Below are 72,089 nucleotides of genomic sequence, written 5' to 3'. Positions count from 1 at the left end.
TATTAGCAGAGAGACTAAATGGGGTAGCAGGCCAACTATTGCATCTAGACCAAAAGGGTTTTGTCAGAGGCCGCTCTATACAAGATCTTACACAAGCTTTGGTGGGTGCAATAGATGTTGCCTCTCAATTTAAAATTCCACTAGCGGTTATTACATTAGACGCCGCAAAGGCTTTCGACCGCGTTAATTGGGCATTTCTAGTCAAAGTATTAGAAAAAGTTAATCTAGGGAGAAATTTTTGTAGAGCAATAGCAGCATTTTACCAGGCTCCGACAGCTAGATTACTAATAAATGGAAGCTTATCTTCTCCTATAAAAATTCAGAGAGGAACAAGACAGGGGTGTCCGCTTTCCCCCCTACTCTTTGACCTATATATGGAATCGTTCGCAGAAAAGATCAGACAAGATCAAGATATTATACCCTTTGAATATAACAACTGGGTGAAAAAAGTCGCCTTATATGCGGACGAACCTATGCTAACTCCATTCCAATTTTGAAACATCAAATCAGATATTTGGGAATTCAAATCACGCAGGACATAAATCAACTTGCAGAATAAAATCTATCTAAAATTCAGAAAGATATTGAGGAATCCTTAAAAAGCTGGTCACTCTTGCCTCTGACTCTAATTGGAAGAATCAATGTAGTAAAAATGATGCTGCTACCTAAAATAATATACATATTCCAGAACATTCCACTTGCCTTCAATGAAGCCAAACTAAGTAAGATTCAAGCTAAATGGAACTCCTTTATTTGGGCCTCCAAAGGCATAAGGATTTCTTGGAAAAAGCTTCGCAGGAAGAAAAGCAAGGGTGGATTATGCGCACCGGATTTGAGAGTATATGCCTGGACCCTATTATTGAAAGCGGGAATAAGGTTATTTGACACTCTAGGGGAGACAGAAACAGACTTTATGTTTCAAAACATGTTATCAGAGATCCAGGGAGGATCCAATGCATTTTTGTTTAAGTTTGGAGACATGCGGTACTTTAAAAAAGTGAGACTAAAGGTTTTTAGAGACATGGCATATGTGTGGGCCAGAGCTAGAAGAGCGCTGAATATTCCATATTATTCCGCTCTCGCCCCAATATGGGACTCTCCTGGCTCTCCTGAATGGACTAAAGATTTACTATCTATCGCTTTGCAGAATGCAAATATCAGAACATGGGGTCAGTTATTGCCTGGAGGGAATCTTTTGAGCTGGGAAGACATTTCTGCTCTCACAGATAAGAATCTATCTAAATTCAAGTATTTCCAAATTAAAAGCTGGACCCAGGCTGTTACAGGGGATAAAGGTGTCAAGACTGTTTTCGATGAGCTCCTAATGAAAACACCTAGAACTCTTAAAACGTCAGTCCTTTATTGGGCAATACTTGAGGAAGAAGATGGAGAGTTCGCCCTCCCAGATCAGCTATGGAGGAATCAAGTACTGGATACCGACTTGCAGAATATATGGCAAGTATCCTTTGATTTACTACATCTCACGGTCTCACCTGCCAATTTAAAGCGGAACCACTTTTTTTCTCTTCATAGAGTATATTGGTCTCCAGCCAGGCTCGCTAAATTTTCGAAGGGGCCTACTCCCTGCTGTCCAAAGTGCAAATTGGAAAAAGCAGATGACCTGCACATGTTCATGACCTGTCCCGCACTTAGAGAATTTTGGTTTGATATACAAGAAGGTATGAAAGCCCTTTTTGGGTATGAAATACAGGTTAGTACGCAACAAGTTTTTTTTGGAATTCCTTCTAATTATGAAAATGTATCACGAGATAATAATAAGTTATTTCTTTATTTAATTGTCTTAGCCCGCAGGGAAATATGTAAACTATGGGGGAGCACCATTGTTCCGACATATGTAAATTGGATTAGGGCAATTAGGCACACTCTCAGTTTGGATAGTATGGTATGGAAGACAAGGAAGCTTTTTTGGACTCCCTGCATTATTTGGCTCAATGGTTTATAACAACTTTGTCCAATGATTAGCCCTTTCTGCAGAATGATGCACCCGAAGATCAGTCTAAGGGTCCGGAAAAGAGAGAGACTGAACTGACTGTCCACATGGTGGCACTGTGAGATTTTTTTCTGGGTGTCTGCACAAAGAGCTCCCATAAAGATTCTTGGTACAATCAAATACTGAAAATATCTTTATTGGCGTATGAGGACAAAAAAAAACAAAAAAAAAAAAAACAACTTGGCGGACTCAGAATCACGGTAAGACAAAGCCGCGCGCGCGATATTGTATTTTTCAAACGCGACCAAGCAAAATAATTCGCAGCTTGTGAATTTGCGGATTATCGGGTAAATTTGCGCGATCCCTGGAACACAAAATCGTCAAAAATCCGCAAATTCGCCCGCGAAACAGATTTTACGCCCACGCTTACACTTCTCCCTTCCATAGGGAAGGGAAATGGCTGGGATCCTTGTGTCTTGCAGAAAGGAGAGAAAAGGGTGTATCTGCTCTTCAGGAAGGATATACAATGCAGAAAGGGCCATAATAGCCACTCTGACATTTCCTTTGTGGGCTGAAAGCTAATGATGCTTAATTTAAGTTGGTGTCTGCAGGTGAGGCGTAACTGTATTCTTTGTTAGAGACCGGTACATTAATTAAACCAGTCTTTGATGACGGTTAATAGCTCACTGTTCAATATTAGGATTTTAACTTATAAACTGCAAATAGCAAAAGAATCTCTCAGACAAAAGCAGTAATTCGCTGACCTATTTACCTTATATGCATTTTATGATCTGTGTGGTACACGTTCTTTGCAGTAGGCATATTACCCCACTGTGCCTACCTTACTATGAGTCAAAACTTCCACTAGACAAACCTCCGATCTCTCTCAATGAAGAACATTAAACACCAGAGTTATCTTTGCATTTTTATTGTTACCTGGAAATTGCTGGAGACCAGGAATGCAGCAGCAGGTACTTTTCAAACCATAATGCACTTGCAAAGACGACGCCCCACCCTGAGTCAGCGACATTTTTTGCTTGGTGCATGAAGATGCAAGATTCATATACCTGTTTTTTTTTAACATTTAGTCTGATTACTATATGAATGTAAATAACAATAAAGCATAATGCAAACTGTGACTACATGCCTGCTCTTCTCAATATTTCACTTCAAAACTATGTGACTGTATTTGTTTAATGGGCGGTGATTTGTATAGGGTCAATGGAAACTCCACAAGGTTGTCCCTGTCCCCCCCAGAATTTTAATGTCTCCTACGCCCCTGGGCCAAACAACTTCAGTACGTGTGCCTTACCATTGCCACGGTATTAGGACCCGGAGCAATTGAAGAAAGCATGGGGACCTGTACCCCAAGCCTTTGAGCAGATATCGTTTCTGCGGTTGCACCGCAGGGAAAGCCGAAGTGCATCACAATCTAACACTGCCTCCGAACGACTGCATGTTCGCACCCGGATACGAACCGGTGGACTTTAATCTTCCTTCCAAAGATGCCTTAATACCCTGCACTACCCGCTGTTGAATGAGAATGACCTAACACAGCCTATACCTTGAACAGCTCATTTTAAATTAGGGTCATTAGCGTTTTGTAGAGTGGGCGCACCGCTTGTAATTGATGGTGCTCTCCCTACCAAACCCACAGTTCCTCGGCTCTGCCATCGGAAAGCTCTGACCAGAGCCTAGTCTGCCACACCGCCTCCCCCCCCGGAGCTCCACGTTCTGACCAAACAATTACCCTCGCTTTATCTAACTGCACCATTCATTTTTGTCTATTAAAGGGAAGATTTGATTGTACACTCTGTTCGAGCTTATCCAACAAGAGAGGGTCAAGCAGAGGGTGGTCTTTCTATCTTACTATGGAATGGGTGCATCCGGAATGTAAAACTTCCCCCAGTAATTTACCTCATACATATCTAATCCCACAAGTGAATTCTGCTCATGAAATAGTTATTTCCAATATAGCTATATCATCTGCCAACTGGAATTGTGTCTTCTGGGTGATTTTAATGCCTAAACCCTGTTGCTGGGCTCCACTCACTGCGCCAAACATCCCGGCCCAAGCCCTAGAAGCATTTTCCCAATTTTGGCACACAACAAACCTGCTGATACCAAAGTGACCTCAGTGTCTTAAACCATGTCTCCTGGCAGCCATTATGCTCTTCAGTTCACTCTGTCTTGCCTCGCGCTTCTCGCTGGCCGATCTCCTCCGGATACACCGACCAACTTCCTGGAATCGTGCTACCGCCATCTCGCGAGGTGGTCCTGACATGAAACAAAGACAAAGTAGGAATTATATTCGGTCGTGAGACAGTTGCATATTTCTCTGCAACCTGTTTTCTACTGAAACAACAATAATAATATAACTATAGCTATACTAAGCACATCGCCTCCGTGGCTACGCTACTGGTCGTTGCCCCCACTGTGTCCACCATCTACCGTGCTCACCTTTTGTACCCCATGCACACAAATCTGGACCTTGTGTAAATCGGGTATGATGGATGCCGGTGCTCAGTGAAGGGAAAAAGAATACTGGGTGTCCGAGGATCAAAAATGAGGTCTACCTTTGGCTTCCTCCCTCCCGCTCTGATATACTCATTACATCCCTGTTGTTGCCCCCAACTGCAGTGGCATTCTCCCACCATCTGACTTGGGGCTACATATGTGCTAATCGATCAATGGCACTGAGTAAAAAGGTCAGTCTAAGATGTTGCACAATACTCTGTGAGCAGGTGGTGTTATCATTAGACCAAGATGCATATATATAAGGTAATATCGGAGTGCGGGCTATGCCAAATATGGCAGCATTGTTTTCTGATATTTCCGAAATGCAGGGCTGCACTGTATTTACAAAAATATAGCGCACCCCTTTGTTTACCCTAGTGCTGGCACTAAACTTTGCTGCCTAGCACCCAGCAGGCATCCTTGCACCATATAAATATAAATAGGTTTTCCTTGTTCTGCCATTGCAATGCCTGCTGTTGCATTACGTTAGTTTTTGGCACTGCCTCAGATTTACAGATCTTTGTGAATGTTGGGCTGCGTCTAAGAGCAATGGGTGTTTAAATGCCCACAGCAACCCTCACTGCAGGCCCCTTTCATGCAGATACTGTGTGAAAGGGTACCATATTTACAAAGCAACGCTAAGCCACAAAAAGTGATTAACACCTCTTTGTAAATATGGAGCAGGGTATTGTGCCACAGGAACGTTGTTAAAAAGTGACGTTCTGTGGCACAATGCCCTGGTATATATGCCCCCATATGTCAAAAAACATTGGGGGACTACACCCAGTTTCTGGAGAGGTACCTGGTGAGGAACTAAAGGAAAGTTGGGGGAGCAGGGATAGGCGAGTCTGTGGAGAAAGCAACTATTGATGAAGACTCGTGAGAAGAGTCACCTTTGTATGTACCTGTTGCAAATGGTTACCTTAAAATGATCCAAACAACTGGGTTCATTTCGATTTGTTAATACAGCTATAGTCTCCTAAGTCTCATATTAATGGATCCGCATGAGTTGAGAGAATGACAGTTATGTCTGTTAACATGTATATGTACAACATTGGTCATTGATTATATTGGTGGTTGTGGGTGAAGAACTCAAAATGACAATAAAGAATGTTTGCATAGAATGAAAATAAAAAGGTCTAAGAGGTGAAGGAGTTCAGAGTCTGGCTCCCTTGAACTATACACTAGGCATTTCCCTAACTTTAGGATACTACTACGGATCCCTACAGTAATGAAAAGTTGTGCTGGGTTAGGTGTAGATCACCTTACTGAACTGGATATTAAAAAACATAAACCAATCAGAGGATACAAGAACAAGTATAATTTAGACCAATTGGGGAGGCAAGGCATGCCAATGCACTAGACAAGTAAGGAAAAGGTAGGGAAAACTCATGGTGGCCTATGGATTATCAGGGAAAACGTTTGCAAGGAAAAGGGATCCCCTCAACTGTATCATTGATAATGGATAATAATTATTGGGCCACCAGCAAAAACAGGGGATGGTGGTGTTATATCCATATGACTACCGGGAAAATGGTGTGAAATGTAAAATGAATATTAACCATTGGACCATGAAAAAAGCAAGACAGATAGGACATTGGAAATATGGGAAAATGTGAGAAAAAGTGAAGGTAAGGATGAGAGTTAGTGGAAGGAGAGATGCCCTCTGAGTGTTGCTGGGTGTGAGAAATTGAATGAATTGTAAGCTAAAAAGGATGTACATAATATCATCTGAGCCGTCAATGTTTAGGCATTTGCCTCTTTGACTGTGCATTTGGTCAATGGTCCATGAAGTATTTTTTGACAATCACTGTCAGTGTTGTGGGTTTTATGGGAAACTGAACCACTAGCAGTGCAAATATTGCCCCTAGGGATAGCTTAGTTTGTAAAGGTACACCTCCAGACACAACCCCTCATTCAAAGTAGAAGTCATACGTAGAAGAGATATGATTCATTGCAAGTACTACTATAATGGAGACTTTAAGTTACAAATGCGTCACTTTAGTACCTGCATAGTGTTCTCGTTTGCACTACATGAATTGTTTTAATGACTGCTGGCTTTCCTTTTTAGCCGTTAGTTAGTGGTGCACTTTATACATTTATAGAAATAGGCTGATGTAGCAACATCGTGCTGACGAATAGCGAAAGCATAGAGAAACAGCAAAACTCTGGAGGTATGCACCGCCTACAGGGCCGCCACTATGACACACCACCAAGTCATCAGATCCACGTAGAGAAACTTCATCAAGGACAGAATCCTATCCAAATCCCACAGCTCTGAAGAAACTCTTCACCATCATACAAGAATTCACCAGACCCCACAGTGAAACCACCGACATTCCTCCTCCCAGGACCTCTGCTACAAACTCAGCTCTTTCTTCCACCACAAGATCAGGACATTCTGCAATAACTTCAATGACAAAGACCAAGGCACCGACTCAACTCCTTCCACCAGCAATGCCACCCAGCAAAACCTCCTCACCTGGACCCCTGCCACCACAGAAGACACCTGAAAGACTATGAAGAGCATCCACTCGGTAAACACCCACTGAACATTGCCCACTGCACATCTTCCACAGAGCCGCCTCTGCATTGCACCCAAACTACGACGGACAATCAACTGCATCCCCAAAACAGGAGCATTCCCAGATGAATGGAAGCATGCTGAAGTCATACCCCTTCTCAAGAAGCCCTCAGCAGACCCAACAAACCTCAAGACTACAGGCCCATCACTCTCCTTCCCTTCACCACCAAAGTCCTCAAGAACATCGTCAAGACCCAGCTAACTCACTTCATAGAAGCCAACAACATCCTCGACTCATCTCAATCCGTATTCAGCAGCTACCACAGCACTGAGACCGTCCTCCTAGAAGCCATGAACGACATATGGACCCTCCTCAATCAAGGCCACACTGCAGCCCTCATTCTACTAAACCTCTCAGCAGCTTTTGACACCATCTCCCACTTCACACTAGCCACCAGAGTCCACAACGCTGGTATACAGGCAACTGCCTTGGACTGGATCTGCTCTTCCCTCTCCAGCAGAACACAAAGAAGAAGACTTCCACACTTCCTCTCCAAACCCACAGTGATCAAATGTGGTGTACCCCTGGCATCCTCCCTCAGTCCCACGCTCTTCAACATCTACATGTCCCCCCTTGCAACCATTGTCATTAAACATGGACTCAGCATAGTATCCTATGCCAACAACACCCAGTTCATTCTCTCCCTCACCAAGGAACCCAACATCATCAGGCAAAGTTTCCAGGAAGGAATGAAAGACGTTGCATCCTGGATGAGCCCGCAGCTCTACTCAGAGAAAATGGAAGTCCTCTTCCTTGGATCATACCCCCACTGTGTGGGACAACACCTTGTAGCCCCCCACCCTCGGAAAACCTCCCACCCCCATGGACCATGCCTGGAACCTCATCATCTTACTCGACTCCTCACTCACCAGGAACTGACAGATCAACGTGAGGGCCTCAATGACCTTCAAATGGATCTCCCCAACTTCAGGAAGACCATCACCCACACACTCATCACCAGCAGGCTGGACTACAGAAACGCTCTCTATGCGGGATTCAAAAAATCACTCCTTCACAAACTTCAGACCGTCCAGAACGCCGCAGCCAGACTCGTACTCAGCATCCCACGACATGACCACATCACCCAGCACCTCCGCGACCTCCACTGGATCCCACTCAGAAAGAGAATTACCTTCAAGCTGCTCACATGCGTCTACAAATCCCTCCACAAAAACAGACCCCAATACTTTAACAAAAGAATCTCCTTCCATGCCCTCAAGAGAAACCTCTGTTCTGCTGATCTAGCCCTTGACGAAATGCCCCGAGTCCACAGAGCTAGAGCGTGGGCAGATCCTTCTCCTACATTGCGGCCAAGACCTGAAACAAACTCCCCCTCAGCATCAGGCGAAGCCCTACACTGCAAGCCTTCAGAAAGGACCTCAAGACCTGGCTTTTCGGATGACCTCGGAGCTGCCCGAACCTCCCTCAGCGCCTTCAGACCCTTACGAGTGAGTGGTGCGCTCTACAAATTCCTGATTTCTTGATTGAGTTTTAACCAGCAAAGCTTTAAAATCGAGCATGTTTCTGCATGACAATCAGCCTAAGGGGACATCATTCTTGTTAAGGCTTTACAGCTTCCTGGTAAAGACAAGAACGTTTTAGGCTGTGACACGGAAACCTCTGTGTGTGTGGAAATGAAGGTGTGTGCATTAAAATAGAGGCTGTTATGGGGGACTTTAAGGAAGAATATAAGCCCCTAAATAGAAGTATTGGTGAGGGTGCCAAAGATAAACTAGTAATGGCAAAGGACTTTAGGAGGGGCCAAGACTTAAATCAAGAGGTGAAAATAATAAGGGACTCAGAACAAGTGGAGGATGATAAACGAGAAGGGGAAGCAAGCCAAAGCAGAGAAGGAGGTATTGAAGAAGGGAGGTTTGTAGAGAAAGATATGGGAGTAAGACTAGATAGAGACCTAGCTGCTCAATCAACATCCATGTTTCACAAGAGTGCTTATAAAAACAAAATGATGATCATACCTAGATTTTTTTGTCTGTGCTGAACACAGAAGGTCCATTCTCCTACATAATACACTGTGCCGATAATAAAAACATTTCAGAGACAAACATTAAATGGTAGTAAATCAACATTTTATGTTGAGAAACTAAAGTACTCAAGCATTAGTAGCATAACACTGAATACATTAGCTGTATTGGGGAAGTAACAGAGAGTGAATTTGGAATCAACTATCTCTATGACATTAATCACAGTCTTCTCTTCTGAAGAGGCTGCTAAAACATGGGCAGCAAGACACTGTGAGCCTCATTTAAAACGTTGCAGGTTGGTCATCCGACCTTCCCTGTTTTCCGATTCCCAGCTGCCTGGCTGAGGTCCCTTAGCCTGTTGCCCTTAAAACTCTGATAAATGCTGAATGGGCCACCAGATTTGTTTTTAGGTCTGCTCAGCATTAAGTTTCCCAGAGTGGAGGTTTGTGAAAAACTAAATAATAATGACCATGATATGCAGGGAGTTTTCCTACCCAGGTTTGTGATTCTTTGCCTTTGCAAAAAAAAATTAAGTGTAAAGACCTCCTTTTGATGAAAAGTTCGAGAACCTGGTACTCCTCATTATCATCAACTATCGACAACAATAAACGCTCAAAATTCCCCCAGCAAATACTTTTTACAGTGGGAAATAATATTAAACAGTGTTTAGCAAACCAAAGGTCGGTGAGTGTGGGAGTGTAGTCAAAGGTGTAGCTAAAAATAAAGGGCCTCATTTATGAGGAATTGGCATAGGGCAGCAACGCAAGTCTTCTTGCTGTGCTGCGCTATGCCAATGTGAAAGAGCAGGAATGCATCATATTTAGGAAATACAGTGCATTTCTATCTGTTCCCTTGCATTGCCGAACAAGTTGCTGACTAGCATCAACATAGGGAGGATTGTTTTTGTACATGAAGGGGCACCTTCCTTCACAAAAACAATCCTGAGAGGCGTTTTCCTCTTTCTATGTGAGCTGCAGAATACTGCACACATGGAAAAGGGAAAAGACGAGGAGAAATTAAAACATTTCTCCTTGTTATGGCTCCACTTGAGAGGCGTCCGTTTTTGGAGCTGCCCCAGGATTACGTGATTTTGTAAATATGGGGCAGCATCAAAATTCAAAGGTATTGCATGGGAGCCCCACTCAAAGCTCATGAAACACCTCCTTGACACAGAGTAAGGCAAAACAGTGACTTGCGCTGCTGTCTTACTCCATAACCCCATGCAAAGCCATACAGGGTGACTCTGCAACGCCTCATAGGTATGGTAGAGGCGCTTGTGCTACCGGAGCATTAAAAAAAGTTATTTTTTTGGCAATGCAAACCTCTTATAAATACGCCCCAAAATATTCTGTATGTTTTTATGTCTTTCACCATCAGGTATCTACGAAGAAAATAATGGACAGCGTAAATGAAAAATGCATTTAAAAAGTTGTTACTCAGTGGAAAATTCACTGTAGTACACTATGAAACCTCTATTAGTTAATGCACTGCAGAGGTCTGTGTGTAACCAGAGAGCCACATAATTACATCTTAATTGGTGCAGTGGAGAATAGTTATGTGTAATTTTAGTGCTACGAGGTCACAGCCTGTGACAGAAACCACTGTAATAATCTCATAATCCAGTATTCGTAAAGCACAAGCTAATCACCCCTATGGGTCTCAAGGCACTGGGGCCGTTAGTAAGATTAAGCGAGCTATTGGCCAGAGTCACCTGGTGCTAGGCTGAGCTGCCGCCGGCGATTGAACTGTGAGCCCCATGCTCCGAAATCCACCACCCTGGCCGCTGCACCACATCTTGCTGTAATTTATTATTTTATACTTGCCTTACATACAGTGTAAGATAAAATGATGCAAGATGTGCAAATAGTTTTATGATAAAATGGTGCTTCCAAAAGGTAGATTTTTGTAAAATCGAAGCATATGTAACGCAATGTGTTTTTTTACATAACTGTCTCTTCAACCGCCCTTTAGGGGTACTAAGGGCTCTGTTAAAGCAAGCACTTCCCAGGCCAGTTGTTAAATCTTTGCACTACCACTCAAAAAACCAAATCTTTGTCATTAGAAAGCTTGGAGTGATTTGATAATATAAAGCCAGAATTGCTCCCAAGCATCCTTTGCACTTGCAGATTAACTGGTAGGCACATTTGCATTTCATTCAGGCAAGCAGCTGATAATGATCTAAATTAGCCGTCTCAGGAAGGCTGTCTTTTTCCAAAAGGAAAGCACACGTTTTGGACTGCAGGGACAAGTGAAGCTGGGGAATGCAAGACCCCCTTTCCATGACTCCACGACCTCTCTGGTGGTAGTGCCCGACAGATTAAAGACCTCTGCAGTAGGGTGTTAGTTATGTCAATACATGGCATTGTTCCTATTGCGCCAAATTTTAGACCACAGTCTGAGTCTACCAAAAGTATTCTAAAGCAAAAACAACATGGCAAATCACAGAGTGGTATATGTTCTGAGTAATCATGGCACACATAATGGAATAATCATGTGAACACAATGTTGTAAGAATCTGTGGAGTGCTGCTGAATCATAGGTGATTAACAATAAAGGGGATATATTCAGTTTAGGGAGTACAGAGGCTGGAATCAGTAAGGCTATCAAGAAAAAGAAAATACCTCTGACAACATAAAAGGGATTTTCCTTATACTACAGCCGTCTTCTTAAATAACCCTGGGTTATATTTATTTATATTTTCATATTTCATACTTTGTTTTGTCAAAAAAGGAAGTTCCTACCATTTAGCACATTAAAACATACTCCTCTTATTTTTTATATATACAGCAACAACTCTTGACACAACAAATGTCAAAAACATGTGACATAGAGACTATTTACATAACAAACATATATGTGATTAGTGACCAAAAACAAAACATTAAAAAAAATATTGAAGAAAATAAGCTTTTCAATTTGAAGCAGTCCTACTTATTTATAAACATTAAAGGGACTATGGGCTAGATGTAGGTAAATAGGATTTACCTATTCTAAAATACCGAATGTTACCGATTCGGTATTTTAGAATCGGTAAATCCTATTTAGGTAATAATTCGGTAAAAATGACCAAATCGTTAAGATCCGGTAATTACAGAATCGGTAAATACCGATTCGGTAAAATAGAGAAATAGTCAAGGGTGGCAGGGTGTCACTTTGACACCCTGTTGCACCCCTGAATAGTGCTGGTGTGCACATGTGGCATACATACATGCCCTAAGGGCATGTATGTCTGTCACATGGCACAGGTGTAAATGCACAGATTTGCATTGACAGAGGAATTCCTTATTTACCACCAACCAATAGTTTGTGGTAAATGACGAATCCTTAAAGCACAAAAGCACTCTTTAAAGTGCTTCCTAAATATCATTTACCGATTCAGTAAATCCAGAATTGGTAAATGATGATTCGGTATATATCGAATCGATAAATGATGATTTGGTAAATACCGAATTGTAAATACCGATTCGTTATTTACTGAATTGGTAAATATATCACCTACATAGGAAAAGCCTATTACCGGTCGGTAACGGCTGATTTCGGCCGTTACCGACCGGTAATAGCCTACCTACATATGGCTCTCTGTTTTCTTTTGTCCTCTATATGCTGTATTGCCATGGGTCCTAGAGAGGTCAGAGAGTTATTTCCAACACTCAAGTTGTGAGTTCAAAAGTTCTGCTTGGGTACACCTCATGTGGTGCAAGCAATATACTGTTGGTTGCTCTAACCTCTCTCAGGTGGGAGCCAACGAGTTTCGACCTTCAGTATGTGGGAACGAAAGGGATAATTCTTTCGAAGGTCTTCATCAGGGCGGGGATGGGGGCTGAATCATAGGTGAACACCAATTACCAATTAAGAATGACTAGTTATTCACTCTTCAATTATTTTGGAGCATTTAAAAAGGTGACTACTGTCATGATAAACTCAGATAATGTGTTCTGTCTACATTCTTTTTCCCCAAGTTTCCCCATTGTAAAGTAGGTTATAGGGAGTTTCTATAATGTGCTTCAGTCATCTAAAGGGCCCTTTGGCTGGTTTTAATGTTCCAGTATGGGTCGCTCACATGTCTTAGTTTTGTTTGAGCAAACTTTGATGTTCCTTAGAGGGAGATTCCTTTTTTCTCTTATCATGCAAGAGCAGAGTCATTGTAAGCCTGACTTTCCAGGAAAGAAAAATCTGGCTCAAAGCCTAAGTCTCGGCCATCTCTCGAAGTATTAATGAAAATATTTCAACAAAAACATTTGTAAATAGGAATCCAAAAAGTGAATCTTGATCTGGGAAAAATTCTGAAAGACATGATTGCTGGAAATAGCGAGGAGCTGGATGGTCTTGCAAAAAAGGATTTAGGAAATTGGAGTTTAGCTTGAGATTGTCTTTCCTCTGCCTTTATTATTTCTTCTTTCTTGCTTGCTGCATCTAAAACTGTGAAATCAATTTGTCTGCAAGTCATAATTATTTACATGGTGGAACATTTGACTGTCCTGTTGGATCACTGCCATAATATTGATGCATACAACATCAAAACACAAATATATCAGGAATTAAATATCAAAAACAAAAATATTGATTTCCTATACTTTATTACTAAAACCACCAAACAAATATCGAGAGCGCATATACCGTTGTTAAAAATAACGATTTTTACTTATTTCAAAAACAAAAATATCAGAAACAAAAGTATTGTTACTTTTAAATGAACATATGTTATGTCAAGAAATGATTCACACAATAAAGACTAAAATATTATCTCCAAAATAAATAAATATTCATGAATAAATATATATATATATATTTTACATAAAACAATTACTTCAATTAAACCCAAAACATTTGATACACATATTTAAATAAAAGAAAAATATCTTACATCCACAAAATATTTATCATACGCCCCAATAAATTATTTGATTGAAATATTAACAACACAAATACCCAAACATTTGCACTAACTGCAAACATTTAAACCCCAATCCTTGGGCCCGATTCACAGAACTAACTTAAGACAAAATCCTAAACTTACTACCATCTTGGTATTCACAGAAGGCACTTACTCATTTTGGTATTCACAGAAGGCACTTACTCATTTCAGTGTTCACAGAAGTCATTTAGGAGTCCTAAAGTTAGGAGTCCTAACTTTACTACTGCTAAACGGAGAAAAATCCTAACTTTAAGACTTTTGTTATTCACAGAAGACATTTAGGAGTCCTAAAGTTAGGACTCCTAATTATACTACTGCAAAACTGAAAAAAATCCTAACTTTAAGACTTTTGGTATTCACAGAAGGCATTTAGGAGTCCTAAAGTTAGGAGTCCTAACTTTAGGACTCCTAAGTGCCTTCTGTGAATACCGAAAGTCTTAAAGTTAGATTTTTCTCAGTTTAGGATTAGTAAAGTTAGGACTCCTAACTTTAGGACTCCTAATCAGTTTAGGAGTAGTAAAGTTAGCAGTCCTAACTTTAGGACTCCTAAATGCCTTCTCTGACAACCGCAAGTCTTAAAGTTAGGTTTTTCCTCAGTTTAGGAGTAGTAAAGTTAGGAGTCCTAAATGCCTTTAGTGAATTCTGAAAGTTTTTACAGATAGGATTTTTCTCAGTTTAGGAGTAGTAAAGTTGGGAGTCCTAAATTTAGTACTCCTAAATGCCTTCTGTGAATGCCGAAAGTCTTGAAGTTAGGATGTTCCTCAGTTCAGGAGTAGTAAATTTAGGGGTCCTAACTTTCGGACTCCTAAATGCCTTCTGTGAATGCCAAAAGTCTTAAAGTTAGGAGTAGTAAAGTTAGGAGTCCTAATTTTAGGACTCCTAAATGACTTCTTTGAATACCGAAATGAGTAAGTGCCTTCTGTGAATACCAAAATTGTAGTATACGTTTTGGATTTTGTCTTAAGTTAGTTCTGTGAATCAGGCCCCATATTAATAACTATATATCAATATATTTATATTCAAAACTTTCAAACTATAAATCATACATCAAATATAAAACTTTATTTGCAAATACTACAAGGCTGTCCAAGTCTGTATTGTGAATTAGTGGGCTTATGCACCATTAGAGGACCTGGCATATCGGCATGACCGTGATAGTCTGGGCTCCAAAGGATAAAATCACATACTATATGGCGGGGGTAAGCCCAGATGTCTGTTTGGTGAAAAAAAAACAGTACTTTCAGTTTGGCGAACACTGCAGAGGGAAATGGGGTGGGAAAAAAGATTGACACCAAACCCCCCCTATGGCTGGGTATGAAATGAGGTGCAGTACCAACCCTGCAGGGGTTTAGACAATGGGATATTATTGGCCTCTCTACCCTGGTGGATGTATGGAACACTAATAGTATAGTTCTGTTTGAATACCTATGGGATAAATGCAACATGGCACCCACACAAAAATGTAAATATCAGTAGTTACTCTGTGCATTGCAAATGAGAATCACCCCGGGCGAGAACACTAAGAAAGATTACCCCCCTAGTGAGACGGCTACTAGATGGCCATATAACAGTCAAGGCAATCTCCCAAACATGACAATTGCTCATGCACAACACACAGGGAGAATCAATGTACTTAAGGGGAAAATGGTAGACTGACATAGGGGAACTAGATGACGGCGACTGGCGGGAGACATTGCAATTCCCCTGGGAAGTAGTAAGAAAGCACATTTACATCTGATTCAGCTCAAGGTACTACACAGAGAGCGTTACACCAGGGTACTCTCACATAAAATGGACAGAACTGTCAATAAAGGCCTGCGAGCCTACTGACAACAAGGCTCCTTCTTCCACACCCTGAGGGATTGCCCCAAGATACATATGTTCTGGGAGGGGGGTGAAAACCAAACTTGAAGCAACTATAGAGACCGACATGGAAAGCCAAGCCCCATTGATACTTTTGGGTATATGGGTGACTCAGGTGTTTCATCTTATTAGAAAACCTTGGGTAACCTTGAATAACTTTGGCTTCCTATTGGTGAAACAGGAAATTGTACAGAAATGGGGAAGCACAGTAGGCCCACAGCTGCGTGATAGGGGACGGGAAATTAATTTATGCTTAGCTAGGAAAAAAATAATATACAAAGTAAAGGGGTGCCGCAAACAAATTGGGAACATATGAGGAGGGTGGTCCACCAAGGAGTAGGAGATGGGAGCCCTGGTACCAAAATATCAGACCTATGGTCGGCCAGACCCGGGAATGGGTAATGCCATCCAAGTATAAACATACTGGGGACCAAATCACCCCAGCATGATACTCGATTAAAGAGACATTTATCCTGCTCAAAATAGCACAAGCACACCTGCTTTAACTGCCAGGTGGAAGGGGAGGAAGGGGAGGAACAGGAGGGAAAATCCAGGTTCCACTACAATGTTTGTATGTTGAATAACCTTGTGCAAGACCTTTCAACTACAAATCAAACATGTTTCTGGACAAATAAATAAAACTTTAATTAGCGTTTAACATAGAACTCAACTGCTAAAAAAATTCAAAGTAAAACAACCAATAAAACAAAACCATAAACAACTTTAATCAATAAAATCAAACAAACAATTAAATCAACAATATAAAAGGCACACTCATTTAAACAACTGAATACTTAAAAAATGACAAATCCTGAAAGACGAGGAAAGGTTGTATGATGCAAACACAAGTGGATAAATCATGTGTGTCTCCACCACTCAATCTAAACAACGAATGCATCTTAACCACACATTCCTTTACCATGCATGCCTTTACCACATAATTTTGTGGTAAAGGCATGAATGGCAAAGGGATATGCATGGCTAAGGTCGCGCCCCCTTACCCCACCCTAAGCTACAAACTTCCCTTACCCCTCCCCACCCTGAGGTTCAAATACCCCTACCCCCTCCCAACCCCCATGCTGTCCCTAACCCTTAAACAGTACCTCAATCCCCTTCCATCCCCTTGTGCTGTAACTACAACTACTACAAACTTTTTTCCACTGCCCTTAGGCAAACCCCTACTTTAAAAAACTACACCAACCACCCCACCAGCCCTAAAAACTATCCTGCCCTTCCCCAAGCCCTAAAAACTAACCCGACTACCCATTCCCCTTCCCTGCCCGAGGCCTAAAACCCTGTCCCTTAACTCTGTCCCTTAAACTGACCCAGCCCTAATAACTACCCCACCTTCCCCTAAGCCCTAAAAATTACCCCAACTACCCATTCCCCTTCCACTGCCCTGGCACCTAATACCTTAACCCCTAATGAAAAACACCCATCCCCTAGACCTAAATCTACCCTGACCCCCCAGACCTGAAAACTACCCCTGATACTCCCAGCTCTGAAAACTACCCCCACCCACAGCTATGAAAACTAACCCCGAACCACTAGCCCTGAAAACTTCCCTGACCCTCCATCCCTAAAAAGAACCCCAACCTCCAGCCCTGAAAATTAGCCTGAACCCGTCAGCCCTGAATACTACCTCCAACCCCCCCGCCCTGAAAACTACCTAACGGGGAGGCCATAGAGCAGCTCAAAGGGGCTGAACCCAACTCCCTTCTGTGGTGCCTCGTGGTATGAAAACAGCAAGCAAGGGAGGAGGACATCCCACTTCCGCCTCAAGTCCTCTGGCAGGCTCCGGATCATCCCCTTCGGGGTCTTGTTAAAGCGCTCCTTGAGCCCGTTAGTTTGGGGGTGGTAAGGAGTGGAGAACCGATAGGTCACTCCGCACTCCTTCCACATGGCCTGCATGTAGGCCGACATTAAAATTGTGCCCCTATCTGACACCACGACCTTGGGGAATTCCCACTCATGTAAAAATCCCCATCAGGGCCCGCACCACCACAGGTGCAGTGATGGTCCTCAGAGGGATAGCCTCTGGGTACCGGGTGGCGTGATCCACCAACACCAAAATGAACCGGTGTCCCGAAGAAGTTGGAGGGTCCATCGGCCCGACAATTTCAATACCGACCCGCTCAAAAGGGGTCCCGACAACCAGGAGCGGTTCCAAAGGGACCTTCACTTTAGTCCCAGTCTTGCCACTTGCCTGGCAAGTCTTACAGTTTATTTACAAGAACAAAGGTCCTAAGCTCAAAACAATTCTTGGAAAAAAGGGTAACAAATGGACCACAATCGGAAACCATGTACAGTTCTTCTACTACCCAGCCGGGCATAGAATTTATTTTAAGAATGTTAGACACAAGGTCAATTTTGAATCTTTCAATCACATAACAAACATAATTTTGTTTGAAGTAAGGCACAAGCCTGTACCGAACTCATCAGAATATAGAGAAAGATTGTGAAAAAGGGTGCAAAGGAAAAAGAGTTTTTAACATCAGGCAAAGGAAGAATTGAGCAAAAGAGTGGTACTGCTTCAGAATTAAAAATTGGCAGTATTCCCTATCGTAGAACATACATCAATAATCCACAATAAATAGCAATGTATGTCTACATAGCAGTGTCGACGGCGTTTCGATCCTATGCTCTATAATAAAAGGATCATCATCAGGACTTAATATATGCCTGGAATTTAAACAATCAAGCCTGTAAAAGAAAACAGGAGAAAAACAGAGAGACAGCCATATATTAGAGAGCGCTTCTCTGTCTATTTTTCAAAGATAAGAACAAGAAGTCAACTTTGTCACACAATACTTGCCATGCAATTTCGGAATCGCAGTGTGGTGGTGTTTGTCTTGACTGACGGCGAAAGAATTGCGCAGTGGTTGGACTGTGCCTATTTTGTAAAGGGTAGTCATTTCCGTGTGAGTGAGGAGATGACATCCTGTGATTATACGTACTGCTAGGGTATCGGGTATCACGAACATCAGTGGGGAATAGGTGAAGGAGTGCTGGTATTGGATTGTGCTCAGGTAGAACAGTGCTAGAATAAAATGAAGTAAATGAAGCAACACTGGCATACCCAGAAGAATGATTGATGAACGCACTTTCATTTGAAGTTGGCCTCGTTTTTGCAGTGCAGTGATGGACAAGAGGCTGTGAAACAACAGTCATGGTTATACTTTTGTAATGCCCAGGTTGGTGCTCGTGAGCTGGCGTGCGTTTGGCTATAATCCTTACCTATAACTTGCTTGAGCTGGTACAAATACCCAATTCAGGCTACCTCGTGGCGAGGAGATAATTAGTGGAACGATCTGCGGGCGAGATGTTGTCCAGAATAAGCACTGGGCAGATTGTGAACAATGGGCTTAAGGCGCGGGAGCGGGTAAATTGCTCACCTTCACATGGGAAAATTAATTCCCGTAGCAGCGCCAATCGGCTGAGTAAGGTCGAATGAGCGCCGAGCTTGGCGTTCTCATTCGAGTTCCTGGGGCTCTGTGACGGCGGTCGGGTAGATACACCAATCCGCTGTGAAGAAACGGGGGAGAAGGAGACCGTCAATACGCGGTATGCCTCTCTGCTGACTGTGTCAGCGCAACGGGTTCGGGTAGGGGCTGGACAGAGTCTCACCTCGTTTGTGGTCTAGACGTCGTTACATCTGTTCCGCGCTGTGCAGCTTGTGCGATGCAGCTTCTGTGCCAGGAAGTCTGCATGAACAGCTTTGAATGGGTGGCGATCATGTGACCTCGGTCACGTGGTCTTCTGTATTGGCGGCGGACATATTGGAGTGGTGACGAGTTACTCGTGCATTCCTAAGGCAATAGTGCTCATAGTATACAGTGAAAACCTGGCTTAGGAAGTGCCCAATTTTAGAAGATGGAATTCTTTGCAAAACCGCTTGGCTTTGTCAAAAAGTAAACCGATTGGTTACTATCGCGATTTACAGTGAGAAGGTGGTGACTAGTCGGTCGCCATCTTGGAGTGGGGAAATCGTGAATTAAAAGTGCTTAGGGAGCGTGCAAACGGAGTGAATAGAGGCACATGCAATTTTCAAACGTCATATGGTTAAAATTGCTCAGTATACTATATACACAATAATTAACAACATACATGTACTTTTTAACACAGGTACCCAGCTGACAGATTTTTCTTTACAATCAGAGCAGATTGGTCCAGTCCTCATTCCTATTCAAACCAGTCCTGATGGTATTAAATTGAATGATGGATTTCAGTTCCTCTCTGTTCATTATCTGGGATAAGTTCCCACCTCTTTGTGGAAGTTTGATGGACTTCAGAATGGTCCACCTGATGTCATCTGCTGTGTGGTTCAACTCGGTGAAATGCTCTACCAAAGGGGCATTCGGCGTATTGCATCTTATCCTGCTTCGATGCTGGCTGATCCTGGTCTTGGCCTTTTGGCTTGTCTGGCCTACATACATTTTATTGCATGGGCAGAAAATAGCGTACACAACATTGCAAGTGTTACAGTTTGTGAATGATTTCATCTCAAAGTTTACCCCATTATGGGAGATACTCCTGGTTTCAATTGTAAAGTCGCAGACAATACAGTGCCCACATTTCACGTGGCCCTTCAGTGGTGGCATCCCCCAGTTAGAGTCAATGGTGGTACAAGGGGTAGGGGTTGGTAGGGCCGCCCGCACCAGATGGTCTTTGAGATTCTTGTTTTTCTTAAATGCGAAAAGAGGTCTCTCCAGGGTTATGATTCCCGCATTTATGGTGGGCCAGTGCTTCAAGATTGATTTTCTAATTTTATTAGATATGGGGCAAAAAGTGGTCACGCATGCAATTCTGTCTTTATTTTCTTTTGGCTTTGGTGTCAATAGGACCTCCCTTGGGCAATACCAAGCCCTTTTTGAGGCAGCTTTAACGATTCTTCTAGGGTAGCCACGCATTTTCAGTTTGTGTGATAAAACTGCTGCTTTTCTGAAGTAGTCAGTTTTGTTGGAACAGTTACGTCTTATTCGCAGGAACTGCGAGTAAGGTAATGAGTCTTTTAATGCTCTCGGATGACAGCTCTCATAACTAAGCAGAGTATTCCGCTCAGTTGGTTTCCTGAAGAGGCGCGTGAGCAATTTGCCTTCATGGTGGTATATTGATAGGTCAAGAAATGCTAGTTGGGATTTGTCATGGGTCATGGTGAAAGTAAGGTCTGCACAATTGTTATTTAACCAGTGGAGAAACAGGTTCAGCACATCAATATCTAGGTTCCAAATTACAAAGATGTCGTCTATGTAACGACGCCAGAGGGAGATACCGGAAAAAAATGGGTTGCTATTATGAAGGATGACACCAGTCTCTAGCGCATCCATGAAAAGAATGGCTAGGTTGGGGGCAAAAATAGCCCCCATGGATGTCCCCTTGATCTGTTGGTAGTATGTCCCTTCGAATGAGAAAAAGTTTTTTGACAGACATATCTCAAGTAGTTGAAGGATAAAGAGGCTTGGAACCCTGTGTGGACGGGGTCGTGTATCTAAGATTTTTTGAATCACCAGTAGTGCAGCTGTTTGAGGGATATTGGTGTAAAGAGATTCTACATCTAGGGTGCATAGTGTATGAACAGTAGGGTCGAAGGGATAATGCTCTATTAGATTGATCATCGCCATACTGTCTCTGATGTAGCAAGCAGTGTTGGGAACAAAATCTTTGATAAAGAAATCTACGTATGCCCCTAAGGGTTCCAAAATGGACCCACAGGCTGACACAATGGGTCTGCCTGGTGGATGCTCAACATTTTTATGAACTTTGGGTAGGGTATAAATTACAGGAGTGCGTGGACTTTTCACATTCAGGAAGTTATGTTCCTTTTTGCTAAGGAACCCTTCATTTTTAGCCTTGGTAGTGATTTCCATAATCGTGGCCTGGATCTCCTTGGTTGGATTCCCTGGGAGGCATTGGTAGTGATCAGTGTTGCCTAATTGTCTGAGAACCTCCGTTTTATATGCATCGATGTCTTGGAGGACAATCCCGCCCCCTTTGTCCGCACTTTTGATTACGAGTGAGGAATTTATTTTTAATGTGTCAATTGCTTCTCTCTCTGACTTGGAGATATTGTATGGTATGTAGAGTTTCTTTTTCTCTAGTTCTGCCAGGTCATTTATGACCAATTTCTCAAAGGTCATAATTTCAGGTGGGATCATACTGGACGTGGGTAGAAATGTAGAGGGTGGATGAAAAGGGGTATTAGCACAACTCATAGGTGAGGGGTGTAACTGAAAAAAGGCTTTCAAACGAATAAGTCTGAAAAATTTCAGTAGCTCAGCCTGTAGGTCCATAAAATTTGGACGAACAGTGGGTACGAATGAGAGGCCCTTTTTGAGGAGCTCCAATTCTGGGCCACATAAATTGTGTTTCGACAAATTGAAAATGGGAATTACTTCATTGGAAGGTTCAACACTAGGCGCATCAACTACCATTGATAAAAATTGTTGCGAGTCTTCCGTTCGCCGTGCGCGTTGAACCAACGCTGAGGCTTCTTCACCCTCCCTCGTTGGGGGGTGTTCGGTTGACCTCGGGATAAAAAATGAGGTTGTTGTGCCCCTCCTCCACGTCTTTGGTTGCTACCCCCTTCACCCGGGTCCGAGCTATCAGAAGAATCTCCTGATGTCTCTGAAAAGCCCACAAGGTTCTGTCGCTTATTGTATCGCCCCCAAGGTCTTGTGTTGGGGTTGAAGTGGGGTTTGTTTGTATAGAAATCCTTCTGTAAATACGGGTAAGTATTTTCTATATTGTAGGATTTTATATCCTTTTTTATTTTATTTGATTTTTTATTTTGTTCTATTCTATGGAATTCTGCTACTGTCTTGTCCACTTGCTCCAGTAGCTTTTTGCACTCAGCGGACTGATCAGAGTCATTTATTTGTTTCAGAACCTCAGCTATTTCTTTTTCGAGGGATTCTAATGTCTCTGTGGCAATATCAATTCCCAGTGCGAGCCAATGTCTCGAACATGTGGTACCAATATGGCTAAAATTAGTGGTGTATTTAGGGTTATCTGTGAAGATTCCCGGGATGTTCCGAACCTGCAGGCCTAGGGGGATAACCTCTGCTTTTAAATAATCTGTGAGCATAAGAACCATTAATTGTAGCCGAACCTGTTTTTTCTTTAGTTTTTCTAATTGATCAGGTAGGGAATTGCTAGTCGAAGACGGAACATCTGGGGTCTCTGATAGCAGGGATGGTTTTGTACATAAGTGTTTGATATAGTCGGCAGTGTAGAGTGGGACATGGGTTGACATTCCTTTTTGGAAAGAGAGTTATGCAGGATATAGATAAAAGGACAAGAAGTGGGAGTACTGAGGGCACTAGGGTGGCCTTCCTCGGAGGCCGAGGTATGAGGATTTTGAAGAAACCCCTGCAATCCTGCGATTGCGCTCAAGTTTTTTAAGTAAACAAGGGGGACCCACTTAATGGCTTTGGACCATGGGTAATAGCTATTTACAAGAACAAAGGTCCTAAGCTCAAAACAATTCTTGGAAAAAAGGGTAACAAATGGACCACAATCGGAAACCATGTACAGTTCTTCTACTACCCAGCCGGGCATAGAATTTATTTTAAGAATGTTAGACACAAGGTCAATTTTGAATCTTTCAATCACATAACAAACATAATTTTGTTTGAAGTAAGGCACAAGCCTGTACCGAACTCATCAGAATATAGAGAAAGATTGTGAAAAAGGGTGCAAAGGAAAAAGAGTTTTTAACATCAGGCAAAGGAAGAATTGAGCAAAAGAGTGGTACTGCTTCAGAATTAAAAATTGGCAGTATTCCCTATCGTAGAACATACATCAATAATCCACAATAAATAGCAATGTATGTCTACATAGCAGTGTCGACGGCGTTTCGATCCTATGCTCTATAATAAAAGGATCATCATCAGGACTTAATATATGCCTGGAATTTAAACAATCAAGCCTGTAAAAGAAAACAGGAGAAAAACAGAGAGACAGCCATATATTAGAGAGCGCTTCTCTGTCTATTTTTCAAAGATAAGAACAAGAAGTCAACTTTGTCACACAATACTTGCCATGCAATTTCGGAATCGCAGTGTGGTGGTGTTTGTCTTGACTGACGGCGAAAGAATTGCGCAGTGGTTGGACTGTGCCTATTTTGTAAAGGGTAGTCATTTCCGTGTGAGTGAGGAGATGACATCCTGTGATTATACGTACTGCTAGGGTATCGGGTATCACGAACATCAGTGGGGAATAGGTGAAGGAGTGCTGGTATTGGATTGTGCTCAGGTAGAACAGTGCTAGAATAAAATGAAGTAAATGAAGCAACACTGGCATACCCAGAAGAATGATTGATGAACGCACTTTCATTTGAAGTTGGCCTCGTTTTTGCAGTGCAGTGATGGACAAGAGGCTGTGAAACAACAGTCATGGTTATACTTTTGTAATGCCCAGGTTGGTGCTCGTGAGCTGGCGTGCGTTTGGCTATAATCCTTACCTATAACTTGCTTGAGCTGGTACAAATACCCAATTCAGGCTACCTCGTGGCGAGGAGATAATTAGTGGAACGATCTGCGGGCGAGATGTTGTCCAGAATAAGCACTGGGCAGATTGTGAACAATGGGCTTAAGGCGCGGGAGCGGGTAAATTGCTCACCTTCACATGGGAAAATTAATTCCCGTAGCAGCGCCAATCGGCTGAGTAAGGTCGAATGAGCGCCGAGCTTGGCGTTCTCATTCGAGTTCCTGGGGCTCTGTGACGGCGGTCGGGTAGATACACCAATCCGCTGTGAAGAAACGGGGGAGAAGGAGACCGTCAATACGCGGTATGCCTCTCTGCTGACTGTGTCAGCGCAACGGGTTCGGGTAGGGGCTGGACAGAGTCTCACCTCGTTTGTGGTCTAGACGTCGTTATATCTGTTCCGCGCTGTGCAGCTTGTGCGATGCAGCTTCTGTGCCAGGAAGTCTGCATGAACAGCTTTGAATGGGTGGCGATCATGTGACCTCGGTCACGTGGTCTTCTGTATTGGCGGCGGACATATTGGAGTGGTGACGAGTTACTCGTGCATTCCTAAGGCAATAGTGCTCATAGTATACAGTGAAAACCTGGCTTAGGAAGTGCCCAATTTTAGAAGATGGAATTCTTTGCAAAACCGCTTGGCTTTGTGAAGGTGAGCAATTTACCCGCTCCCGCGCCTTAAGCCCATTGTTCACAATCTGCCCAGTGCTTATTCTGGACAACATCTCGCCCGCAGATCGTTCCACTAATTATCTCCTCGCCACGAGGTAGCCTGAATTGGGTAATTGTACCAGCTCAAGCAAGTTATAGGTAAGGATTATAGCCAAACGCACGCCAGCTCACGAGCACCAACCTGGGCATTACAAAAGTATAACCATGACTGTTGTTTCACAGCCTCTTGTCCATCACTGCACTGCAAAAACGAGGCCAACTTCAAATGAAAGTGCGTTCATCAATCATTCTTCTGGGTATGCCAGTGTTGCTTCATTTACTTCATTTTATTCTAGCACTGTTCTACCTGAGCACAATCCAATACCAGCACTCCTTCACCTATTCCCCACTGATGTTCGTGATACCCGATACCCTAGCAGTACGTATAATCACAGGATGTCATCTCCTCACTCACACGGAAATGACTACCCTTTACAAAATAGGCACAGTCCAACCACTGCGCAATTCTTTCGCCGTCAGTCAAGACAAACACCACCACACTGCGATTCCGAAATTGCATGGCAAGTATTGTGTGACAAAGTTGACTTCTTGTTCTTATCTTTGAAAAATAGACAGAGAAGCGCTCTCTAATATATGGCTGTCTCTCTGTTTTTCTCCTGTTTTCTTTTACAGGCTTGATTGTTTAAATTCCAGGCATATATTAAGTCCTGATGATGATCCTTTTATTATAGAGCATAGGATCGAAACGCCGTCGACACTGCTATGTAGACATACATTGCTATTTATTGTGGATTATTGATGTATGTTCTACGATAGGGAATACTGCCAATTTTTAATTCTGAAGCAGTACCACTCTTTTGCTCAATTCTTCCTTTGCCTGATGTTAAAAACTCTTTTTCCTTTGCACCCTTTTTCACAATCTTTCTCTATATTCTGATGAGTTCGGTACAGGCTTGTGCCTTACTTCAAACAAAATTATGTTTGTTATGTGATTGAAAGATTCAAAATTGACCTTGTGTCTAACATTCTTAAAATAAATTCTATGCCCGGCTGGGTAGTAGAAGAACTGTACATGGTTTCCGATTGTGGTCCATTTGTTACCCTTTTTTCCAAGAATTGTTTTGAGCTTAGGACCTTTGTTCTTGTAAATAGCTATTACCCATGGTCCAAAGCCATTAAGTGGGTCCCCCTTGTTTACTTAAAAAAATGGCAAGTCTTACAGGTCTTGCAATAGGTGTCAGAGGCAACTCGCATTGTAGTGTAGTTCCTATATTCTCAGTAGGCTCTGCGCATTGGAATAACATAAACGATAGTTTAGACGTAGGAATGAGGTCTACTAGGTCTCTATTGAATATGTTAGACTTAATTATGAATGCCAGCTAGCTCAGAGGTCACTAGAAACTTTCTTGAGTGAACAGGAATAAGTTAACTTTCCTGAACAAACAAGAAGGGATTAGCTTCTGACAACCGCATAAACATTTCATCAAATGGGGAAAGGATCACTTGTCCTGCGAAAAACTCAGGTCTGCAGGTTGGTAACTGGGTGTCTCCCAATAAAATGACCCTCATACACGTGTGTTTCTCTCTTGCTTGTTTTCGTAAGCGGTATATGAGGTATCCCCGCTTGTATCACACGTGTGTGCGTAATCACTGGGTCAAGTCATTTGTGTGCACCCTCCACCAGGAGGTTGTACCTTAAGTTTTAAGGCAGTAGTGATCGTGGAAATAGGGTGATCAGGATAGTGATGAGTGATGTTAAAAAATAGTCCAGATATCCAGTGCTTGGAAGTTTATTAAATTTGGAATTGGACTATTGTTAAAAGAGGGGTGATCGTGCTGCTGTGGAATCTGTTATGAATTCTAGCGCACTTAAAGGTCTGCTAAAACGATCACCCCTCTTTTAACAATAGTCTAATTCCAAATTTAATAAACTTCCAAGTACTGGATATCTGGACTATTTTTTAACATCACTCATCACTATCCTGATCACCCTATTTCCACAATCACTACTGCCTTAAAACTTAAGGTACAACCTCCTGGTGGAGGGTGCACACAAATGACTTGACCCAGTGATTACGCACACATGTGTGATACAAGCGGGGACACCTCATATACCGCTTACGAAAACAAGCAAGAGAGAAACACACGTGTATGAGGGTCATTTTATTGGGAGACACCCAGTTACCAACCTGCAGACCTGAGTTTTTCGCAGGACAAGTGATCCTTTCCCCATTTGATGAAATGCAATTTAACAGGAGTTTGAAAGGATCTCATCTCTTACTCCCCCCCAATTGATTACCTGTATCAAGCAGCGCACAGCTGTGGGAGCTCAAAATAAGGAATTGAGTACACACTCATTCCTAAATCATCTATCCCGCCTTAATAGTCCATTATGGCGGGTAGTTTTGGACTCAGTTACACTTCTGAGGACTTTGATGAAATACTTGCCAGACCACCATTGCTCATGGAAGGTGACCTCACCCAGACTCTATCTTCAACAGCTGAATGGGATGAGTTAAGTGAAGCCAAGAAAGAACAAGTACGCACAGCCGTGCATGGGATAATAATGACAGAATACCTTCGGGTAATGCAGCACCAAGAGGACTATGGGTAACGAATGCACCCCGGATTTTTCTCAAAGATCTCGCTTTCAGGATAGATTGGTCTGCCATCTCCTGGAAGTGCACCAGAGACTATCTAGTCCTGATAATAAAGACAGCCACGAGCCTTACAAATGAATTAACAGTAAAAATAGAACTCCTTGAGACAAAATTGAACAGCACCATTAACATTACCATCTACAAAACCCGCCTAGAGGAAATTAATAAAGAGATGAAGGAGAGTCAAGAATACCTAATCCAAACAAAATTACAAAAACTGGCGAAAGAACTAAAGAGGTTCTCATTAGAAAGAATCCATCCTTACAGCAGTAAAGATTACAAACCCAACGAAAATACCACAAATTTGGATTCAAGCAGTGCCTCATCCAATGATAGTTCAGACCACAGTGGAGACGAACAGTCAAATAGAGGCAGAAACAATTTCCGGAACAAAAGAGGATACAGGAGAGGCTACAATACCACAGGACGCCCTCCGTATTATCAGAACAATGGACAAGGAATGCCCTTTCATCCCTTCAACCCCATGTTTCAAGGATGGCCTAATCCTTATTTTCAATTACCCCTAAACCACCAAATGCAGACACAAGGTGGACATAACTACCAACAAGGGGTTCCTTTTTTAGGGAATGGCCGCAACAGCCGCCGACCAAAACAAAAAGGAGTAACCTGGTCCGATCAGACAAGACAGGTCGAGACCAGGAGTGTAACCAAGGCGAAAACAGGCCCCAATCCAGCGACCTCATCGTCAACTTGACTGACAAAATCCTCACAAACGAACAAATAAGTGTCCTAAATAAAGGACTTGGGTATGTACCAACTCCCAAAACAGACATTTTCAGAACCAAATGTGAAATAGCTAACTTCTGTCGCACTCTAAAACTGAAAGCCTTCTTCAAGGATGAAGCACCACCACCCCAAGAAGGTGATACCACTTTGAGAAACAAATCCAACTTCTGTCCCTTGAATTCTCAAGTACCTATTGAAATCTGTACATTTGAACAGGCGATAATGAAAGAACTGGATGACCTAAACCAAAAACCACAAAAGGCCTTTCAAAACATCACAAAAGCAGAACAATTGGCCCTAACAGATCTACGGAATGATAAAGAACTAGTGATCAAACCGGCTGACAAGGGGGGAGGGATAGTTCTCCTAACTAATGAAGGATATGATAAACAATGTACTGATTTATTGGCTGATACAAAATTCTATGAAATTCTCACTTCAGACCCCACTGCACGCTTACAAAAAACAATATCGCTCATGATTGATGAAGCTGAGGCTAACAATTGGATATCTAAAAATGAAGCGGATTACCTGGTAACCAAGTCACCCACTATACCTTATTTTTACTCCCTTCCAAAAACTCATAAAGGGAGAGTACCGCCTCCAGGACGACCAATCGTCTCAGGAATCAATTCACTCCTGGAACCACTATCCGAATTCGCTGACCAGTTTTTGAGGCCTCTGGTTCAAAAAACCCCCACGTATCTTAAAGATACGAGAGACCTTTTGAATCTACTCAATTCTTTTGAATACTCTGAAGACTCTATGCTCCTGGTGGGGCTAGATGTAGAGAGCCTCTACACGAGCCTACCGCAACAAAAAACACTGAATATTTTAGAGAGCATACTGTTCAGTATCGATTGGCCCCACAAAACCCCAAGACATTTTGTGCTAGAATGTTGCAGATTGGCCTTGATGAAAAACTTTTTTATGTACAAAGACACCCTCTTTCTCCAACGCCATGGGACTTCGATGGGCAGTACATTTGCCCCCAGCGTGGCCGGGCTGTACGTGAGCAATTTTGAGAAGAAGTTCATCCAAAACGAAATCAACCCTTTCCTTAACAAGATTGTCTTTTGGAAAAGATATATAGACAATATCATACTGATTTGGAAAGGAGATGAACAGACCCTTAATCACTTCCACAGGTGGCTAAATGACCAAGACGACTGCCTGAATTTCACGTACACTGCCAACAAAAGTACACTAGACTTTCTAGATATAACCATCTTTGCAAAGAACAACTCCCTACATACCAAAACATTCTTCAAACCAACAGCCAAGAATAGTTTACTATCCTTCAAAATCTTCCACCCTCGGCCTCTAAGGGAAAACCTCCCTTATAGTCAATTTCTCCGTCTTAGGAGAAATTGCAGCACCACAAGTGATTACAAGGACCAAGCAAATGACCTCTGTGATAAACCCGCAGCACGAGAATACCCCAAGAAGATAATTTCCTCTTGTAAAAAACGTGCACAAAACCAGCCAAGAGATGTACTATTAGAAACACACCCCAAGCCACGGGATGAAAGAAAAACATGTGTCACCACCTACAGCCCAGTCACAAATAAGCTTAAGAAGATAATCAACAAGAACTAGAAAATAATCACCTCCAACAACCTTGACTGGCCAAAACCCCGTTTTGCCAACAAAAGGAGCAGAAATCTCAAAGATCTATTAGTACATACCAGACCGCCACCAAAAAAGAAAAAAGAACAACAAGGCTTATGGAATACTGTCCCTATAACAGGACATTATCCTTGTGGTACCTGTCTAGCTTGTGAAACTACCAAACCTACCAAAGAACTACAACTACTCCCTGATCTGACTTGGAAATTAAAGAGACATACTAATTGCAACACTAGTCATGTCATATACATGATAACATGCCCATGTCAGCTGAAGTACATCGGCATGACTTGTCGCAAGGCAAAACAACGGATGTACGAACACCGTAGCAATGTCAATTGCAAAAGAACAACAACAAAAATGTCTACACATTTCAAAGATCAGGAACATACGGCCAAAGATCTACAATGGGTCATTCTAGAGACCCTGGAAACTATAGATAGAAATGCCCCAAAAATTCTGTTCGAAAAAGAACAACGCTGGGTGCATAGACTTAAAACTGACACCCTGGGACTCAATGATTCTATCCCTTGGCTTGCCCTCAATAAATGAAAAATCCATCCTGGCTATCCTTCTTTCAAATCCCGGTCTAATAACCATTTCTTGTTAAACATAGATCACTGTCTAAATTAATTTTGCCCATTTGCTGATTTTATAAAACATAAAAAAGATCATTGAAGATTTAACCAACTCCTCAATGTTTAGCGAGTATGCCAGAAATACACTGTAGAATTCAAGAAATCAACAAGCCCCAAAAAAGCACTTTTTAAAAAATCTTCAAAATATTTTTTAACATTTCTCGTAACCCTCGTCATGGAAAGGATTTCTTCTATTTCCATACTAAACTACTTATAAACATCCGCCTCTCCAACAAACACCAATTCCGGGTGGACGGAGGCAGAGACAGCACATGCTGCAGACGAGGACGCTAAGGCGAAAGGTAGAAGACGGAGACGCCGCTCAACCAAGAGACAGCAAGCGCAAGTAAAACCTGTCCGCACTAACGAATGTTTTACTCCCTTTAGCGCTACCGTCTTCCTCATAGAACCTCCCTCCCCTGATGAAGCAACTAGCTACTAACAAGGAGGTAGGCGTAATCTCTTGAATTAGATAGGGAATCACGCCCAATCCGTTAACAGCCACGGACTCTAGACCACTATACCCGCAAGTACCTAGAGGGTAGTAAAAGAGAGTTTCCTTATAATGATAACCCACGATATACGTGACGATTGGGAGCCATGTACAAACAATGGGAATACCGAGAATGCCACAATCAGCACGCAAACCCCACATCACACCACATTAAGAGCACTAAGTGCCCTAAATAAGCATGTGATTTTCACCATACGAAAGAAATGTGATAACACCAATTACCGGTTACAGTTAAGAGCACAAAAGAACAGTATAGCACAATCACCTCACGCTGGTAAGGCATGAGAATGGATGAGTTGACGCCTGAAATGAGAGTGATTCTGCGCTAAGTATTGCCATTTTACAGTTTCTTCATTCAAAATCAAGTGATTTTGAACGTGTACATATTTGTACTTCACCAATTTCTTTTCTCCCCTACCCCCTATCTCCCTTTCTGGTTTGTTTTTGTGTGTTTTAATTTACAGGTACAATAAGACCTCTCATCACTCGAAGAATCAGGTTACAAATTTACCTATCCTTTCACTTATTTTCATCACTTTCACCCCCTGGTCCTGAAGAAAGCTGTCTGACAAATTTTTACCTAGAGCTGAAACATGTCGACCATTTTAGCAGACTTTTAAGTGCGCTAGAATTCATAACAGATTCCACATCAGCACGATCACCCCTCTTTTAACAATAGTCCAATTCCAAATTTAATAAACTTCCAAGTACTGGATATCTGGACTATTTTTTAACATCACTCATCACTATCCTGATCACCCTATTTCCACGATCACTACTGCCTTAAAACTTAAGGTACAACCTCCTGGTGGAGGGTGCACACAAATGACTTGACCCAGTGATTACGCACACACGTGTGAAACAAGCGGGGACACCACATATACCGCTTACGAAAACAAGCAAGAGAGAAACACACGTGTATGAGGGTCATTTTATTGGGAGACACCCAGTTACCAACCTGCAGACCTGAGTTTTTCGCAGGACAAGTGATCCTTTCCCCATTTGATGAAATGCAATTTAACAGGAGTTCGAAAGGATCTCATCTCTTACTCCCCCCCAATTGATTACCTGTCTCAACCGCATAAACATGACAACTTTGCTCCCTCCAGAATAAGGAGTATATCTCCAGAGTCGTGTGAATACAATAGATAGCTATTTCACTCAGTCAATCGTGCATGCTTAGTTTCACCAGAGTGCAGAGAAATAGAGAGACAGGCGTTTTCAATAAAAGTTGTTATTTATTGAGCAGTCTTCTTTCTCATGCAAGAGAAGTGAATTGCCACAATTGCAATACTTGTCATAAAGTAAAGTGCGTTCAGTAAAAGGAGTATTATGAAATAATACTGTAAAAGCAATTATATGGTTTCTGAGCCATTTGATACTTAAAACCGATAAAATATATACAAGACATACAATGATAAAAGATGACTAAACGTACCCAACTGGTGCTTCTAAAATACGCTTACCCCGGTGTACCTAACCTAAGCCTAGTACGTGGGAAGGAGTAAGTGAGCTGCATTTTAAGTTAAGTTAGTTTTGCCAAGAATCTGAATCAAGAATTCTCTAAGGATCTAATCAGCTCAGTACCTTGGTTTTAGAATGAAGGAGGTCTTGTATCTCTTTCTCAGGACTCGATCTCCCAGCAACCCGCAAGGGTGACTGGAAACACTGGAGCTGGATTTCTCGGCAGGAGAAAGCGTCTCTCTCAGTGCATCAAATGGGAGGGTCGGCTTCCTTCGGCACTCGCATCAGCTGGGCTTTGGGTAAGTAGATAGCCGCTCTGCTCCAAATCACTGTATGTTTGCTTAAGGCAAATGCTGGTATATTTATACCTGGAAGGTGCCGAGTTTGACGTAAGGTTGGACATAAGACGCCACTAAGAACTGTCACTAAGAACTGGCAGTTCTTTCAAGACTCTCAGGAGTTCTAGGACAAATCAAAATAGAAGCAGGGGGAATTCCTGGGCTGCTGGAGGCTTGGTTTGTTTAAAGAACGCGTTGTACTTTCTAGGAGTCTAGGGAAGTAGCCTTGCCGTATTTGGACTGCATTGGCTATGACTAAATATGGATATGATTCTTATGCCTTTATAAGGATATCATTTGTTATAACCACATGAGGGCATCAATCGGGAATATTTAATTAGGGTCCTAGATACATTCACAACAGCATCCTGGGCCAATAGAAATGCGGGACCAACCATGCAAAGGTTTTGTCCTGACCCAGGAGTCCAGCTAGTGGTATTTCATGTGCCAACTCCAGTAGGGAGGCCCGGTAGCATTGGGGGACCACTAAGGCCCTTGAGCACCCATGCACCAGAGCCTTAGGCTCACTGTAGAGGAGGCCATCATCCCAGTACACAATGTAATTGCCGGTCTCTTGGTTGGTCGCTTGGGCTTCGGCCTGCCGCCACATGCCTTCAAGCGTGGGGAACTCTCTCTGCGCCCAACAGAATTCCTCCCTGGTAGGCCCTCCTTCCACCCGCCACTCGGCAGGGGTCGTCAAGTCCCCCACGGGAACAACATCCACCTCTGCGATGTGCTTTAGTCTCTATTTAAATTTTTGATACTCACCTTGGGGCGTCTTGAAATTGGATTATCAACCCCTGTATTTCTTTATTTGTAGCACCACGACTGATACATGAAGATTGATTTTGCCTTTCTCTTAATTCGCTTTGAACCTAACCGGTGTTGTAACGTATCTAGGACTCTAGTGTAAATTTCCCGATTCATGCGCTTATATAGATATAACTTATCATATCCTTATATAGGCATAAGAATCATAACCATATTTAGACACAGCCAATGCAGTCCAAATACGGCATGGCTACTTCCACTAAGCTCCCAGAGTACAACGAGTCCTTGAAGACAACCAGCCTTCAGCAGTACGGGACTTCCCCCTGCTTCAGTATTGATTTGTCCCAGAACTCCTGAAGTGTGTAAAGAACTTTGAGTACTTAGTGACGTTATTATGTCCACCCTTACGTCAAACTCGGCACCTTCCAGGTATAAATATGCCCACATCTGACCTAGCAAAACACACAGTGGTTTTGGAGCAGATCGACTAACTACTTGCCCGACGCCCTGCTGTATGCGAGTGCCGAAGGAAGCCGACCCTCCCTGCTGACGCACTGAGAGACACGCTCTCTTTTCTCCTGCCGAGAAATCCAGCTCCAGTGTTTCCCTGCTACCCTTGCGGGTTACTGGGAGATCGAGTCCTGAGAGAGAGATACAAGACCTCCTTCATTCTATAACCAAGGTACGGAGCTAATTAGACCCTTAAAGAATTCTTGGATAGATTCTTGGCAGAAAACATTTAACTCAAGCTATACCTCACGTACTTCTTCCCTTGTACTAGGCTTAGGTTAGGTACACCGGGGTAGGCGCATTTTAGATGCACCAGTTGAGTACTTTTAGTCATTATTTATCATTGTATGTATTTTATCTATTTTATGTATCTTATGGCTTAGAAACCATATAAATGCTTTTACAGCATTATTTCATAATACTCTTTTTTACTGTACGCACTTTACTTCATAGCAAGTATTACGATTGTAGCAATTGACTTCTCTTGCATGAGAAAGAAGACTGCTCAATAAATAACCTTTTTATTGAAAACGCCCGTCTCTCTATTTCTCTGCACTTCCAGTGAAACGAAGCATGCACGATTGACTGAGTGAAATAGCCATCTATTGTTTCTGCCCTCTGGAGATATATTCCTTATTTTTGGGGAACAAAGTTGTCATGTTATATGGTTGTCAGAAGCTAATTCCTTGTTGTGTATTCGAGAACGTTTCTAGTGACCTCTAAGCTAGCTGGCATTCACAATTAAGTCTAACATATTCAATAGAGACCTAGTCAACATCAGTCCTACGTCTAAACTATTGTTTATGTTATTCCAATGCACATAGCCTATTGGGAATATAGGAATTACACTACATGGCGCCCAACGTTTGGTAAGGCGATAATTTACCGCTAGATACTAGAGTAACTCAGTCGTGCTTTTCACACAGACCCCTTTATCCGTAAAAACTCCAATAGACATCTGGAGTGGGTAAAAGGTTAGTATCCGCCAGAACTAAGTAGGACGAGAATCCTATGTATTAGTTGTTTTGGTTTATTCAACATTGAAGGATACAGTGTTCCAAAATATTGTGCACCTAATCTTTGTTTCCTTGAAACTTGCTCTGCAAACTTTCATTAAATAATGTCAACTAACGGCGACAACAACGCAACCGGTGGTGCAGCAGTAGATGCGTTTCAACCAGGTTTAGACGTTACAGGGTTTAATGAAAATGACCTTTATGCAATAATCATCCTGATAAATGTAAGAAAGAGTGTAACTTATAAACTAATAAATAGTGGAGTATCATCGAGAGGTGGTACAGTCATATTTGTGGTAGAGGCACATGAATATCGGCAGACAGAGGTATTCTATTCATGGATAACTTTTCCAGCAGCAAATGCTGTGACACTCGAGTTCCACTACTACAAAGCAGGGGAAACTCCAGCAGAATACGTTCCTTTCAAGGACGTTGAAATTCCACTAACTTACCAGGAGCATCAGCTCTGGTTTAATGGCGCCCTAAAACATCAAAACCCCATTACCAGGCTCGGTCCACTAGGTAGACCAGGAGCCACATGACCGGTTCTAGACAGCTATACACCGAATCCTGACACTGAAGAAATGTCAGACAGAGAACTATTAGTTCAATTAAAACAATTAATTAAAATACATAGACAATTGGTCCAATATGTCATGCAGACTTTAACAGTCCAACCTGCTATAAAAATTCCACAGCACACCCCTCACCAGGGGAACACAAATAAAATTACACCACAGACTATACAATCAGTCATTGGTAAATTACCCACAAAACGGGCACAAATTCCGTTCTGGTTGGCTCAAAAGATTACTCTAATAGAGGCAGTATTCCCTGATAGTACACCTCACGAAAAACACAGAATTCTGACAATCTGTTTACCAATGGGGATCGCATCACATGTGGAGGACTGTGACACTTGGGGAACATTCAACATAAGGTCTCTGTTACCAGATACCTGAGAGCCTAGCCGGTCACTTGGGGCACAGTCTTTGCTTCAATCTACACAAAAACACATGGTGTTCCGTCTATGGCGGTTATACCAGACGTACTAAGACAGATTCAAAATGAATACGGTCCAGAGCCTACTTTAAATCTAGGTATGAAATTACTGAGACACTTTAAGCAAGTCTCGGCTATACTACTAGCCAACATAAAAGGAGAAGCAGCATCTGTGGCAATCCGCCAAAAATTAAAAGAAACAGAAACAGCAGATCAGCCTTTTGAACTTGCCAGAATAATTGAAAAATCCTATGAAGAATTAGGTAGAGATAGTTTGGGTGGGAAACCACTAAAACCACAACTAACAGAAAATCCTGAAAAAACTTTCATTAAAAATAATTAAATTACTCCTAAAAAGAGGTGGGAGGGTAATAAACAGACCATTCCCAGAGAAAAACAGTTTCAGTCCAGAGGAAGGTCTCCCCAACGGAGAGATAGATCTCCAGACTGGGGGGTTAGGTCTCCACAACGGGGGCCCTCTGAGAAAAGATATAACCTCAGAAATAGGGATAATTTGAAAAAACCTCACAGATATCAAGATATTGATACACGTCCCTCTCGATCTTTTCAGACTTCCTCGCAGAAATTGGAGAGAAGAGGACGGTCAGAACATAAAGAAGAGCGTGTCAAGTCCAAAGACAAGGAACCCTCTCACTAAAGTAAACATCTCAATTTCCCAAAAAGAAGGTAGCAAGCATAAAGATAAAACATGCCGAGGATTCTGAGGACACAACTCAAGAACAGGGAGTGGGCCCAAACAATGCTAGACAGCGCAGCAGAAGTAACCATAGCTCGCAAGATCCTGATGAATCTTCTGGAGACAGTGGACATGAATGAATACATTCAAGTGGAAACTGCAGACACCAGAGTTAGTGTACCCCATAAATTATATGAAATAACATTACGTATAGAAGGGGACATAACTAGGAAAATAAGAACTCTCTTTTGGGAGAAGCTATCTAAAGGCTATGATATTCTTCTATCTGAGAAAGACTGGCCACCAGAATTTGTTAGGGAGTGCCCACATGGCGAAGAAATGATTATGCCTGCCTTCTCAAATCATATTCCAATTCATAAAAAATACACATATGCAAGAAAATGGGCAGTGGCCCAAGCCCCTGCATTATATAAAAATCATGTAGGATGGGATGAGGAATCCCCTCACCATAAAATCCAGTTAAAAAATCAATCTACTGCACAGAGCAGTATCCTGTTAAGCAAGAAGCTAAAAAACAAGTTAGAGAAATCTTAGATCAACTTGAATATCAGGGGGTGATTGAAACATGCACCTCACAAATGAACAATCCTTTGTTTCCTGTCTCCAAACCAAACAATTCATATTGTCTAGTATGGGACTACAGACACTTAAACTCTTGTTGCAAAACATTTGCAGTACAAAATTCACACAGTGCAGCACTGATGAATAACATTGTGCGCAAAAAATATAAAACGACATTAGATATTTCAAATGGTTTCTTCTGTCAAAACATTGCACCAGAAAGCAGGTATTTGACCGCTTTCTCAAGTATGGGGGCCCGGAGGCAATTTTGCCGTCTCCCCCAGGGATTCAAGAATAGCCATGGGTTATTTTCAGCCAGAGTAAGAGTTACTACTAATGTATGATGATGAGGCATTATCTTATGTCGATGACATCTATCTAACAGACGACGATTTGGACAGGCCCTTGAAAAGAGTGAACACCATTATACTTGGGTTCGCATCTGAAGCGTACAAATTCAAATTAAAAAAATCATGGATTGCCCCCTCACTGTCCTATTTCTAGGATATGAGTTATCAAGTGAAGGGAAAAGCCTAGCAGCCAATTTCTTAGAGAAATGTGCGCTGCTCCAAGCACCAAAAATGCTGAAAAACTTACAATCAATTCTAGGTTTCCTGAATTTTGGAAGAACTTAGGTTCTGAATTACGCAGAGAGGGTTAAACCTCTCTACAAATGATTAAAACCTGATTTCAAACAAACTAATTGGACTCAGAAACACACAGAAATTGTTACGTTCAATACAAACAGACATGTTAGCAAAAACAAAGCTACAAACATGCGTGAACGAACGCAACCTTGTAATCCGAATCATCCCAGGAAGATGCGGATTCACGTACTTGACCTATAACGAAGGTGAAACTGTACCAATAGCTTACAAATCACACTTGTACACACAAGCTGAAATAAAATTCACTTCAACTGAGAAAATTCTGACAGCGGTTCAAACTGCTATAGCAAAAGAAAGAGCCCTGGCACAGGGAAAACGCATATCAGTCGTTACACCTGTACCTGCCTTAGAGGCAGTGACAAGACCGAGCATTCCAAATGCTAAAGCTTTACATCCAAGATGGATACAATTGGTTAATTCTCTTGCTGCAACAAACTTTGAATACGTTTTTGACCCTAGCTTGAAAACACAACAATTTCTCCAATACGAGTACGAATGTCCCCTGCTGACCGAAATTCTGCCTCTTGAACATTACGGCTGTATAATATATTCAGACGGATCAGCACAGCCCGCAATTAGGGGTAAACAAGTCTATAGTGCTGCGTGCGCGATTGTAAAAGGTCGCTGGTGCGAAGGTAAATTCCGACCTGTTGTCACAAAAACTCAATCACTCGGAGACTGTACAGCTCAGCGAGCTGAACTACAGGCTTTCAAGATGGCGCTTGAGAATACCGATTGCGGATTCCCCACACTCATAGTGTGCGATTCGTATTACTGCATACAGTCTTACAGTGAATACTTGCAGAACTGGGTTCAAAACGGTTTCAGAGATGCAAAAGGTTCCACAATAAAACATAACATGCTTTGGGAACAAGTAGTTCTTTTACAGAAAGAACTACAAAAGACTCACGTGATCCATAGACTGAGTCATCAACGTGATGGCGTTCACGTTGCAGGGAATTCATTGGCTGATGAAGCCGCAAAGGCAGCCGTCCACACTGCTTTCGTAGCTGCAATCACTCCTTCAAAAACGAAAATAGACAGCAAAAGAATGCAAGCTGTCACTGCTTCAGTAAAAACAGTGGTAAAAAACTCCCGAAAAGCTTTCCAGTAAAGTACTCATATAAAACTGATGCAAACAATGTTCCTTTTGCTCAAATCCCTGGAGTGGGGGATAGGGCAATTCCAAACATGGAACATAGATTAGGACTAATCTTAGCAGCGCGCGAAGGGCGCGCCTCTGCACATGCTGGTGTTTCCGCCACAGTATCTTTATTAAAACAGAGATATTGGTGGCCGCGAATGAGGAAGCAGACTTGAAACTATGCTCTAGACTATGAAATATGCCAAAAAAAGAAAGTATAAACAGTGAAACGTCCTGCGCAGACGCCCCTTCCGATCTCAGATAAACCATTAGCCTGTGTTTACCTGGACCAATGTGGTCCCTTACAAAGGGACGGTAACTATAAATATATCATGGTCGCAGTGGATTCCTGCACAAGATTCATTTGGATGTGGCCCCAGCGCTCGGCTGACGCCAGAACTGTTATAAAAGATTTGCGAGTCTTTATCAGCACATACGCAATTGGCACTCTACATTCTGACCAGGGTCCTGCGTTTAGCTATCGGGCTCACAAGGAGGCCATGGCCAGCTTGGGCTTTGCATTGCGGTTCTCTAGTCCCTTCCATCCTGAGGGTAATGCGGTAGTGGAAAGAAAAAAACGTGACATAAAGCAATTTATACCAGCGAGGGTATTAGGTTCGGGTGATAGGTCGGTCAAACATCTAATAAGTGTCCAACGTAGTCCAAATAATCTGACAAGAAATTGTCTGGGTGGAATCACTCCGTATGAACTTTTGTTTGGTACTAGAATGATAATCGAAGACCTCGATAGTCAAACTTCAGTGGTGGAACAAAAAACCTTTGATGTCAAAAATCTTTTGGATGTTTTACAGGACTTAAATGAAACAAGAAGAAGTCTGAGTAACACAAAGCAAAAGCCAACGGCCACTAAAGAAAAACCACCTGTCCCAGCAAGACCTGTCTGGATTCCAAAGATTGGGGATCTGGTCAGATAGAAGATCGTGGTGAAGAAAAAATGTGGGCCTTTGAGGAAACAGAAATTTGATGTGGTCAGTGTGTCCCCCCACTCGCACCCTATCCACGTACCTATGCCCCATGTATGTCCATGTTATCATGTAATTCCCTTCCCGTGCCTGTCACAATAAATGTCCCTGCATTTCCGTTTAATGTTAGCATGTCAGTTATTAGGCCTTCCATGAATGAAACGTTACATGTAGGGTAAAAGTTTCTGCTGACCCTGCAGACCTCCTCTATGCATCCACCCACCTATGACACTCCTATGACTCATCAAGTGAACATCCACGTGTACGCCTCCTTACACGCCTTCTTTTACGCCCATGTGTTCTTATCTCTCTCTTTTCACTTGCTCCGCCTGGAGTGTTTCGCCTACTGTATTCATTGCAATTGTATGGTTTTACTATATATAATGTGTGATGTTAATAAAACGTTAGATATCCCTTCCTGAACCTTAGTGGTGATGGAACCCGATTCTCAATGCCTCGAGTCATTTGAATTAAAGCCCTTTTGACTCAGATACCACGGACTCTGCCTCTCATTTTATGAGCTATCCTTATTCTTTATTAATGTATAGAAACTATGTCCGGGTAATTTTATTTACCACATAGTTCTGGTGCCCGAACAGGGACGAGTCCCCTTCCCCATGCGCCGGTGATGTGAGCGCAGCCCCCTGACCCCTTCTATAGCCGTGACGGACCCATTCTGTGCACATCCGCGGGTTTTCCTGCCAACTCCCTCAGGCCCACGGAGGAGACGGAGACTGCGACCAGGCATCCACACGAGGCGGTGAGGATTGTGGACTGTCCCGACCAGAGCCCAAGCCGAGAGAGCAAGGTCCGAGGTATCCCGAGGCCCACCTGTTCCGAGGCGCATGCGCAGCAAGAAGCCGTAGCAGTCCAGTCCAGTATCGAGTTTCCGAGGCCTTCAGTTTTGCTTCCCGGTGAGTACCGTTGTTGGGAACGCATATAGACGGGTTCATTCGTTTAAGCCCGGTCAAGACAGGTCTGGGTACACAGATCCGGTAAAGACGTGTCCATTCAGGTGGATGCGGTAATGACGTGTCTCTTTATGAGACCGGTATGACTGTACTGTTCTAGCAGTGCATCCAGTATTGTATTTTAGGATTTTTAGAATTTTGTTACTCTATGCACTAGTTAGTGTCTGTTTCTAATGTTTTAATGTCGTGGTTTTAATGTCGTGGTATGAATGATTGTTTATAGTCTACTATTGTGCTTATTGTGTTTCTCATCAGGCTAGTTCAAACATGCCGCTGTTTTCGAAATTACGTCAGATAGGAACCAGGAAAGGGATACTCGAAGAGGCAGTTCCCGTCCCACCTAGGGACACTCCTGGACATTTTATGTACCACAAGCATGGCCTAGATGCCATACTGTACTTAGATTTATGGGTAGATTACACGAAGGATCTGGAAGAGAAATATAGATGGCCTGTCTCAGGGACATGGGATGCTGATTGCATCATGAGAGTAGAGGAAGCACTGTGGAAAAAGAAAGCTAGACAATCCCAGAAAGATGCCATAGAGTTGTGGCGTAAAGAAGCGCATAGAAGAACAGAGAAAGAAATTCAGAAAGCAGAGAGAAGTAGAGAAGCGTCAGAAAAAGCCAAGGAAAAAGAGCTACAAGAAGAAGGTGAACGGGTTAAGGCAGAACAATTAGATAGACAAAGAAATGCCCTTATTAAAGGCATGTATCCTCTCCTCGCCGAGGGCCTACCTAAAGTGACCCCGGAAGTACCCAGTAACTTGCCGCCACCACTGATCCCGACTAAACTCCGTAGTCATAAACAGACCGCGGCGGACATTTTTCTTTCCTCCTATCTAGACGACGCTGCTCCAGAATATGTAAATGAAAATATACCTCCTCCCAACCCTATCGGTCCTACCAACCCTACTAATCCTCCTGCCACCCTCCCTACCAATCCATTTCGCCCAGCACCCGTAGTACAAGCTTAACCCGCATTACCAGCGACAGCGCTGGCAGTAAAAGCCGATTCAAGCCAAGGCGACTCCAGTCTAGGAGCAACGGGAGGGGGGCCCTCTAGAGATATACCGCACACCCCACCACCGATAAAAATATCACTACGAGATTTAGCATTACAACATACGCCCAAACCAATGACATTAGCAACCCTTAGACAGTCCCTCACCGATTGTATATATGATCCAGTACCGGGTGAGGGCCCAATGCTCATATACTCAATACGATTAAGACGCGTTGCAGACTATTTGATTACTCTACCAGGCATGAAGGACCATTTAGACAGAATATACCACTTCATTAGAACGGGGGAGGGACCAGAAAGTATACACGAGGCTATGGCAAATAGAAAAGTGGAGCTTCAACGCATGCACTTACAGTTTTTGGTTAATTGTTTGATCAGGGAACGAGACCAGCCAGATAAAGAAGTAACTAAAGGTATGACGAACTGGAGTGACAATATAGCTATTGGTAAGCATGATACACAGAATAGAGTAGAAAACATGTACAGGAAAATTCGTAAAGAAATACTTGAGATACACAAGAAAGAACAGGCCGAGAAACAAGCTGAGGAAGAGGACGACGAAGTCTCAGAGGACGATGATGCAGTAACAGGGGAAATCAATAAAATGAATTATGTAGGTAGGGCAAGACCGTTTGATAGACCCATACGCCTAGAATACAATAAACGTTCTCTCTCTCCAATACCAGAACGATATTCCCTCGAACACCTATTCCAAGCTACTGAACATGCACTGAAAAAACGAGTAGGGAGTAGCGAACTTAGTACTATGCATGAACAGGAACTAGCCCGGTCAGCAGTTCAATGGGCTGGCAATTCTAACATATATAAAGATGATATAGTAGCGCAAACATTTTTGAGTCTTCCTCCGGAAGAACAGCGTTTAGCTGGTATTTACATGATTCAACATCTGATCACATTGTACGAGAGTCAGCATTCTGATCCAGGTCCCTTGTATAAATTATTGGACGATTTACTCCTAGCAAGATGGAGAGGCCTAGGCACCGAATTAATTAATGTTATTCTAGATCAACGACATAAGTACTTGACTTTTCTGACCCCACACTTGATTCCTGTTCCGCACCGAGAAAGAAAGACCTTTTACATAGACAGACAGAATCCCCTACGAGAGGTTCATCCCGTTAGAACTGACGCGGGTGTGCTTCAACGAGTATACGTTTACACACCCTTGACGAAAATGGAATTATTGGAAATGAAAAAATTATTGCCCTGTCATGATAAAGACCCAGCAGGGTTCCACCGTGAATTAAAAGACATGCTTCGCATGGGGGAGTATACATATGCTGATACGATTAAAATGTTGAAAGTACTGTTACCAGCAGGCATTTAGGAAAAACTTAAAGAAAAAGAGTGGGAGGTGGGAGGGAAAAAGATTAACTGGACAGAATTAGAAGACGAAGATAATACACAAACCCCTGGTACTGGTCTCGGGGACAAAGCTAAAGAACTACCCGAGCTATTGATACAGGTTTTGCCGAGATTATTGACTATTAAAAAGGAAGATTGGGATGCTATTTCAGCCTGCAAACAGAAACAAGATGAAGACACTAGTGATTTTTATTCTAGATTCGAAAAATGTTTTCTTATTAATAGTAGCCTGAAGACAAGTAGTGAATCGTACCCACATCTTTTTGTGACCAAATTAGTAGAGAATTCCTTACCACAGATCAAAAATAGAGTACTGAAGGATGAGAGTACCTGGCAAGCAAATAGCCCTTCCCAAATGTTACAAATGTTACAGTACCACCAGAACCGAATTAGAGAAGAACAGGAGCACGAAAAGAGACGCATGAAAGACACGAAAATGAAAGTACTAGTTGCTCAATCAGTTCCAGCCGATGGCCAGAAAAAGGGCACGGCACCTGTCAAAGGGAACTGTAACTACTGTAAACAGCCAGGTCACTATATAAATGAATGTGCTGTCCTGAAACACAATATAGCTATAGGCAAGACGAAAGAAAGACCGCGTCCTCCTAGACAGGATCACATCCCGCAGAACACGCAAACCCCACAGAACGCGCAACAGACAGTAGCTGTACCCCAACCCATTGCTGCCACACAACATGTCACACAACAAATGTACCAGTATGCACAGTCAGACTACCCAGATTATCAACAGTACTCATGAAACAGCCTAGAGAGGGAGGTTGGCTTGCCCCTTATCGAGGTTCCTGTAGATCAATAGGGTCCCTATGTACATAGTCATGTATTGGGGAAAGACAGAAAATTTCTGATTGACACAGGGGCGAGCAGAACTACCATCAGTCATGACCAGGTCCCAGGGGCACCCCTCTCAGGCTCACAGAATATTTCCCTGGGATTTTCAGGAAAACCTATTGTTAACGAAGTGTCAAAGCCAGTTTCCCTAGAAGTTGGTCCATTGTCCCGTACTACAGACTTGTTGCTTACTAAATCATGTCCAGAAAACTTGCTTGGTATAAAAACGTTGAGCGAACTAAGAGCAGTGATTTGTTGTTCTCCGGAAGGAGTGAGATTGTTTTTACGTGATTTTAAAGGACATTATGTATTGAGAGATTTTGACCCCAGACTTCAGAATGTACCACAGCATTTATGGGCACAAGGTCCGACTGATGTAGGTTACATGCACATTACATGCCAATAAACAAAAGAAGAGAGGTTGAAGTTTCTTATAAGCCACTTAGATGGAGCCAAACGACTCGTGGAGTTCGCACCCTATTTGTGTTTGAAAAGAAAGCCCTCTCACACCGACCAGAGCACCATGAACAAAAAAACGTTATGGCACAGCTCTACAACTAATTGTTTGTTTGTCTTATGTGTCTGTTTGTATTTTTGTTCCACAGGTGCTGATATACTCCACAACTAGGAGTGATTTTTCGGAATGAGCATTTCGCTCTTCCATTTTTATGCACTTTATCACTTTTTTCATTAATTTTTCACTTTCACGCCCCCAGGTTAGGGTGGACGATTAGAGAGTCCATACCGCCGGGGTTTATCTTTGTCCTGACGAATGCCTAGGTAAATTAAAACCACCCCTAAGGCTGAAACATGTTGACTAAATTAAATCTGAATTAAACCATCCATTACCTTTGGCACTAAAATTCAGACACATAGAACCTTTTACTTGTGTCCTAGGGATCATTAATAAACTTTTTTTAGATACCCTTTAGACACTTTTAATTTTAAACTAACCTTACAACACACCCATTTCACACAACCAGCTCCGCAGTCTCCTGGCGTCGCAGCACACCGAAGAGGCATTAGGTCTCTTCGGTGGGGCCCGATGATGAAGCATGACACTGACCAGGTCGGTGTGTGAGGGCTTTCTTTTCAAACCCAAATAGGGTGCGAACTCCACGAGTCGTTTGGCTCCATCTAAGTGGCTTATAAGAAACTTCAACCTCTCTTCTTTTGTTTATTGGCATATATTTGGGGATTAAGAGAGTGTTCTTGTACTTCCCTATCTCTCCCATTGTTATTCTGTACATGCACATTACACCCTACCGTGTCACACTCAAGCAAGGAGTTGTACTGCCACGAATCCGACAATACAAGTTACCACCTGATGCTGTAGTAGCATTACTGAAAATTGTTGACGAGCTCATTGCACAGGGAGTGGTTGTAGAAACTGACTCCAATATATGTAATTCTCCTATCATTCCGATCCTTAAACGAACTGACCCAAATGCACCACCGGTTTACAGATTAGTGATTGACCTCCGAGAACTGAACAAATGCATAATACCCCAGTATCCAGTGGTCCCAGACATTTCTTCACTATTGACTGCAATTGATTCCGAAGCAGCGTTCTTTACTGTAATTGATCTCAAGAACGCCTTCTTTAGTGTCCCGATCCATCCGGAGAGCCAATACCTCTTCGGATTCTGTTTAAATGGCCGAAGTTTCAAATTTGCGAGGGCTCCTCAAGGGTTCACAGAAAGCCCTAGTATTTACAGTCAAGCATTGAAAAGACAACTAGACAGTATTCACATGCCTACTGACACTGCACTGCTCCAATACGTTGATGATCTTTTGATCACAGCACGGACAGAACGAGACTGCGAACGTGCATCACTGACAGTCTTATACTTCCTGGCGGAAAAGGGGCACAAAGTGTCCCCTTCGAAGCTACAATTCTGTGTCCAGCAAGTTGTGTACCTTGGTCACTTGCTGTCCAAGAGAGGTAGACAGTTGACACCTGACCGCATTCAGTTAATTGCACATCTTCCACAGCCCAAGACACAAAAGGAAGTACGGGCCTTCATTGGCCTCACTTCTTACTGCAGACAATGGATTCCCTAGTATGCCTATCTAGCCAAACCACTCATACAGTTGACAACACAGGAGGCAGCGACTTCGACTGTCCTCCAATGGACTCAGGAACATACACTCGCATTTGTTGAATTGAAGAAAGCTCTATGTCAAGCACCAGTTTTAGCGACACCATGTTACAGCAAACCTTTTACACTTTTTGTCACTGAACGCGATGGCACAGCATTATCTGTTCTCACACAAGATCAGGCAGGAAAGCACAAGCCTTGTGCTTACTTTTCTAGTACATTGGATCCAGTGGCCCAGGCTCTGCCTGCGTGCCTCAAATCAGTTGCAGCAACAGCTCTAGCAATCAGACATTGCGATTCCATAGTGTTAGGACATCCCCTGACAGTACAGGTTCCACACTCAGTGGAAGTTCTCTTGAACAGGACACAGACACAACACCTGACCATAGCAAGACTGACAGGATATGAACTGACATTGTTCCAGCCACACATAGAGATCAGACGTTGCAATATTCTAAACCCTGCTACACTTTTACCCTTGAGCACAGCAGACCCTACACCACATGACTGTGTGGACGTAATTAACACAGTGACTAAGCCAAGACAAGACCTGACAGACATTGCATTACCCGACCCAGACCTGACACTTTATGTGGATGGTTCATGTATGAGAACAAGCACAGGAGAGTTAGTGGCCGCCTATGCAGTGACCACTGATATTGAAGTCATAGAAACACAACGAATTGCCACCTTGTCTGCCCAAGCAGCAGAGCTCGTCGCTCTGACACAAGCCTGTATACGAGCCAAGAACCTGAAAGTAAACATATACACAGACTCACAGTACGCATTCGGAGTCGTTCACGACTTTGGTGTCCTCTGGCAAGAGAGAGGTTTTCTGACCTCTCATGGGGCCAAAATACAGCATGGTCCCCTCATTCAAGCTCTGTTAGATGCAATACACTTGCCTACAGCAATAGCCATCATGAAGTGCAAAGCACATACGAAAGTCACTGACACTATTTCCCAGGGTAACGACCTGGCCGATCGAACAGCTAAACTTACAGCACAGACTCAAACAGACATTCCCACTGACACGACAAAGACTGAAGTACCGTCACTGACAAATTGCCTGACAGTCATGGATCCCTCACAAGATGTACTCGACATACAGACACATGCTACTCCAGACGAAATCAAGAAATGGACTGAACAAGGAGAGGTCCAGAGAGATCAGGGATGGATGACAAAAGGCAAAGTCACATGGTTTCTCCCCGACTCCATGGTTCAAGTTATCATAAATACAGCACATAGTCCAGCACACTTAGGAGAAAAAGCTGTTAGACAGTATACAGAACATCTGGTTCAACAAGCATTTACGTGCAGCAGCAAAACAGAAAGTGCGTACCTGCATGATCTGTTGTCAGTTCAATCCAGGCAAAGGCATTCCCGTGGAACAAGGTGGATTTCATCCTCCTGACCACCCTTTTGAAGTCCTCCAGATGGATTATATTCAGATGGACAGATGTCGAGGATTCAAGTATGTCCTCGTAGTTGTATGTGCCCTATCAAGGTGGACAGAAGCGTACCCAGTCCCAGATTATACTGCTGTGACCACTGCCAAGCAATTGGTCCGTGAATTCTTCCCGCGATACGGCTTGCCCCGTGTCGTGTACTCAGATAATGGACAGCCATTCTCTTCTGAATTGATGAAACAAGTATCTCTTCTGTTAGGGTACCAGTGGAAATTCCATTGTGTACGACATCCAGAGGCAGCTGGTCTCGTAGAGAGACACAATCAGACTCTTAAAACAAGGTTAGCGAAGGTCTGTGCAGAAAAAGGCGTGGATTGGATGGTAGCCTTGCCGGTTGCCCTCTTTTACATGCGTATGGCAGCTCATTCCAGAACCGGACTATCCCCGTACGAGGTGGTTTTTGGTAGACCGCCGAATATGTGGGGTACGCCTATGCCACGTAACATAACCGATGTTGACAGTACTATGCTGACAGATTACCTGGCTTCCTTGATGTCTGCACTACTTTCTTGTCGTTCACAGGTTGCAGCTGCCTTCCCGGACAACACCCAGGTGAAGTCACACGCAATTGTTCCAGGAGGCCTGGTGTGTGTCCGCAACTTTGACCGTTCAAGCCCTCTGGAGCCCCGCTGGCGTGCGCCCAAATTGGTCTTGTTGACGACGAGGACTGCCGTCAAGGTCGAGGGACGTAAAGGATGGCTCCACGCCCATCATGTGAAGCATTTCCATGGACTTGGTTCAGTAAAGGACTCTGAGAACTGTCCCGAGAACACTGACACTAAACTCCCTTTGCTAGAAAAGACTCCGCAACAGGAATATAGACAGAAGTTACGGTCTAGTAAGTCAGACAGCGTTTAATTGTTTAAATCCCCCTTGGGTGAAGCGGTTAAACAGGTTCCTGACATGTATAAGATCGTAGACCCAAATAGTCAGAGAGATAGGCAGAAAAGAATGAAAGAAAAATACTGCAAAAACTTACGCAGTAGATGCATAGTAACTCTGATCATTATGTTTTTTCTAAGTATATCGATTATATGTATAAGTTTGACGCTACTTGTTTTCTTTCCTCCTCTTGGTTCACATGTACATTCTTCCTTCAATGACACTGTAGAGCACACATTCAGTGACCTGCCACCCCATGAATTGTCATATCGACTAGCACTGCGCAACAATACTTTTATTCGTATGCTACACCATTCTCACTAGACCAGCAATGTAACGAATTGCTGGGTATGCGGCCGACTCCCACCTTATCAGAAAATGAAAGGAGTTCTGCCCCTCTTTCCTTATCCGTTTTCGCACAATGGTTCATGCGGAGCATGGTTTGCTTTAATGTCATCACTAGACAGTAAGTCCACAGTTTCCCAGGGTGATTGGATATGGGGAGACCTGAATACAGTTATGAATAAGGCATGTTTTCCAGACGAAGACGGTCTTCCCCAAAGGAAAGGGATCGATCTAGAAAATGAAGTGTACGAATTAGGGAATGTCTCCCTCAACCTCATGGTTCTGAACGTCCAGTCCGAGACCAATACAGGTTCACCGTTTATAACAGTCTTACCAGTGAAAGGTGAATTATGCGTTAGGAAAAATGGTTCAGTGCACCTAGGACACAGTGAGTGTAATACTGTGGTCGAATTCAGTGATAAAGGAAAGTCTACTTTCAAAGCTTCCCGCCATTCCTATTTCATTTGTGGTCAGACAGCTTATGTGCGTCTGCCCTTAGACTGGGGTGGAACGTGTTATATTGCGTTCCTACTGCCACCTGTTTTACTAGCCCCATCCGATTATCATCGAGATTCCCAACTCGTACATGTAAGACACAAGAGGGAGATCGAGTCCCCAATTGTCGATCAGACTGAGACAGCGTGGGAGCAATATACAGATTTCAATAAAGGATTCTTTTTCTTCGTAGGTCCCGTCCAAAACAGTAAATTAATACGCAAATTAACCAGAACTTTGGAAGCAGTAGTGAATGAGACTACTTCTGCCTTAGGTAACTTAACCGAAGAGCAGTCTGCTATGAGACTTGTTGTTCTTCAGAACCGCCTTGTTCTTGACGTCATCCTGGCCGATAGGGGCGGAGCTTGTAGAGTGATCGGCTCCAGTTGTTGTGTGTTTATTCCTAATAACGCACCATCAGTGTATGCAGCAATAACAAGGCTCCATAAGATAGCTCACCAGATACACCAGAATCCAGGCACCTGGACTTGGTCCGGTTGGCTCTGGAGTGTGATATCAGCCTGGGGATGGAAAGTGTTGTCATTCCTAGGAATAATACTGCTCATAGTATTCAGTTGCTGTCTCTGTCTGCAATGTGGCCCAGCGATTTGTGGCTTGTGTGCCACTGCTTGTATTCCCCGTCCACGTTCACGTTCCCGTGCTCGAATAAAAAAAGACGAGCAAATGATGTTATATGAACAAATAGATGGTCTCATGAAAATAGATGTATCCTAAAGAGCGCAGCAGGGGACAAGGAGGGAATGAGGAAACAGAAATTTTATATGGTCAGTGTGTCCCCCCACTCGTACCCTATCCACGTACCTATGCCCCATGTATGTCCATGTTATCATGTAATTCCCTTCCTGTGCCTGTCACAATAAATGTCCCTGCATTTCCGTTTAATGTTAGCATGTCAGTTATTAGGCCTTCCATGAATGAAACGTTACATGTAGGGTAAAAGTTTCTGCTGACCCTGCAGACCTCCTCTATGCATCCACCCACCTATGACACTCCTATGACTCATCAAGTGAACATTACAGAAAAGCAGTACCTGTCTTAGCAATCAACGGAACAAGATCAGTAGTACTAACGTCCCTTGCCGGTAAAAAGGAGAACAGAGATGTATCAATCGACCTGGTAAAACCGCAACCATGTGGCCAATAATAAGTAGTAGGCCCAGTGGACTCCCAAGATGTAGCAGAAGACCAAACCTTGCTACAATTCAAGAGGTTCAAACTGAAAGACTAATCACATTTGATAAACCTGCAGTGAATAAAGAAGGACTATGCAACAAAGCCATGGAGCTTGTGCCTCTTGAAACCCAAATTGCAACAGTTCGTCAAGAAACACCTGTCTGCAATGATGTAGCCTCTGACTATACAGAAATGAAAAAGGATGAAGCAACTTAAAAGATTAATAACAATCCTGATGCGATTCCAACAATTGACAGAACTGCCTCTGGCTATTTCATCAATTTCGATGACTTTTCTGAAGATCCTAGTGAACATGAAGAAAAGACAGCAAACAAGACACTCAAAGAAAAAATTATAGAACTCTTTCATCAGCTTGGAGAAACATATCTGATTTCACCATGGATTGAATTGTGGATTGTATTAGGTGTACTTTTCCTCCAGCTCTGGCTCATTTTGGTTTTAAGCTTGCGAAGAATGATTGATGGAAAATACAGTACAATGGACACAGCAAGTCAGAACATCAACTTGGCCCTAAAGCCACACAAGTCATCTCATGTTGAAAAAAGAGGCCTTTCATCAGTAAACATCACAGCCATTCCTATACCTGGTCGTGTAGCATGGGACGCTACTGATTACGACATCTATGGCCCGGTTGAAATCTTGAAGTATCCACATCAGTTCAAGGTTTCATTATGTGACTTTGTCTCACCGAGCAGTTTCTCCGATGATTGGGACTTTGAGACTATTAATAATATGATGTCTGATTTAGAAATGTCAGCAAAATTTACAAATCATGATTATTTAGAATGTTCATCTGATTATGAAGAAATGCATTGCTTTAATCATTTTGGGCACCACTATTTGCATAAATCTGCAAAATCTAGAAATGTTTTAAATTATAATCAATGGGAACATTGTCCAACATCGCCAAAAGGCAGCTCAAAAACTTTTTATGAGAAATTTCCATGCTTCTCAGGGTTTAATGTCACAGATCAAGAAACGTTTTATTTAAAAAATGTGAATAAGACAGGAATGAAAAATATGTTAACCAATACAAAACAGATATATTCTGCAAAAGTTTATGAAAAATTGTCTACATTTGGTTTTGAATTCTGGAAAGATAACATTGAAACAAAAACAATCTGGCGTTCAAAAGATTGGCAAGTACAGGGATTAGAATCATTATTCAGAGCCTGCATGATCCCAGAACAAATAATGTTCCTGAATGACACCATTCAACAAACAACCTGTCTTGGCCTAGCTAAGATAAAAGATTTAAACAAGCCCTCTATACCAAAGCCTATGCCTGATAAAAATAGCACTACAGATGAGGGGTTAGACGTGTCCCATATTTTACACCAAAACAGAACTAATCCTGATTGGAAAAAATGGTTGATGTGGCCCACAGACACTAATAACTGTCAAGATAGATTCCTGGACAAAACATAGGGGTTCAAACAGAACAGACCAGACCCAAGATATTCCCAGATACAACATCCAGGGATAATAACAACATACAATGTAAGAAAACTATGCCTCGAATGGCTACAGAAATCCACGCTACCTGAAATTAAGCAACACTTGACTTTACTTAACGAAGGTGCTGACTTGCGAGATTTCTTATTGGGACCTCGCAAACAGCGTCAAAAACGTTTCATATACGTCGGTATATATGCTGCTTACAACGAAGCTTGGATAGTAACGCAAATTGAAACTGCTGAAAAAATAAGAGAAATTGATCATATTAATTTGGAAAAAAACACTTTCTGTAGTGGACAATGGGTTAACGGCTCTGTCCTCCAGAATTTATTCTTTGGACAGCATTGTATCATCTGCTATTGATATAATAGAACAGGATATGCTAATGTTACAACTTGGCCAGTCCCAATTACGTTCTATTGTACAGTTAGGCTGGACGTTACAAAATCTGCGTTCAGGCTACATGCCTTGGCATCTAATCAACACAACGTCATCATTTTCTATCTTTAACCTTACAGATAAACAAATCTCTTTGGCACAAAAAGGAGCAGACTATACGGTGCTGAGCATTGAAAAACTAGAAAGATTACCATTAACAGTTTCTGAGAAACCTGTCATTGAATGGATAATACATGGTTCCATAACAATACCAATAACGAGATTCCAGTTTCAATACTGCCTACAGCATATACCAGCGGGCCTGTATGAAAGGTTGGGTAAAGGATACATTAAGTCGACCTGGAATTTTCCTTACACACATAGATGTTGGAGTGGGGGTAACAGAGAGGTATTTCTTAGTGGAAATAATTGTGAAAAGTCACTAAGTGGTACACTTCTATGTCAAGAAATTAACTTACATGGAGCCTGTGAGGGTTCATCTAATGATCTTTCTTGCCACTTGCACGGCACTCCAGCAACACAAATAGAACCTGTTTTCAGGCAGCTGTTGTGGCATGTTGCCAGGAACGCCCTATCTCGTCAGTGTTACATCCAGGGTCACTTGTTGTATGCAAGTATTGTATCCAAACAGCAAGCCAGACAAGGAGGCAACAATTTGGCCTTCATTGAACATCCCTTCTATTCGAATTGATATATTAAGCAGAATGAAAGCCATTCTTTTACAAAAAACTGTGCCTTTGACCTCGTCTAGAGAAACGTATGATCTGCAAATTGCAAGGACCTCAGCAGAGATACATACATTATTATCAACAAACTGCCCTGTACATTTCGTAGAAATGTTAAGTCAAATTTTAAACATGTCATATCCCAGTGGCATCGCACATGTATTTAAGACAATTTTTTCGGGACTGTTAGCACCCTTTGAAGCAGTCCTAAGCATTTTCCCGAATTTCATGCACTCTGTGTTCGGCGACCTGCCTCCCATTTTAGGACTCGTAGCAGGAATTCTATTTTTGTTCCTTCTGCTCCGATATGACAAGTCCAGTCACCAGCGATACCCAGGTTACCATGGAACAAGCAATCCAGGCACTGCAGTACCGAAATAGGATAACACAGGTTCTCGGCTTGGCTCTTCTAAGAGATCTGAATACTGCATGGTTTCTATCATTCAGACCAATCTGGCAAGATTGCATCTTACCTGTTCTACGATGCCCGCTCTGCGGAAAAGAATGCATGTTAGACATCTGTCTCTCACTCCCATCAGCAGTACCTATGGATGTCGATACTTTGCTTGGTTCGGTAACGGCTCATGCAACGTGTTGTCCCTAGCGGCTACCAATTCTGATGATGGCATTCGTTGAGACCTCACCATTCCGACTAGGTGGCGGTGAGGTACGAGATGAAAGCGGCACACAGGTACAACCTTCTGTGAACATTGCTGATCCAGATAACGCTGACAGTATGCATCTCACATATGCACTATTTCCACTTTTTTGGAAATGGCCCAACTTTCACCTACTGTGGTAGACAAATTCTTTGCCAGCCTATCTGAGTTAATGTTTTTTCCTAACAACGAGAATAACTCTTGAGAAACAAGCACACAGCGTTCCCTGAACTTTGATTTCGGCCTTCAGTTTTGATAAACAGAACTTCAAAAATATGGAACTATTTTTTACTACAAAGAAATTATTTTTTCTCAATACCAAAATATTTCCCCTTTTTTGGCACAGAGTAATCTGCTTAATGCAGAGCCATTTCATAAATGTAAATTTCGTGAATCATTCAGCCAGCATTTCAAATGTAAAAACTATATGCATTATTTAAATGATACCACTGCTTAGAAACGTACAGTACAATACTCACTTTTCGTGTACAAACAACTTCAAATGCATTTTATGTATTTTTGGGGTGGGATTGTAAACACATGCTTAGAAATGTTATAACTGCTTAGTATTTAGTAAAGATGGACATTTTACGTGGAGTGGGTGTTGTAACGTATCTAGGGCTCTAGTGTAAATTTCCCGATTCATGCCCTTATATAGATATAACTTATCATATCCTTACATAGGCATAAGAATCATAACCATATTTAGAACCAGCCAATGCAGTCCAAATACGGCATGGCTACTTCCACTAAGCTTCCAGAGTACAACAAGTTCTTGAAGACAACCAGCCTTCAGCAGTACGGGACTTCCCCCTGCTTCAGTATTGATTTGTCCCAGAACTCCTGGAGTGTGTAAAGAACTTCGAGTTCTTAGTGACGTTATTATGTCCAGCCTTACGTCAAACTCGGCACCTTCCAGGTATAAATATGCCCACATCTGCCCTAGCAAAACACACAGTCGTTTTGGAGCAGATCGACTAACTACTTGCCCGACGCCCTGCTGTATGCGAGTGCTGAAGGAAGCCGACCCTCCCTGCTGACGCACTGAGAGAGACGCTGTCTTTTCTCCTGCCGAGAAATCCAGTTCCAGTGTTTCCCTGCTACCCTTGCGGGTTACTGGTAGATCGAGTCCTGAGATAGAGATACAAGATCACCTTCATTCTTTAACCAAGGTACGGAGCTGATTAGACCCTTAGAGAATTCTTGGATAGATTCTTGGCAGAAAATATTTAACTCAAGCTACACCTCACTTACTTCTTCCCTTGTACTAGGCTTAGGTTAGGTACACCGGGGTAGGCGTATTTTAGATGCACCAGTTGAGTACTTTTAGTCATTATTTATCATTGTATGTATTTTATCTATTTTATGTATCTTATGGCTTAGAAACCATATAAATGCGTTTACAGTATTATTTCATAATACTCTTTTTACTGTACGCACTTTACTTCATAGCAAGTATTACGATTGTAGCAATTAACTTCTCTTGCATGAGAAAGAAGACTGCTCAATAAATAACCTTTTTATTGAAAACGCTCGTCTCTCTATTTCTCTGCACTTCTGGTGAAACGAAGCATGCACGATTAACTGAGTGGAATAGCCATCTATTGTTTCCGCGACTCTGGAGATATATTCCTTATTCTTGGGGAACAAAGTTGTCATGTTATATGGTTGTCAGAAACTAATCCCTTTTTGTGTATTCAAGAAAGTTTCTAGTGACCTCTGAGCCAGCTGGCATTCACAATTAGGTCTAACATATTCAATAGAGACCTAGTCGACTTCAGTCCTACGTCTAAACTATCGTTTATGTTATTCCAATGCGCAGAGCCTATTGGGAATATAGGAACTACACTACACCAGTTTGGAATGATCTCTGGCCCTGGGGTGAGTCTTTACTATGAGCCTGCTACTGATTGTGATATGTACTGACTACAAGTGGAATTCTTTGGATTTCCACCTATTTAAGGACTTTTTATTCTGATACTCATCCTGCTCTCGCCTCTCTCATCCCTCCTCCCTGTGTGCCCTTTCTTTTAATAATTTTCAGACGACACAGTACTGTCCATTGTGACTCGAGGTATGTGTATCTTATTTGGTCATCTCCGGGTAGATCATTTCACACTGCACTACGCCTGGATCTCCGATTGGGCAACACCTTGATGTTAGACTTCACAGTCGTTTTTTCACTGGTAGCATGGGGGCCTGTGGCACAATTATTTTACATTATCGTCATTTGGCAAGCACCTTGCATGTCCTTTATTTCCCGTTTATTCCTTTTAGCAATTCTTGATGTGACGGAAATACCCCTTTTTCTGTCACATTTTTTCTTTCATGAGACCTATCTTTTGACCTGTTAATCAGTACGCCCGTTCCGGCCTATCACGCAGATATCTCTGCCTTCTCTGCACTCGCCCCATTTTTCGCACAGTTGTTTCCAGTAGTGCCTTTAATGTCTGGCGCCATTCCAGATTTGTAACCTGGGTAATGAAATTTGCTAATGTTTAACATGTAATAAGTGAGTTCCTTTGTATTAATTCCAGCCCTGAAGAGTCAGAGATCATTGTATCTTAGACGAAACACGTGTCGGCTGGCTGTTCTCTGTACCAATGCAATATTAAAGGAACAAAAAAAGAAAAAGCAACACGAGATCTGTTTTGATGTTTGGATAACAAATGTACTTTGTTTATTATCTAGAGTATGTGTGCACGGGACCTTTTGCAATTGTTTCATGTGGTTGGCTCACAATCATATCTAAGGGGTTAGTAGGGTCACCCCTTTCCTGTTAGCACCATCTATAAATAGAACGCTGTCCAACAGACTACCGTTAATTTATGTAGAGCGCCTTAATCCTCTATACAAAAACCCTAGCATTTAGTACCAATTTTCTGCTTGAGGTAAAGGTAGCCGCAACGGTTTCAATTGTGCTTACCATTAAGTCCTGATTGTTGCTAGAATATGGATACAGACAAAGAAGCAGACAAACGCAACCTTACCACAGGTGCTAACACTGACAAACGCTCCACTAGTGGGAACAAAGCTCGCAACAAGGGCTTAAAAGAAAATTTTTAAAGCTTGAGAGATTGAAAAAAACCAAAAATGCACGGTGGTGGGATGGGGCTACTCTTAAACAGTACCTTAGATTAAAAAGAATACCTAGAGGGCTACAGGCACAAATTCTGCCCATCTATGACGAATTAGACGATGATTTGTTGGCCAAATGGGAAGAGCCCCTTAATGTGAATTCATTCACATTAATGCACATACTGATAGCGAGTACTGAAAGGAAAGTGGGGAAGCTACAAGCTGAAATAGATACATTAGAGGGGGAAATCAGGGACCTCAATCTTACGGATGCAACAGAAAAAAACTATGCTATTCTTAAAGAGGTCATGACGATACACCAGAGAGAGATTAAAGACAGAAAATCACGACAACTAAAAATAGATGAGGAGGATTACAAGACAGGGAGAATTTTCACCTATGCCAGAAAATATGATTCTATAATCCACACCAGTGCCAAGCAAGACATAACACCCAGAACTATTTCAATTTCCTCTAGCTCCACATCAATGAGCGCACCACCCTCTAGTGATAGCGAAACAGACAATAATAGAGCCACTGGTCCTACTATCTCGTCTTTTTTACGAGAGGTTCGAACTGTTCGCAGAGGCAACAGGTTACAGGGCACCAATGCGGGAGCAGAGGCAAAACCTGTAGAGGCAAAAGGGGTGGAAAAAGAGGAATACAGGAAGAAACTCAGGTCGGGCAAAGGGGGGAACAAAAAGAAGCTCTAGACAACAGTGTTCAGGTTATAAACCTTTCATATAAGACACTAACTACAGGTATGATCTCTCTACTTGGCAAGGGTCTGAGCTTTAACCCATGGGAATCCGGAGATGTTTGTAAATTGAAGGTTGAGCGCCTTAATCCTCTATAGAAAAACCCTAGCATTTAGAACCAATTACCTCTGCGGGTTCCCCATCCATCACTCGGGAATCTGAAACCGGTCCCAGGATGTTTGTTTCCGGTCCAGGGAAGACATGTCTTGGCAGTTCGGGCTGGACTATTCCCATGAGGCACAGGGTCAGACTGATTTGCATATGGCCATGTCTGAACTGGGGTGGCTGAGTGAGCTAAAGAATAGTGATGGATTACACCCAGATCAGTTGACTGAGGGTGAGTGCTTGATTTGCTCAAGCGCTCCGTCCATCATCCCCTTTTGTATCGCTTTGTTCGCCCTAAGTTGGCAGGGTATGCTCAGACGTGAGTCCCTTGCTCACTTGGCCACTGGATTTAAGATAGCCTGGCTGAAGAGGATTATGAATCCGAAACCGGTCCCAGGATGTTTGTTTCCGGTCCAGGGAAGACATGGCTTGGCAGTTCAGGCTGGACTGTTCCCATGAGGCACAGGGTCAGACTGATTTGCATATGGCCATGTCTGAACTGGGGTAGCTGAGTGAGCTAAAGAATGGGTCAGACTGATTTGCATATCGCTTAGAGACCCCTGTGGTTATAACGCGCCATATAAATTAAATAAATAAAATAAATAAATATGGCCATGTCTGAACTGGGGTGGCTGAGTGAGCTAAAGAATGGTGATGGATTAAACCCAGATCAGTTGACTGGGGGTGAGTGTTTGATTTGCTCAAGCGCTCCGTCCATCATCCCCTTTTGTATCGCATCACTCGGTGTGTCCTCCACAACATCTTCTTCTCGACCAGCATTGGGTTGGGCCGTAGTCTCAGGCTCCAACACGGGTTGAGTTCCTTGCCGGGCAGCCATGGACCTCCTGACCATGCAAGAACATCCTGGTAACCCCAGCATCTCAGTGTGGGCTTGGAACTCCACTTCCTTCCAGGCGGTATACTCCAGATCATTTCCGAGCAGACACTCAACTGGCAAGGCAGGGCTTACAGAAACTCTCAATGGGCCCTTGACTCCTCCCCACTCAAAGGGAACCTGAGCCACAGGATAGTGACTCACACTGCCGTCAGCCAACACGGCCGGATGGAATACCTCCGGAATCACTTGCTCTGGGGACACCAGCCACCTCAACACCGTTCTCATGCTGGCACCTGTGTCCCTCAGAGCCTCCACCTCCTGTCCATTAACCTGCACCCTCTGACGGTACTTGGCAGTGTTCGATGGCAAGGGCATCACTGGGAACATCTCTCTTAGCCCGAGTGAGACCAGGGTCAGGCCTGTCCACTCCCCTCCCTAATCTAGGGGCAACTCCTTCCCCAGCGCTACACTAGCTACCCCGGGGCTCTAACCTCCTGTCGGGGCTGGGGACCTCTTGTGACACTGTGGATCCCCCTTGTAGTGTCCAACCTCCCCACACTTGTAGCACCGGACAGTTCTTGACTGCTAACTTTTGTCAGAGTAAGTGGGCTTTGGGGATACAGATTGAGGTTGGGAACCTACTCCTTTCCCAGGCTGTCTATTTTGTGGGCCTCGAGAGAACTCCTTTCCTTTATCTTCCCCCTCTCTCTTCTGGAGAAAACCCTGTCCACCTTTCAGGCCATCTCCCCTGGGTCACCCGAGTGCTAACCCAGGTATCCGCCTCCTCCGCGAGTTCACAAGGATCGGTCAGCTTCCGGTCCACCAGATGTTGGCGTAGCTCCAGAAAACATTTATCCAGAAGGTGCTCTCTTAAAAAAAAATTGTACAGCCCTTCATTATTGCTCACTTCGCTGCCAGGCACCCAACCATCTAAAGCCTTCCGGGCATAGCCAAAGAAATCCACACAGTTCTGTGTGTGCAGCTTATGGCTGCTGCGGAACCTCTGGCGATACCTTTCTGGGGTGAGGCCAAACTTCTTAAGTAGCGCCTCCTTCATGGGGGGGTAGTTGACTTGGTCCACTTTCTCTAAGGTCAGGAGTGTGTCCCTCACTACGGGAGGTATGTATCGGTACAGGCCACCCCCCCAGTAGCTCTCGGGCACCCCATGGGCTACCAAGGACACCTCATACGCCTCCAACCACATGTCAATGTCATCCCCCACACTGTAACTAGCTATCACCTCCTTTGGTAGATAGAACTTAGGCTCCCGTGGAACCTCTGGTACGCTGTCACCATTTGTATTCCCTTGCACACCTATCTGCGATGCTCGCAGCTCCAACTCTTTTAGGTGAAGCTCGTGCGCAAGCTTCTTCTCTTCCATTGCTAATCTCTTTTCCTCTCTCCTGCTCCATCTTAGCAAGCTCCCATCTCAATTGCCTCTCCTCCCTCCTGTCCTCATACTCCTCTGGCGACGAACTTCTCCTAGACACCATACAGCCTGCGCCGGAACGTCTTCCTGGCAACATATTTTCACTCATATCACTTTTCAGTAGGTCTAGCTCTTCTGGTGTGCCCGCCTCCCCTGGTTTACCCTGCCCCTCCTGTCCTCCATTCCCTCTCCCCTCTGGGTGGGCCATTACCCATGCCCTCAAGGCTTTACGAAGCTCCTCTCCCGTGGCTCTTCGCCCAACAGACACCCCTATCCCCTGACAGAAGTCCCTCAGCTGCACCACTGTATATACGCTTCAAGGTTGGCAAGCTCAAACTCCATTTTGACAGGTGGGGACCCAGACAATTTAAAAGAGAGACACTAGGACATAGGTAACAGGTCAAAACAGGAATCTGCGCACTCACTTTGGACAGTGGAGGTCAATTTGGTAAGCTTGCATACACAACAGGTGTCCAAATGCGGCGCACACTGACTCTCTGGAGGGTGCTGCACAGCCACAGGTCCTTATCCCGCCGCTAAACACAAATGTGTGAACTGGGGTCACCAATTCCACGGGGGTAGCTTGGTGCTAGCAGGAAGGCACCCGAAAGCTTAGGTGTAAAGTAGCAGTGCAGCACACACTCCCACTGAGGCAGAAAACGCACACTATAACTGACACCACACCAGCTGGTCTGTTAAAATCAATAGTTACACTTTTATCTAGACCAAATTCAGGGCTGGCAAATCATTCAGGGTAATCAATGCAGTATCAACTCATTAGCAACATTTCATTATAATCGGCATCGGTAAAATCACTCCTTTGTAACTCAGGTAATACTTCATGCAATAACCATCTGCAATAATATTCTTTTAGTAATCATTCAACATTTCATTAGGAAAACGGAGTAACCCCCTTCATGGGGAACTTAGGTAACCTTTCATTACATGGGGATCAGTGACGGTCCCCTCTACACCCTTATAAAAAGGCAACACTTTCAGGGAGCATAACTTGGCATCTGAACAGCTCACCTGAGGGTAACAGTTCCGGCACAGCTTGTGGACTGCCCCTTGGTGTATAGCACTACCACCCCTCTGGCTGGCTAGGGCAGTTCAGGAGTGGCACTTCTGCTTGGTTCGAATACAGGGGTACCGACGGACAGAGCGGGGCCTCATACTCCCGAGCGGTTGCCGGGTGAGGTGAGGTCTTCACCCACACAAAGCTGGGAAGAAGACATGCTTCTCTCCCGCCAGTGGATGTCTAAGCGTTAAAGTTCCTGGTAGATATGAAACTGTCTCTTAGTAAACTTATTGTCATTTCTCACTTAACACATCACTTACAGTTATAGTTGCAGTAGCTATTCTATGTCTAAGGTCCTGAAGAAAGCCGGCGCAATTCCCCTTAGGCTGAAACATGTCGACCGTCCTGCACAGCGCCAGAGGGTAGTCTTCCTACTAGTCGTATTTTTAACCCTTGACACACAGACCTCTTTTTGAACATTTTTTCTGAGTCTGGGTAGTCAATTTTATTTATCACCATCACTCGAGCACTGCACATTATCAACACCACTCTATGTTGAACATCATGGCTAGATTATTGACATCCATTTCCACACCGGCACTATATGGTCGGACTTGGTATGGAATGATCAGCAATTCCCACATGACGTAAACTCCACCAGAAGGGTGGGCTGATGGGATTTGCTCTAGCTTTTGTTTCCAAATAACTTCCAATAGCATTTGTTCACATATGCATTCCACTGTTTCATAGTCACTGGCATAGTTACACACCATTTCTAGACCTGGTCTGCTCTGTTGTGTGTTTTGCAAGAGTTAATTGGGGCCTTCGGGCCCAGTAGCAGTCTCCTAAAGGGGAGGGGCGGTAGCGGGACTGCCTCTCCGTGTACCTGAGGCTCAACGGCAGCCCCCGCTCTCTCCAGGGACCGCCGCCCTCTCCCAGGTGCAGTTACCTTTACCTTCGGCCCTCCACGGGACCCTTGCAGTGGTTTCCTCGGCGGGGGCTCTCGATCTCCTTTGAGCCCTACGGCGGTGTTGTCTGCTGTTCCCGGGCCTTCCGTGGCTTCTGCGGCCCGGGAACCAATCAGGAGGCTGCTGGGAAGGGGCCCGGCCACAGCGGCCAATAGCGGGCTGGCTCAAAGAGGTGCGTCAGCGTAGGCCAATGGCTGCGCGGCGCACCCCATCACATGATTGTGGTATCGGGCCTCGCTGGGCCCAGTGCGGCCTACCGTGGCGCGGCGCGGCCCTCTCCTGGCTCCGAGGGCCGCCGGAACGATGCAGGCAGCAGCGGGGGCCTCTACAGGCAAGCGCCGGACAGCGGCAGTGACAGTGGGTCCCAATCAATCAATCAATCAATCATCGCATTTATATAGCGCACTACTTACCCAGAGGGTCTCAAGGCGCTGGGAGAGGGGGATCCGCTACTGCTCGAACAGCCAGGTCTTGAGTTGCTTCCTGAAGGCGAGGTGGTCCTGGGTCAGGTGGAGGTGGGTGGGGAGGGAGTTCCATGTCTTGGCGGCGAGGTAGGAGAAGGACCGTCCCCCTGTGGTGGCTCTTCGGATGCGGGGGACGGCGGCGATGGCGTGGCTGGTCGATCGAAGCTGGCGTTTGGGAGCGTAGAAGTTGAGGCGGCTGTTAAGGTATCCTGGGCCTTGGCTGTGTAGGGCTTTGTGTGCGTGGGTGAGGAGACGGAAGGTGATTCTCTTGTTGACCGGGAGCCCGTGCAGGTCTCTCATGTGTCCGGAGATGTGGCTGCGACGGGGGATGTCCAGGATGAGTCCTGCTGAGGCGTTCTGGATCCGCTGGAGTCTCTTCTGGAGTTTGGCGGTGGTTCCGGCGTAGAGGGTGTTGCCGTAGTTCAGACGGCTGGTGACGAGGGCCTGGGTGACTGTCTTCCTGGTCTCAGTGGGGATCCACCGGAAGATCTCACGTAGCATGCGCAGGATGTTGAAGCACGACGAGGATACGGCGTTGACTTGTCTGGTCATGGAGAGGGAGGAGTCCAGGATGAAGCCCAGGTTGCGTGCGTGGTCTGTTGATTTGGGTGCGCTGCCTAGGGCGGGGGGCCACCAGGAGTCGTCCCAAGCGGCGGGTGAGGATCCCAGGATGAGGACTTCCGTCTTATCTGAGTTCAGTTTCAGGCGGCTGATCTTCATCCATTCGGCTACCTCTTTCATCCCTTCGTGAAGGTTGGCTCTGGCGGTGGCGGGGTCGTTGGTAAGGGAGAGGATCAGCTGGGTGTCGTCGGCGTAGGAGATGATGTTGAGGTTGTGCTGGCATGCGATGTCTGCGAGGGGGCTCATGTAGATGTTGAAGAGGGTAGGACTGAGCGAGGAGCCTTGAGGGACGCCGCAGATGACTTCGGTGGCTTCAGATCTGAACGGAGGAAGGCGGACTCTCTGTGTCCTTCCGGCGAGGAAGGAGATGATCCACTCCAGTGCCTTCTCCTGGACTCCGACGTTGCTGAGGCGTTGTACTAGGGTACGGTGGCAGACAGTGTCGAAGGCCGCGGAGAGGTCGAGGAGGATGAGGGCCGCTGTTTCTCCGTTGTCGAGCAGCGCTCGGATGTCATCGGTGACTGCGATCAGGGCGGTCTCGGTGCTGTAGTTGGCCCGGAAGCCAGACTGCGAGGGGTCGAGGGATCCGTTCGTCTCGAGGAAGGCGGCCAGCTGCTTGTTGACGGTCTTCTCGATGACTTTTGCAGGAAACGGGAGCAGCGAGATGGGGCGGTAGTTTTTGAGGTTGGTGGGGTCAGCCGATGGCTTCTTGAGTAGGGCGCTGAGTTCGGCAGTAGGGCGCTGAGTTACGGGCAGTGCGAGGCAGCGCCAGCAACCCCCAGGCCGCGGCGATGATGGCAGCAGTGCCCTCCGGGGGTATTAGCACTACAGCTGGCGCCCAAAGGAGACCCGGGCAGCAGCGATGAGTCAGGGAGTCCAGCACAACTTGGGGAACAGCAGCAGTTCTGGCAACAGCGCTTCCCAGGGAGCACAGCAGGAGAGCGCTTGGAAGGCAGTCTCTGGCAGGTCAGGCAGTTTAACAACACAATTGTGGCAGGACAGCACAGGGGGGCACAGTCTGAGCAGGGGAGTGCGTGGATGGTTCAGCGCTAATACCTGGTTGATCCCCAGCAGTCCTTCTTGCTAATAGGTGTTCTTCTTATCGCTTGATGGCTTCTGCGCCCTTCTCAGGTAGTTCCTTGGGGGGGAAAGGTGATAAGGGGGGGTTGAGTTGGTGACTTAAGGTCAGGCTGGTTCCTGTAGATCACTGCAGGTGGTTCCCTGGGTTCTGCACCACGCTAAGCCAGATCAGTGGGTTTGGTAGAGTCCCTTACTCAACTTAGTAGGCAGTGCCTAGGTCCAGTCACTTCCAGTGGTATAGGTTCCTCCCCTAGGCCCTACCACCTAAGACTCCTGCAGAGGTTCCCCCAAGTCCAGTGATGCCCCAACTGACAAAAACGTGTCCCTCCTTTCCTTAAATATCCCTAGGTCATGTGACCATTCTCTAAGGCGGCAAATGGGGACCCCTTCTCTATTCCGGAAGGTTCCAGGAGCTTCTACAGTCTAAGCTATGGGCAGAAAAGGTGTGCTGGTATTGTAACAGTATCTTTAGGTCCCAGCCAGCTCCTGGCTACTAGGGTGCTACTAAAAAGACCACACCGCAGTAGCAGGGGTCTGTGGCAGCATTGTTGGTAGGAGAGAGCGCCTGCACCTTAGCACTGATTGGCAGTGGTAAGGTGCCCAGAGCGAGGTCCAACAAAAAAAGGTGGTGGAAATAAACAAGGCAAGGGCGAAAAAAACGGGGTAAGACCACCCTAGGGCTGACAAGTCTAACAGCTCCCAATATGCAACCTAATCTATTAGAAGTTTTAAACCCAAGACATAGGTTTATCTTGATTTGTTTAAGGTTAGGCACTTTCCATAGATTGGCCAGCTTTCTACATATGAATGACTGGTAAACATTCTGTTGTATTCTGAGTTTTGTCCTCTCTCTTTAAGAGGGGTATTCTTTTTAGATCCTTCGTGTAGGGGTGTTCTATCTCTTGGCTTGTCAGAGCAGTTGCCTCTAGCTTGGAGAGGGACACTAACTTATCTCTGTTATACTAATAAATACTATTGTGTTTTATAAATACTCGTTGTGAACATCGTAACTTCCCCTACAACAGATGGCGACGATCAACTAGCAGGGTGAGAGAAGAACAGAGAAAGAATAGTTGGTGTAGAGAACCACGCGTGAAAAGAAAAGAAAAAAGGAGTATTGGAAAAACAAGAGAAGAAGAAAATTGAATGTGCAGTGAAAAAAACGATAAGAAGTAAACTCAACGATAGTTCAAAGGCTGTTTAACAAAGAAAAACAGAAACGGAGGAAGAGGAAAGAAACTGATTAGGAAGTGATATTCAAAATTAATCTCAAAGAGGTCGTAAAGTGATCGAAGAAGAAGAATACCATTGATTTAGTGGATCGATCGAGACCTAAGTGAGACGTGGGTGTGAATACAACTTCTAGATAGGCTAAAAGTTAATTTTCTTGACTGTTGAGTTGCAGAGTGAAGTGCGACTTTTGAATCTTTTAAAAGACGTTTACCTTGTGTTGAAGTGCAAGCGTTGCAGCTCGTGCAGGCTGTCAGAGCGAGAATCGCGGAGAAAATACGTGACGTGTTAATTGGAGTGACGCAATGCGCATCGGACGTATGCGACGTAACAACATGCAGCGGACATAGTGAATGCTGAAAGGTGGTCGCTAAGCAACGTTTGAAAGAGTTAAAACAACGTAAACGTAAGGAGGGAAGCGAAGGTGATTACGCAGTGCGCACCATACGTAAGCGACGTACATGCACGCAGCGGCAATTGTGAATGCTGAAGAGTGTCGCTTAGCAACATAATTTAACGCGGAAAGGAGGAACTGAGCAACCAGGTAAAGAGGCAAAGAGGAGCTGGATTTTGACGGCGTTGGAAGAAATATACAAGATATTAGACTGGTAAAGAATTCTAACTTATTAAATGAGGATTTTGTAGAAAAGGAAAAAAAAAAGGAGGGTTGTACTTGGAAACAAAGAGTATGTTCAGATACATTTTGTGGTGACGCTTTAAATTGTGCTGTCATTATGGAGCATAACAACCTGATGATGCCACCCCCATTTCTGCAGGAAAGTGGTGATCCACTCATTGAATGGGAAGAGTGGATTGAGATATTTGAGAATTATATTGAGGCACTAGATGGAAAGGACTTCAGTGCCATAAGGAAGCGAGCTCTGTTACTAAGTACATTGGGGAAGTAAGGACAATATACATTCAAATTTTTACCTTCGGGCACAAATGCAGAAGGTAGAGTCATAACGAATGTTTATTTGGAAGCTAGAGCACGACTTAAGAAACAATCCTCAAAAGAAGTCAACATTGTGATGGCTAGACACAAGTTCTACACCCAACCGCAGTGGCAGGATGAAACAGTGGAACAATTTGTCACACGTTTGCGAGAGTTGTCTCTTAAGTGCAATTTTGGGAACATCAGAGACGAGATGATAAGAGACCAACTCATTGTACAGTGCAGAAATAAGAAAATGCAGGAAAAACTTTGGGTTGCAAAGAATCCGTCGCTTCAGAATGCAGTAGATATTGCGAAGGTTGTTGAGGAATCGAGTGCGTGTATGAAGGAAATGGAGCGTAAGGAGAATATGAAGGAGAATGTGTCGTGTGTGGAACAAGTTGAGGGGGTTGCAGCTGTAGGAAACAAAAAGGCGTATGAGGGGAATAAGAAGGGCGTGGTGAGAACGTCTGGATTTTATGCGAATGGTGTTGACCAATATAGGAGTAGAGACAAAATGTGTTTGAGGTGTGGAAGTACATACCATACTGCAGTGTACAAAAAGTGCTTTGCATTGGATAAAAAATGTAGGAAGTGCGGGAAAAGAGGCAATTTTTTGAAAATGTGCAAGTTTGTAAATAAAGGAAAAGTGGCTGTGATTCAAGATGAAAGTGGGTGTGTCAGTTCGGGTGTTGGAGTTGAGGGCGCAAAGAAGATTTTATGTGTGTGTGATGAGGAATCTGACGAGGAGCCAGGCAGGAGGGTGAGACCAAAAGCTATATTTGTTATTGAGGGGAAAGAGACTGAGTTGATGGTGGACTCAGGTTCGTTTTGGACAATCATACCAGAGTGTTTGTTTAAAGAAAAGTGGCCAGGAGCTGTTTTAGAACCTAAAGATATAAATCCAAGTGGGTATCAAGGGGAGAGGATTGACATCATTGGATTCATGCCTTCTAACATCACATTCACATCACATTCAGGAGCAGATCGGGGTGGGGACATCAGTACGACCTACACATTATTATTAATCCGAGAGCTAAGGATCAGGTGATGGTGGTTGAGGAAGTTTCTACGGAATCTATAGCTGAAGGTATGTCTGTATTGTTTAAGGAGGAGATTGGTGAATTGAAAGGGTATGTGCACAAGATCATGCTCAAGCCTGACGTCATTCCAACGCAGCATAAAGTTAGGAAGGTGCCCATAATTGAAAGGGTATGTGCACAAGATCATGCTCAAGCCTGACGCCATTTACCTGCATGCCGTTTGGGCTGGCTTCGGCCGCAGGGGTCTTTCAGCGTATGATGGGTTCGGTCTTCAATGGGATAAAGAATGTGGTCTATTTTCAGGACGATGTATTGTTGTTTGGGAAAGATAAATAAGAACATGATATGATTCTTAAGGAGGTGTTGAACAAAATGGAGTCTGCTGGCTTGACCTTGAAGAAAGAGAAGTGTAAGTTTGCTGTTGAAGAGGTTGAGTATTTGGGTTACACTTTGTCGGAGGAGGGAGTTAGGCCTAAGCGTGATTTGTTGAAATCAATACGGAGAGCGCCTTCACCGGTTGATAGAGACCAGTTAAGGTCATTCTTGGGTCTCATAGAGTACTACGCGAAGTTAGTACGCTATTTTGCTGACAAAACAGAGAAAATAAGAGTGTTACTCAGAAAGGGTTGCAGGTTTACGTGGAGTGAAGAGCAAGAAAGTGCGTTTATTGGAATAAAGAAGGAGATTTGTGGAGCAGGAATTTTAACACCGTTTGATACTGGGTTGGAGTCTGTTATGACAGTTGGTGCGAGTGCTGTTGGTTTGGTTGCGGTGCTTGCACAAGTGCATTCCTCAGGTGTCAAGACTGTAGCCTTTGCTTCAAGATCACTTACTAATTCAGAGAGGAATTACTCCATTATGGAGAGGGAGGCGCTGGCAGCTGCATGGGGCTGTGAGTACTTCAGGATGTATTTGTGGGGGTTCAATTTCAGGTTACAGGCGGATCATAAACCGCTGGTAAGGATATTGTCACCGGGTGGCGCAGGAAAAGGTTCGGCAAGGCTGGCAAGATTGGCTGCGAGGCTACAGGAGTTCTTGTACAAAATAGATTATATTCCTGGTTGGAAGAATAATCAGGCGTATGGCTTGTCTAGACTTCCGTTGCCTTGGGAGGAGGTGGATCGATCAGGAGTGGAGTAGTTTTTGTGTGAGGGCTCGGTCGCGACTATTGGTGATGTTGTGGAATTTTGCTCAGGAGCTATTGGAAGAGAACAGTGGAATGAGAGTATGTCTAAAGATGATGTGTTGCGTAGTGTAAAGGAGTTAATAGTTAAGGGTGTAAGGCGTGAAAGCACTCTTCAGGTTGCAGTAAGACCGTTTGTGAAAGTCATGGATGCACTTTCTATTTTTGATAACGATGAGAATATTGTGATGAAAGGGGATACATTTATACCACCTAATGATTAGAGATTTCTGCTGCTCAAGTTGGCACACGAAGGCCATTTAGGCCAGTCACTTACAAAGAAGAGGTTGAGGGAGTACTTCTGGTGGCCAGCAATGGATCAGAGTGTTTCTGAGTGGGTTGAGAGGTGTGTGGATTGTTTGGAAAGTGAGAAGAGGCTGAAGGTAGGTAGCCAGACATCTCATCGGACTATTGGTGATCCCCAATCTGCTTGGCACACAGTGTGCATGGATTTCATTGGACCGTTTAGTGGCATGAATAGTGATTTGAAGTTCGCCCTACTGTTGATTGATGTTACTTCTAAATGGCTTATTGTGAAATTTTGTAAGGAGATAACAACCAGGTCTACTATTTGTCTGTTATCTGAAATTTTCAGAGAGGATGGTTATCCTGTTAAGTTGATAACTGACAACGGGACCCAGCTAACTTTGGATGAGATGGTGAGATTTTTGAGTGATTGTGGGATTGCACACTGTAGGACTTGCTTGTTCAACCCACAGGGGAATGGAATGGTGGAGAGAGCGAACAGGAGGGTGAAGGGAGCCATCCAGGTGGCCATGAGCAGTGGTGGATCAGTCAAAAAAATGGTGGATGATCAAGTATGGGCGTATCGCACCACTGAAAACCATGTGACAGGGAATGTTCCTTTTAGTGTGATGAGGGGATGTATGGCTGGTACCAAGCTCATTCCTTCTTGGATGAAGGTTTGCATTGGCATGGGAAATGTGGAGGCTGTTGAGACTGATGATGGTGTAGTTCAGAAGGGGAGGAACAATATAATGGTGGATGATTGGGTGAAAGTGAAACCTGGACGCGTTACCGGTGGGTTGACAACATTTAGCGGACCTTTTAGAGTGAAGTCTGTTCATAGTAGATTTGTTAAATTGAACAATGGAGAACATTGGAATCTTAGGAGGGTGGCCTTGTATAAGAAGAATAAAGATGTTAGTATGAATGATATGTGTGCAAGGGGAAAGGATGTTGTTGATATTGATTCTAAGGGAAGAAGTTTTGGTAGCAATGTGGAGTCTGAGGTGATAGTCAAGGATTCCACCACTTCAAGCAGAAGGTGCAGAAGACCACCTTCTTATCTTCAAGATTATTATTGTGATGATGCGTGACTGTATTTTTCATTATATTGTTTAGCTTTTATTTGTTTTTTTAATGGAATGAAGGGAAGAGGATATGTTGTATTCTGAGTTGTGTCCTCTCTCTTTAAGAGGGGTATTCTTTTTAGATCCTTGGTGTAGGAGTGTTCTATCTCTTGGCTTGTCAGAGCAGTTGCCTGCTAGCTTGGAGAGGGGCACTAACTTATCTATGTTATACTAATAAATACTTTTGTGTTTTATAAATACTCGTTGTGAACATCGTAACTTCCCCTACAACACATTCCTACCTAGTTGCCCCTGCAGTGAAGGTTTGGCCCAGAACACCATGCATGTGGTGCTTTTCGGTAAGTTTTATAACCATCAGAGGAAGCGCTGATTCATACTAATTTTGAGAGATGCACATTTTACGCAATGACGACCTGCGTTTTGTATATTTATAATCTCTGCCTTCTTTGGCGATCTGTTATAGTATGCATCTTTTATGTGGGTGGTCCTGTACGCTAGAAAGAAGACCTCTTAACATCGCCACAGCAATATTTTTTCAGTGTTATCTCTATGCTGTTTTGCTGGGTGGCCATGTGGGCGTAATTCACACATGTAATAGGAATTCTGTGTTACTGCATCAGCTACTTTTGACTCATAAATGCTGTTCACTAATTCTATGTGCTAATATATTGTTGAACCGATATCAACTGAAAACTTATTTGTATTTTTTCCAAGGTTTTATTATGTATACAATTTGAGCTGATTATATGAATTGTACTGTATCCTTTTAATGTTTTTATACTTTTATTGTTTTATGTATTACTTTTATGGATGGCTGATTGCCTTCAAATAAAGTTATTATTGATTGATTGAATCTCCAAAGTACCTCTAGATTACCATATGTTTGGAAGAGCCAGATCTTAATTGAGCTCAAGATGTTCAGGTAGCAAACTTTGTCAACTAATACTGCACAGTTTGCAACTCTACCAAGGGATAGTAGCTCTTTAGATGTCCATTGGAAATATGTTTGTATAACAGGCAAAGTTAGTCATCCTGAAACACAGAGCCCCAGCTTGAGTAACGCTCATCACAAATGGAATGACTTGATACATATTAGCCATCAGAACTATTGTGCTATATTCCAAAATCTCATTAACCAATGCTGATATTACAGCTGCTGTGTTCCTAGTAATAAAAATGGCCCAAGCTAGTACTATTCCAAGGAAAATGCCCTAAGAATATTTTTTTTATTATTTAAACATTTATATCCAACCGGGACGTTGTTTAGTTAGTGAGAGTCGAGGATTGATGATCAGTGGGCTATTCAATCAAACAATTTTTAGCTAGTAAATATTTTTAAAAATTATCCTGTGATGGTGTGTGAGGCTAGTCCTTCACTTTTTGTGAGATGCCCTCACTTAACATGCATATCTTAAAGTCCTGTAGTAATCCCAACTAGGGGCTGCCCCGTTTGTGTTTATACCACATGGAGCCTGCCACATAGTGCTGGGGCATGCAGGATATGTATTTTTTTTGTATTGCAGCAATACTAAAGATACACATTGCAACCACCTTGAAGGCAGTCGCATAGTGATTCCAATGGCCGGACCACCAACAGATACTTGGGCGGTCCAGTGTCCGAAGGGATGGTGGTCAGATGGGGGTCAGACCACCATCCTAATAAGGCCCATAGTAACAGATCTTTGTATTGAGTTA

Source organism: Lissotriton vulgaris, chromosome 6 (genome assembly GCF_964263255.1).
Source record: "Lissotriton vulgaris chromosome 6, aLisVul1.2, whole genome shotgun sequence".
Taxonomy (NCBI): domain Eukaryota; kingdom Metazoa; phylum Chordata; class Amphibia; order Caudata; family Salamandridae; genus Lissotriton; species Lissotriton vulgaris.
Note: the sequence above shows the minus strand (reverse complement) of the source record.